We start from the raw sequence: 72,089 nt of genomic DNA, 5'->3' as shown, positions 1-72,089 counted from the left end.
GGTCGCCATGAACTTGACATTTTTTGCACTTCCTGACAAAGTAGTAGGAATCCTTTTCCATAGATGGCCAATAGTATCCAGCTCGCATGATCTTCTTGGCTAGTGATGGACCACTTGAGTGAGTCCCGCAAATTCCTTCATGTACCTCTTCCAAAGCCTTTGTTATCTCACCTTGTTCCAGACATCGAAGGAGAGTACCATCAAGACCGCGTCGGTATAGGGTTTCGGCAATAATGGTATATCGAGCAGTTTGGCGAATGAAGGTTTTACGTTGATTATTTGATTGGTTGGGAGGAAGGGTGTGATCACGGAGATAAGTGTAGAACTCACCATACCATGGGGATTCAGAACCGACAAGGCGACATATCATTTCGGATTCGGGGATATCATAAGCGGGAATCCAAAGCTGTTCTACCAAGAACTCGTAGCGTGTTGAATTCTGTGGAAGATCTAGTAAAGATGCGATGGTAGCCATGGCGTCAGCAGCTCGATTCTGCTCTCTTGGTATCTGCTCAAAAGTGATAGTAGTAAATGATGTCTTTAGATTGTCCACCATTTGCTTATATGGCATGAGTTTATCATCTTTGGTCTGATACTCATCTGTTGCTTGTCGAATGACCAGTTGTGAGTCGCCATATACTTGTAGTTCTTTTAGTTTCCATTGTATGGCTAGCCTGAGTCCTGTGATCAAAGCCTCATACTCTGCTATGTTGTTTGTGCATGGAAATGTGAGCCTGTAAGACTTCGGGATGCTATCACCTTGAGGTGTGATAAACAGAATGCCTGCCCCCGAGCCGTGCCTAGTGTATGAACCATCAAAATATAATTTCCATGGTTGTACTTCTGTGATCATGAATATCTCTTCGTCTGGAAAATTGGAAATGAGAGGATGATCACCTATGAGAGGTGCATCGGCCAACTGATCTGCAATGACCTGCCCTTTGATAGCTTTACGGTCCACATACTCAATGTCAAATTCACTTAGAATCATCACCCATTTGGCCAAGCGACCTGTCAATGCTGCTTTGCTGAGTAAATACTTGAGTGGATCAATCTTTGCAATGAGTTGTACCTTGTGTGTTAACAGATAGTGCCTCAGTTTAGTGGCTGCCAAGATTACTGCTAGGCAAGCTCGCTCAATAGGTGTGTAATTGAGTTCATAGCCCACCAGTGTGCGAGAGATGTAGTATACAACACACTCTTTACCTTCTGCATTATGTTGTGCTAGTAGTACACCCAATGCTGTACTTGTTGCTGAGATATAGAGCAATAATGGTCTACTTGGATCTGGTGGCATCAACAATGGTGGATTCATGAGATAGTCTTTGAGTGACTGAAATGCTTGCTGGCATCTGTCATCCCACTGAAAGCGGATGTTCTTGTGTAACAGGTGTGTGAATGGGTGACACTTATCGGCCAATTGTGCAATGAATCTGCGGATAGATTGAAGCCGTCCTTGTAGTGTTCTTAGCTGACTGATATTCTTTGGAGGTGGCATGTCCATGATTGCTTTAACCTTTGTTGGATCGACCTCAATGCCTTTGCTTGAGACAATGTATCCTAGAAGCTTCCCGGAGGTCACTCCGAAGACACATTTCTTTGGGTTGAGTCGAACATGGTATTGTTCCAGTCTATCAAAGATTTTATCTAAGATGTGAAGATGTCCTTCTCTAGTAAGTGATTTTGCTAGTAAATCATCCACATAATCTTCCATCATAGTATGCATCATGTCATGGAAGATGGTGGTCATTGCTCTTTGATAGGTCGCTCCTGCATTCTTTAGACCAAAAGGCATTACATTCCAGCAGTATGTGCCCCATGGACATGTGAAGGCTGTCTTATGTTGGTCCTCTGGTGCGATCTTTATTTGATTGTATCCTGAAAAGCCATCCATGAGTGAAAGCATGGCATGTCCTGCTGTCAAATCCACTATGATGTCGATATTTGGTAGAGGGAAATCATCCTTAGGACATGCCTTATTTAGATCTCTGAAGTCAGTACAAATGTGGATGCCCCCTTTTGGTTTGCCAACTGGTACAATGTTGGAGATCCATTCTGCATAATCAATTGGTCTAATGAAACCAACATCCAGGAGTTTCTTGAGTTCTGTTTTGACTAGCACGGCAATCTGAGGATGCATCTTACGAAGCTTCTGCTTGACAGGTTTGGCTCCTTTTGCTACTGTGAGATGATGCATGACTAAATCAGGATCAAGCCCAGGCATGTCTGCATATGACCATGCAAAGTTGATCTGACGCTGTTGGAAGAACTCTATAAATTGAGGTTGTTCCTCTGGAGTGAGAAGAGATGCCAGATGTATGATATGAGGGTTTTCAGGAGTCCCCACATTGTATTCTTTAGTCTCCTCAATGAGAATCATCGATCGTTCCTGTTGTGTACTAGCAGGGAGAATGTCAAACCCTTCATCCTCCGGCGCCTCAGAGAGGTTTTCACCGTTGGATACGCTCTTTCTTTTTACTTTTGTTGGATCAAACAGTGCCACAGTGTGGTTTTCACTGGAAGATCCATGTTTTAATGTTATATTTTTGCAGCTGAAGGGTTTGGCATCCGCTCCGAAGTATGCTGTGCTATTAAGTTCAATGGCGAATCCAGCTTTGTGATCCCCGCTTAGTAGATTATCCCTTAATTCCAAAAAGTCAATGATAGCCTCATCGTTTGGAAGAGGTCAAGACATGGGGGATTTGGTTGGTTCCATTCAATGAGTTCAGGGTGGACAATGGGCATTACGTCATCGATTAGGTTAAGTGCGGGAGATGTATCAGTGAGGGTTAAGACAGTGTGGTGAAGGTAGTTGATGGTACTTTCCCTGTCAGAATCAGGCGTAGGATGAGACGTAGGGTCTGTGGAAGATGTTTCCAGCTCAGGTACCCAAGTGGTCTTTATCTGTGCTTCTCCGTAAACAGGAATGTCTTTGCGTGGCGGAGGTGGTGATGTGTCTTCCTCATCTGAAGTGTTAAGTTGCACTGAATCGAATTCCCACTCATGTGAGTCGGTCTCTGAATCACTTTCCAGCATCCGATTGCTATACCATACTGGGATGTCTTTGGAGTTAAATACTGCAGGCGTGATTGGTTTATGTACTTTTGTGGTGATCAATGCTGCAGGAACCATGATGGGGTTTAAAGGATTTGTTACTGGAAGTATTGGTAATGGTGACTCAGTGGCTTCTGCTAGAACTACTGGCGCCATAGATGTTGCTGCGGGTTCTGATACAGTTGCTGCTGCTATTGGTGTTATTGACGGGATTACTGGTTCGATTGGTGGTATGTTTGGCACTGGTGATGGTTGCGGTGGGGTTGTGAGCCTCGATGGGGCAATGGCAATATTGCTTGATGGTGCTTTGATTATGAAAGGTGTCCTCTTTACAGTAGGTGGGCAAAATGGTTTGCTAGGTTTTCCTTTAAATCTGAGTTTAGGAAGGATCTCTTTTTCAAAGCCTAGGCCTGTATTACCTTTGGGCTTGAACTCTGGCAGCAGTGGTTCATGTCGTCCTTGTTTGCAGTATCCCAAAGCACTCTGACCATCATACCCCATTCTTTGCATAATGAGGAGGCCTTTACCATACTGTTCCGTAGGAAGTGTAACTTGCGGTTTATCAGTGGTGATGGGATCCTTATAGATCCAGTCCGCTAGGTCCTCATCTTGTGTTTCTTCCTCTTGACTCTTTCCAAGGATGAAAGGCGTTAAGGCACATGCTGGCGTGATTAGTGGTTGCTGGAGCAACTGCTGTGGTTTACCATGTGTTCTAGGAGAAGTGGGCATTTGTCCCACACAAAAGAGCTGACTCAAGTTGTATTCTCCAGGACCTTCCTCTGCGACTTTCATTTTAAGCTTTTCTTGCTTGGGCATAGGGGTGTTCGAACTGGCAAGAGAGGCAGGATTTACATATGATGTGGAGGAAATGGCTTCCCTATTATTAGGAACAGTAATCTCTGGTTGATGGCTGATATTATGGCAAAATGCAAAGGGATTTGCATCGCCCAGGATTGTGATCTCTACACCGTTATGTGGGAACTTGATACATTGATGGTAGGTAGATGGAACGGCTTGCATGGCATGTATCCAAGGTCTCCCTAATAATAGATTATATGGCAGAGGAAGGTCCAGAACCTGACAGATGATGTGCTTTACCACAGGGCCTACTCGGATTGGTAGTACCACAGCTCCTTTGGATGAACGCTCTGCATCATCATAGGCCTTGATGGTGATCTTCTTGCGAGGATCCATTGATTCTACTGCATAGCCCAATGCTGTGACCAACTGTAGTGTGCAAATGTTTAGGCCTGCTCCATTATCAATCAAGACTCGCTTGATCCTGTGTTGGTTGACAAAGCCTTCAATGTGGAGTGAGGCGTTATGAGGTTGCTGGAAGGAAGAGTTATCACTTTCGGAAAAAGTGAGACAAGGTGATGACTTTAGACTTCCAACCATGGCTTGAAATTGGTCCGTGTTCAGGTTTGCAGGGACTGACGCCTCTTGGAGTGCTTGATCCAAGATTGTTTTATGAGAGGGTGACAGACGCAAAAGCTCCAAGATGGATATAAGCGCAGGGGTTTTGTCTAATTGTTCCACAAGATTGTACTGCTTTGGGATGGAGGTGGTGCCTTGTGGAGCTGCCTTGATGGTAACTTTGCCACGACGCGTAACAACATTGCAATTTGAGGTGGGATTTTTGAAGGTGATAGTTGCAATTTGTTCACTGGCATCATACAGGTGATTGACAGTGTAGTTATACGCAGCTTGCGTATAATCAGTGGTATCAGGACCTCGTCTGGAAGTGGAAGGACCCCTTTGATCTTGTGATGGAAGTGGATTCTTGAACATCTGATGATCATTATTGGTTGTTTTTGGGTCATGCCCTTCAATTTCAATTTCTCCTCGGTCAATAAGATCCTGAATGAGATCTTTCAATCGGTGACAATTACTTGTTTTGTGTCCTCTTCCTTGATGGAATTCACAATGTTCAGTATCTCTCCACCATGCCGGTTTGACCTGAGGCTCATAATTTGATAACTTAGGTAGAGTGATCAAATTCTGAGAAATGAGTTGTCGCATCACTGTTTCAATGGGTTCCCCTAAGGGAGTGTATGTGCGTTTTTGTTTTTGTGGACGAGGTCTTGGTTCATCCTGAGATGTGATGCGACCTTGATTAGGAAGAACATTTGTGTTATTTTGAGGTGGAGGATTTTGTCCTGCAAACCGAACCACAGGTTGTGCATTTTGGACAGTCCGAGCATCCACAACTCCATCGTTAACGATATTCTTATTCTTGTTCCAGAAGTTCGGTTTATCGCTATTGAAGCGCGGGCGAGGACCATCTTTGGGTTCATTAAAGATTTTGATGAGTCCTTTTTTGATGAGTGCCCTTTCACATTTTATACCTTTGGTGATCATATCGTTAAAAGAATCTGTGTCTTTGACATCCAGGTGAAATTCCATTTCTTCGTTTAAGTTGGAAATGAAAATTTCCACTAGTTCTCGTTCAGGTAACTGAAGAGAACGTCTGCTAGACATTTGGCGCCATCGTTGCAGGAATACTGAGAATAATTCACCTGGTTTTTGTTTGGTGTTACATAGATCAGCCATGGTGATGTCGCATTCAATATTATAAGAGTAATGAGATAGGAACTTCTGGATGAGTTCCTCAAATGTTCTTATGCCACCTGGTAGTCGGGAAAACCATGATGTGGTTGTTCCTCCCAAGCTTTGGGGAAAAAGGCGCATTAGGTATGTGTCCTCATAAGCGAATTCGAGACAAGCGGAATGAAATTCTCGGACATGATCACGGGGATCTCCCTTTCCTCTATATTTTTCGAATTTTGGTGTTTCGAACCCGCGTGGAAAGGGTGGCATATAAAGATTCCTATCAAACGGATAGGGACAGATGTCGTTAAGTGAGAATTGATTGGTCCTAACACCACTATGAAGTTGTTGGGCGAGATTCTCGACTTGTTGCCGCAACATCTCCATTTCATTTGGAGGAGGAGGTGGTGGGTTACCTCGAGGGATGTTATATCTGATGTGATTTCTACCTCTTTCCTCCTCATGGCGACTTTGTCTTTCTGATGCTTGTCTTAATTGGGCAAGATCAAAGTCTGAGGGGAGTTTGGCTCCTTCTTGAGCAAGTCTTAAGAAGTGAGCATCTGCGTTGCTCCTTAGTATTTCATCAAATAATCTGTTAAAATGAGGGTTATGCTGAACCCTTTCGATTGTTGAAGGAGTGGGTGTACCTGGGTTTTCATCATTCCCAGTTCCTCCAAGTGCTTCTTGAAATTCATTGAGGTTGTCCTCTTCTTCCTCAATTTCTATTTCTCGCTGCCTTGATCGTGATCGGGTTTGAGCCATTTTGTTTGCAAGTTTGTTTTGAAGTTGATTGAAGATGATGATGAGTTGGTGATGAAAGATTGATGATTGGTGATTTGTGTTGTATGGGGATCTCTAGCACTTTTAAGGTAGATGTAACCGAAATTCCTTTCTTTGAATTGCTTGTTTGTTTGATAAGTTTGGATGTGATAAGGTGTAGAGAAATCTGAGACGTGTTACAGATTTTGACTACCTAGCAATGAGAGGATTCACTCATGAACTAGTTTTAACCTGCGTAGATGTGTCTCTTAGGATGAGCTTATCCTAGATGTAGAAACAATCTAAAAGTGATGTGATGTGTTTGATTTCAAGCAATATCTAAAAAGGAATCTTGGGACAAGAACCTCTTAATGTTTTGAGAGTTGGGATGGATTGATGATGAAGTGATGATGTATGAGTGGGATGATGGATGAAAATGTTTTCAACTTTCAATAAAAACTTTGTGTCACAAATGGGACAAACTCTTCTTCTTCCCTTTCAGACGTTGGTGGCACTTCTCGAGCTGTGTTGTAGGTGATACAGATGTTTGGGAAGAAATTGGGATTAATCTTTCCTCCTTGATTTTTGTGATAACTCAGAGCTCTATATTGCATAAAAGCTCTGTGGTTCAATGATTCTGAATCAAACTCGTTTGTTTTACCTTGAAGGTATAGACGCATGCGATGTAGAAAGACTCTATGGGAGACAAAGATTTGTCGATTGATATAGAAGAATTTCCTCCTTTTGATTAAAGCCTTTGAGCTTAGTGGTCTCCTTTTCAAGGTGATACTCTGATGACACTTCTTCTTTCGCAAGATGTGAAGAATGGTCATAAATTTTTGACTCTTTGTTTGTTTGCACTTTGTTTTTGGTATTTTTGGTTGTGTTGACAGATGTTGGATGAATACTTTGTTTTTGGGATTGATTTTTTGATTTTTCTTTGACAAGAAAACAAAGCAAGCACACAAACACAAGATTGTAGCCTCAAAGGCACAAATGAGTATGGGTCTAGATCAACCCAATTCTTGGACTTGTTTTTGACCCTTCCTTTAGATTTATTTTAAGGTGTATTTCCAAAGCCTGAAGTCGGCTCAATTTGCTCTAGGTCTGTAAAACGAACACACTTCAAACACTCTTTATCCCTATGGTCAAATGGCCAGTTGTGATAAATTTAGCCCACATCTTGATATTTCTTCGACTTTGGTACTACATACCTTATGAATCCCGCCGTGGCAGGTAAGGATGTGATATACTAAGTCTTGCACGAGCATAACAAATAGATGATCCCTATGATGGGGGAGTCACCACTTTTATCAAGCCACAAGTGACTTTTCAAAAAGCTATGTTTCTACTCAAGGAAATATGTATGGTGAGTATCTTGGGAGCAAAACCATCTATGCTCTTGCACTAAATTATATCTCAAATATCCTCAATCAATAGAACAGGTGGGCTACTACTTAAAGGTGTTTAGTCATGTTCGATGTTTTTGGACATAAGTTCATTCTGCAGTGACTCACTTAAGAGCCTTGTAACTGGTGGTGGGGCCCATTTGTCCTTTCGGCCAGTTACACTGTAGGAACAGCTATACCCAAGGCTACAGCTTTCGCTCTCACCTGATTTCTATAGCGGCTCGAAGGATTTACCGCTCGAGGTCGTTCCCAAGAGTATCGATCCCTTGGCAGGCCTCTCTTAAAAAGATAAAATTTGAGCGTTACTAACACTTTTCTCTTGCACCTAGGACCACGAGAGCCAAGGGAGAGGATAGTGTGTGTTAGAGGTAGGACCACTCGACCAACTCTTTTGCACAAGTGTGCCAAACACAAAATTCACTTGTTCTTTTTAATCTGTCATTGCAATGTGATCTAACTATTTGGAGATGTTGCTCCAACAATCATGGTGTTCTTTTTAATTTTCAAAGGCAATTGTTGGAGTAAACTAGAATTTGAAAATCCTGGTCAACTTAATGAAAAACACGTTTGCATGAAGTAAAATTGCTTTGAAAATGAGACAAGTTGATTGTGAATTTTATTTGCACCAAAAATGGAAGTGTGGATTGTGAGTTTTATCTTGATGCAAGAAATAAAATTTGCCTTGTTGATTTTAAGCACCAAAACGAAGTTTGTTTCCTAACTTGCAAAAAAAAATAAAGTTGTTTTTGTATAAGTTTGTGGTTCTTTTTACCTTTGAACAATGAAATTCTTTTTAAGAGCCCCAAACAAATGTGTGATTCTTTTTTTAAAAGCCCAAATTTGAAATGTGAAGTTAATTTTAAACCAAAATAAAAAGTGAATTCATTTTTAAAACCAACTTCAAAAACAAGTTAGTAAAAAATATAAATCTACTTTTTAATCTAATTTAAATCTGCACAAAAGAGAAAAATAGTTAGTAAAATCTGCCTATTTGGTGGGCTTCTACAAGCCTAATTTTTTTTTTTTTTTGGTTACAAGGTGATTTGTACAACGTTTTGTTACAATAGCGCTAGTCTGCGTTTGAACAGAGGCACTATTTAACACAAACGCACTAAAAGAAAGGGAAAGACAGAGAAGGAAAAAGCACTGAAACAGGGTGAATAGCGCCAAAATAATGTCAAATGCACCAAAACAGTGTCAAAAGCGCAACCTGTGTGACATTTTCAACATTCAAACATGTTATTGGTTAAAAAAAAAAAAGTTGAACTTTTTGGTGTTTGGATTCACGTCGGGTTCACCAAATGATGCTCTGTACAAAGGATTAGAAAATCTGTTTGATGGAAACACACACAAGAGCACAAGAAACAAACGTTAGTGTTAGCAACAAAAGATTATCCTAAACAGGCATATCAAGAGAGATATTAAGCATGAAATAGAAAGCATATAAACATAGAATGAAATAGCTAATCAAGATGCTCATAGTTGCTCCTCCCTTGTTCCTCTCCTCTCCAAGTCCCAAATGAGTGTAGCTCTCAGCTTTTAGCACTAGCCATGGATGCCATATGGAGATTCAAGATGGTTGAATATGATAAGCAAATACTATGCAAGAGTAGATAGTGATGCTATGAAAAAGCTCTATGCTAATGCCAGTATAACAACAATACTCTAAAATGCTTCTTTTTTTTGCTTGAGGAGAAGGGTTCTATTTATAGAAGAAATAGGGAAATGAAGGGTTAAGATTGAGCAATCTTAACAAGGGTTAGGATTGAAAGTTGGGGATCCATGTGCACAATTGGCACCAATAAAATGGTGACAAGTTTCAACATAGGATTGGGTTGAGAGAAGAGGTTGGAGGCATTAAAGGCCTGAGAAGACCTCATGGTTATCTAGAAGGTAAGGGTCAAGTCTAAATTAAGATTACCCACTGGATTAAGAGTTAATCCAAGGATAAACCTTTGTGCAAATGTTTAAGAGCTAATCATGGTCAAAGCATTAAAGGCTTGATGAGACCTTTGGGTTGGGTAGAGGTTGAGTCAAAACAAATGTTTTAACCATGTGGGAGGGTTTGAGGTAACCATTAATGGTTATTGGAGACTTTGGGGATTAAGTGGTTGAAGGTTGAAAGCCTTCAATGGTTATCAAAGACTTTGAGCCATTTAGTGGTTGAAGGTTGAAAGCCTTTAATGGTTATCAAAGACTTTGAGCCATTTAGTGGTTGAAGGTTGAAAGCCTTCAATGGTTATCAAAGACTTTGAGGGTTAATTTGTTGAACACACAAAGCATTAATTGCTTTTCAAAGACTTTGGAGTCTTTGAGAAGTGACTCCAATTTGCTTAGGAATGTGACAATATTTAGGGGATGGATTAGACTAATTAGGAAGGGTTTAGAAGAATCTAGAAGGGGTTTAGGCATACAAGTGGATTTTGTAGGAAAATGCAAGTGGGAGAAATTTTGGTATTTTCAATTAAAATAAAATCATTTATTTCAATTAAATGGTGTAATTTGCATTTGGATAAATATTCAAATAAATATTAATTTATTTAAATGAGAAAAAGAAGATAAAGCATTTAAAATGCTTGAAGACTTTGAGGGAAACCATTAAAGGCTTGAAGACTTTATGGAAAACCATTAAAGTCTTAAGAAGACTATAGAAGGAAGCCATCAAGTTTGAAGACTTTAAAGCCATCAAGTTTGACTACTTTAAGGGAAACCATTAAAGGTTTCAAGTGGGTGAGGATAAATGGGATTTTAAATAAATAATTTATTTAAAATAGTTGTGCAACTTGCTTTTGTAGGAAAATACAAGTGGGTGGAGGATAAAGGTGATTTAAATAAATGATTTATTTAAAATAATTGTGCAACTTGCTTTTGTAGGAAAATACAAGTGGGTGGAGGATAAAGGTGATTTAAATAAATGATTTATTTATTTAAATGTGAGAGGTGGGATTTTGGGGGATTTAAATAAATATTAATTTATTTAAATGTGAGAGAATATTTAATTAAATAAATATGATTTATTTATTTAATTAATGGTCTGAATTTGGTTAAGTGAATTAAATCAAATAAATTGAATAATTTATTTAATTAATAGGAGAAGAGGGTTAAGATGAATTAATTAAATATATTAATTTAATTAATTATTAATTGATGGTTAAATAATCAAATAAATACTAAGTATTCATTTAATTAAGTGGACAGATTTATGTGACTACAGATATATATTCCACATAAAGAAAAGAAATGATGAAAATCATTTGTGTCTTAAATAATGAGATCAACAACTAAAAATGGGAAAATAATATCCTAATTACGACTCCCTAATTAGTATAAGGTACTATTTCCAACATATACTAAGGATAAATATTCAAAAAGTATAATAATTACACTAATAGATATATCACTCTCATATAATATTTTTGATAGGAAATTTAAATCAAATCATGCAATCATATTTTAAAGGATACCTAGTAGAGTATGAACCAATAGTAGAACTGGTAGGGTAAGTAGTATTATCTGAATTATCATTCATCTTGATTGTGAATCAATCTACATGAAATAATAGCCAAGAATAAGTTAATGTATTATTCAAATTTATAATTTAAACCTCATTTATCAAAGATTCAAAAAATATCAAAAGAAGATTGTAATACCCTTTCTCAAAAGAATAGTTTAATGAAATATTTCGGTCGTCAACTACCTATCCTCTTGTCTCCATGGTTTTCCTCAAATCCTTCTTGTGAATCAGTACCCATGTCCATTACTAAAATCAAAGAAAAATTAAAAAATCATATAATTGTAGAAGAACTATGTTTCCTAGTAATGTGGAATTTTTAATATTATTTTTAACATGTTTGTAATAAGGAATTCCAAAAGTTGCATCAATAAACATTTCCATTTAGTGACTATGAGGCATGAAGGATGAAATAAATTGAATAACTTGCCATCGTATACAACCAATAATAGAGGAGATAGTAGCTATCATGTACATTGAAGAAAATAATTAACACAAGTACACATAAGGAAAGAAGCTGCAATATTCTAGGAAAGATATTACATGTTCCAAGAAAAAAATTGTTGCAAGAAATAGCAGAGGTGTTAAAAGGAAAACCCAAACTAGTGAAATTGGTATGTAGGAGATATTTTCCACAACTCAAATTGTGTAGTTTTTGAGTCAAACACATTGAACCATGATTCCTGAGTAGTGGTTCACAAGAGCCCATCTCTCTTGAGAATGAAGAGAACACTTAGCACTCATTGCATCTAGGTGATGCTCATAGTGGTGAAGCATTGGGACTTCCGAGGAGGTCACCCATCCTGGGAGGTTAAGAGCGCTTGAGTTGGAGTAGTACTGGGATGGGTGACCTCCCAAGAAGTCCTAATGTATCAACTTTGTGAGAATCACGTAGATGCAACAAGTGCTAAGTGTTCCATTCATTCTCATGAGAGAGGGGTTCTTGTGAACCACTACTCATGATTCATGGTTTAATGAGTTTGACAAAAAAACTATACAGTTGAATCCTGATAGCAATATCACAATTTGAATTGCTATGGAAAATATGTCCTAATTATCAATTGATGAGCTTAAGAGGCTCTATAATGAAGTAGTTTGATCAGCTTAAGAAAATAATGGATACTATGCTTGTAGCTCTAATTCTATTATATTAAATATGTGTTTCTTATGGACATAAAGTTTGAATTTAATAATATGGCAAAGAACCAATAAAAAATTAATAAACAAATAAAATAAGGAGAAAATGAAACCCTCTTCATTTCCTCTTGATGCTCTTAAGCACAAAAATGCAACTTCTAACTCTTGTTATCTACCAATAATGTAAGAGAAATAGGATTTTCCCTCCATATATATTAAATCAAGGAAAATTTCATCTTTATAGTCCAAAAATGAATAAGAGAGAAACTTTCAAGAATCCTAATGCCTTCATATTTGAAGATGGTACTTTCACATGGGTTGCAAAGAAAACTCAAAATATTTTTTAGTTGAGGTATTAGAAATAGTTAATTAATCTTGGTCTAGTAAAATAGTATTGTAATAATTATTACATATTAAAGCATCTTTCTACATTTATGTAGTATGCATGGAACATTGTTGAATTCACATTATGTGATGGTTTTTAACTATCATATCTTATTATTGGTAATAATCAGTGATGTGGTATTTTGGTGCAATTTATATTTTCATTCTTTGAGTGGTATATAGTGTAATAATCATGATGAAAATAAAGCATCATTATTAGAATGCATCTCTTAAGAACAAATCAACTCACAGATACAAGATTGATTTAAACCTTCACTTCTAATGAAATAGTTGCGTCAAGGTTCCTTAAGTTAGTTTTGGGTAATAGTAATTTTGTTAATCATGTTCCCTACATTAGAAGGCTTGCATATGGGAGGCTTTCATATTGATTGGCAGTATTTATCCCCATTGTAGCTTAGAGTTTAGAGATTATATGTTTTCTATATCCTACACATTTAAAGATATGAATATATTGAAGTTTAAGGAAGAAGTGGTGATAAATATGGAAGAAAATTATTAGTGACATCTGATGTTAAGAGCCATTCAAATCCTTTAGGATTTTAAACTATAAAAAATGAATAATTGAAACTAGTGCATTGTTAGTTGCTAATTTTTCATAATTTTAATGTAATTGTATGGTAGGTGTTGACTATTTTCATGGTGATTCATAATAAGTGGTAAGTAGATGTCTCTAGCATCTCCATAATTCTATTAATTTTTAGATATAAGATCCATATAGTTTGGCATAGTAAAAATTTATTTCATGAAATAGGTTCTATTACTTGATCCCATAGTTGGTAGTGTCTTCACAAATGTAATGTAGAACCCCAATGCAGTAGAGGTTGAATACTTAGTGGATTGTAATGTGGTATAGTGAATTCAAGATTTTGGAATTATTGAGTTTTTATTTATCTCTTGCTATTTATGAATTTTTTGGTTATGGTTGTGGTGTTTGTAGGGATACATTTACAAATTTATATCTATTTTCACTATTTTATGGTTTATGGGTTTGTAATGGTAATTTAATGTTCTTTCATATTTTTGTATAGATACTTTATAATAGCCTATTATAGTGATTTGTTCTATTATGGATGTAATATTTATATTACATTCATTTCATGGGAAATGTTCCTAATATAATATGTAATTAATTAATCTAGAGAAAGATAACACTAAAGAAAGAAATCTAATCATCACCTTTCATTTCAATTAAAAAAATTAAGATAAAAGACCAATTAGGGAGAATTAAGACATAATATTCTATCATGCAATGTAGGATACATTAGTGATAGAAAATAAAAACTAAATTAGTTAGAGATCTTGAATAAGTGTTCTAATTAGAAGGCCCTTATCTTCAAACCCATCACTATATGAAGAAACTAATAAAGGATTTATGATCAAGTAAAATTCTATTTTCTATCACACTTTATGATAGTTTTTGAAAAAAAAATAAAAAAATTCATCATTGTAACATATTGATTATTAGACTTAACTAATTCCAATTCAAAAAGGTCATACTAGAATGTTTTGAATTAGTGTAAAGACTAGGTAATTGGGACAAGGTCCAAACCCTTATATAACAACCAAGTAAAAACAGGGTCTCACAAGTAGTGAGTAAACCAAAACTAAAAAAAAGAAAGCCCTTTTTTGAAAGAGATGCTTTTGATTGGAGCATCAAACTGGCAGGAAAAAGGGTCCTAACCATACATTAAATTAAAAAAATTCAAATCAAAGGCATTTAGGTAAGAACCCCAAACCAGATTCCAAAAAAAAAACTTAAGCCAAGACAAAATTAGCTAAGGGAATAGACAACAAGCATCTGAACCTTTCCATTAAAATTGTTTTGTGCATACTGTACAATCATATGATTCCATAAACTAGCATTTCTTGGAGGCATTCAGTCAAAAAATTCATGTACCTCGTTGATGCTTCCACATTTTGCATAAATGTCTATCAGAGCATTTTTGACTGATAAAAACTCCCAGAGCATTTGCGATTCTAACATTACACTCAATAATAACCCTCCCTTTACCTTGGAACACATTCTCATTCCTTCTCTTTCGAAGAAACCAAAGAATTTCAGTGGATAATAAAATCCAAAAATAGTTAGACTTTTTACTCAGATTGCAGACATACCTAACAATAATTTCAAACCATGAGAATTTATCAACAATATTCCTACCTAAAATGTTATAACGATTGACAATCATGAATTTTCTCCTGATTAATATCTTCCATGGTTCATTCCCTTCTAAAGTCTTGACAATCCATTTGATTTATAAGGCACTACCTTGTTGCCTGAGGTCTTTGATCCCCAATCCACCTAAGTCCTTAATCAAGTAGCACCATTTCCATTTAACAACATGCATCCTTTTCTTACCTCTTCCATCTAACCACAAAATTGCACTGACGATAATGATGTGGGTCTAACAGCTTGGCCGTTAGTGCATGAAAGCGTTGAACAAGTTCTACTCTTAAAAATTACATTAAACATTTTTAATTTATTTGATTGGGTCTTATTTGAAAAAAAGATTATCAATGATGTTTCCTTTCTCCAAGAATTGGATCTAGGATCTTTTAGTTAGATAATATGTAACATCCAATGACTAAATATTTTCTTTATAGATGCTTATTTTATTTAATCATCTGAGCTTGAATTATAATTTATATCTATGTGAAAGAAGAAAATACAAGCTGAAGAATCATGTGCAAGTAAATTTTGTAAAAGAAAGCAAGCAGACATTATCTTGAATGACATGGAAACAAGCTCATCAGCTACCCAAAAGAGAACAATTGGAGAAAAGAAGATGAAAGTGTTGAAGGGTTATAAATACATAGAGAGTATGCAATACAAACAAACAATGTCTAGAGTGTGTGATGTGAGGTCTCTAATTTATGTCCAGAGGGACTAACTGGTTTTGGAGTTCCTAGGAAACCTATTGGGCCATGCTTGGAGGAAATCAATGTGTTCATGTAAGGGCCACCTTTTTTCTATTATGAGAATGATGCTTTTGCACCGAAGGATATTTGGAAGACAATATCCAAAAATTTCTATAGTGATGGAACCAGAGTTGGTGGACTTGAAGTACTTTTCAGCTTCTAGAAGGCCAAGAGGTTATGTAGACAATATCCAAATAGAAGGATGATTTCAAGCATTACCTCTCCCCCCCATGACTATTGAGGAAGAACTTCCTCAAATAAAGGACTATTGGGCTTCATGGGATCAAAGAAAAGAATTGAATTGCATAGAATCTAGATGATGTGGTGGTGTTCTTCGTGAAGAACTCTGTACTACAATTGAAAATTCATGAGGGAAACTACAAGATAGTGAACATAAATACATTCTTGAAAATTGCAAAGAATAGAACTCACTTCGGGTGGGGCCAGGTCAGGTGGCTCCTCTAGAGGTTGCCGAGATATAAATTATATTAGGATTTGAAAAAGATCACACTCGTGGAGCTTCTTGTGCGATTCATCGATTGCACTGTTTGGGTAATGCATTCCAAGTAGATACAGTTGCATACCATTTATCTATCTTGAAAGCATTTTATCTTGATGGCATTAAAGTTATTTCTCTATTTTCTGGTATTTGTGGAGTAGAGGTTGCTTTGCATCGACCTGGGATACATTTAAGTTGTGTTGTATCTACAAAAAGATGTGAAAATAATAGGATTGTCCTTAATAGTTGGTGGACAAAAACCCAATAGATGGGTAGGTTTATTCAGAGGGAAGATGTCCAAGATTTCAATATAGAAGTATTGGAGTTTTTTATTAGAGTTTTTGAAGCCGTCTTGAACTAGAGTTTCCATTGCTGCACTTGAACTCTTTTAATACTTCAAACTTTGCCTTGTGTGATTTAGTTGCTTACTCTGCTATAGAGGATGCCAATCTCAATCCCTTAATGCCATTATCTTTTCTTCAATGTTGCTGACTGGAAGACTACCATAGATTGAATGAGAGGAGGACAATTTTTCTTTACTAGATTTTTAATGCATGTCAAATTCCTTCATTCCTAAGGAAAATGGTTTACCAAAGCTCAGGGTGCCAGCAACTCTCCACATTTTCTGTAACTTGCTATTGTTTCTTCTGAAGGAGAGGCAAATGATCTAGAAGGATCTAACACTTTGATGGATTTGAATGAAATGGTAGTACTTAATTATATATATTTCTTCACCACTACCTATAGCACATTGCCTTCGACAATGACAATATTGCAATGTGAACACGTGTTTTAGGCAATGTGCTAAAGGAAGTAGTGAAGAAATATATGTAATGAAGTACTAACATTTCATTTAAATCCATCAAAGTGTCAGATCCTCCTAGGTCATTTGCCTCTCCTTGAGAAGAAATAATGGCAAGTTGCAAAAAATGTGGAGAGTTGCTGGCAACCTGAGCTTTGGTAAACCATGATCCTTAGGAAGGAATTTGACATGCATTAAAAATCTAGTAAAGACAAATTGTCCTCCTCTCATTCAGTCTATGGAAGTCTTCTAGACAACAACACTAAAGAGATGACAATGGCATTAAGGGATTGAGATTGGCATCCTCTACAATAGAGTAAGTAGGTAAATCATGTAAGGCAAATTTTGAAGTGTTAAAAGAGTTCAAATGCAACAATGGAAACTCTAGTTCAAGATGACTTAAAAAAATCTAATAAAAAACTCCAATACTTTTGTATTCAAATCTTGGAAATCTTCCCTCTGAATCAACCTACCCATCTATTGGGTTTTTGTCCACCAACTATTAAGGACAAGTGTGTTCTTTTCACATATTTCTGTAGATGTAACACGACTTAAATTTATCCCAGGTCGATGTTGTTATCACTATTTTAAATTAGATGTTCTTGTTCCATAGCTAGCTAGAAGTCTACAAAAAATGTGTTTAATATGGCCTTGTCACCTCTGATTTTTCTTGGGTCAGAAAAGGGTTTAAGCTTTTTGAGTTTTAACCCTTATGATTTTTGCAAAAAACCCTTATGTTCTATTTTTGAGTTACTTTTACAACTTAAAGAAGACTTAGTCTATCATGAAAAGTGTCCCCCCTTTAGTTCTTTCCCTAGGCGGTCCCTTTATATTTTCAAAATTTACGCCTTCGCCTATGTTTTGTTCTAATATTTTTGAGGGCTCCTTAATTAGTATGCAACTCATTGTTAATCTTGCGGCTTGCGTTGATTTGTTAGCCCAAGATGCACGTGATATAAGTTTTGCGAAATAGTGAAAGACTTGGCGGGTCTCAGAGGTGAGCGACTTCTTTGGTTAAAGGATGATCGGTTTAGAAAAGATCAACGACTCGCATTGATTCACGGCCAAAGGATGCATGTGTTCTACCTTTTGCAAAGTAGCGAAAAGGGTGGTGGGCCTGGGCTGAGGTGGTCATGGCAAGGGTAACCGATGAGCAAGTTCCCGTGATCCAGTGGTTGTTGTTGTTTCATGAAGATAAGTAACCTGAGTTTTAAGCTTTGCAAAATGGTGAAAGGGGTTGGTGGGCCCAAAGGATAGGCAGGTCATAAAGTTAAAGGCCGATTAAGTATGATTTGATCAGATGGTTGTCATGGTTTCACAACCGTTAGTTAAACAGAGAGTAGTGATCGCAAAATGGCAAAAGACAGGTGGCAGGTCTGATGGTGCTAAGGTGGCAGTTTGTGGTGGGCCCAATGATTTTGATGAAAGTGCTTGTTCGATGAGACCTATAGACCACTCACCGAAGAAGAAATTTCACCAAAAGATTGAGACCAGACTGTTGAGGTGGCAAACACAAAGGCATGACATGACATGATAGATGGTATTATTCTATGGAATGTAATGGTGACCTATCAAGTGTGCATGGCTCTGAAGGGTAGTTGAGGGCCCACCTTGTTTCAACTGGCAGTTATATGGAGAATAGTGAAGTAAAGCACATGGCAGTTTCTGAATGGAACCCGATGGAACTTCCTAAGCAAATGGCCAACTGCCACGTGGCATTTGTTAACTGGTGATGAGATAAAGCAAGTGATCTTTGAGATAAAGGGCCCACTTGAAAGGTCTAAAGCATGTTAAAAGGTGTTCATCTCATGGTTGATCCAATTATTGTCATTGTTTCATAGCCCGGAGATGCTTGCAGCTTAGTCTCTACGAAATGGCAAAAACCATTAGCCATCAAGGTGATGTGCTGTTAGTTAATAAGACTGATGGTCATTGCTGGAGATAAAGACCAGATAGGTAGATCATGATCTAATGGCCGATGTTGCTTAGCAAAACAAAATTGCACAAGGTTTAAGGCCCATGAAGTAGCGAAAAGTAGGTGGGGCTCATCACTAACATAGAAAGACCAGACGGAATTAAAGTAGCACAAGTTCCCGTGATCCAATGATTGTCATTGTTTAGTGAAAGAAAGGTGTAGAGGTTTTAAGCTTTGTGAAATAGAGAAACAATGAAATAGAGGAAATACTCAAAGAATTTATGAAACATTGGAGCCCATTTTTGAATTCTATTTGTGAATTCAATTCTGAGGTGATGGCCGAAGCATGCAGTATTAATTTCTAAAAAATTAATGCCAACTTGCCATATTAGAGTCCGCATCATTTTAAGTCTATGATTGTTGTGTGAATTATTTCATTAGAGGTCTATGCAAGTCTCAATTGATATAGTTGCATCATCAAGATGGCACCAAGAAGGGAGCTGACAAGAAAAGTGAATTACCAGGATACGAACATTTGTGATCATTTTTTGGAACAATTAACCATGTCTACCAACATCGGGGCCAAGGCCAAAGAATTGGTACCAAAGAACCCTCATCTGAGAATTGGGGATGGCCTATATAATAAAGGTAATTGGCTAAGGGATCCATAAATAGGGATGTTAGGTGTAGGACTGTTCAAAGTAGGTTTTGGTCAAAGACATTCCCTAGCCTCTTTAAATAGCATATGGGAATTGGATATGGGGAAGCTTGTGGTCCCTAGTGTATTCATGGATGTAGATTTGTTGACTCTGATTGTGCAAAATTATGACCCTACAGCTAGATGTATCAGAAATGTGAAGGGATCAGCCCTTGTTGAAATAAATGATGATGAATTCAGAAAAGTTTTTAACCTCAATGAAGCTTTAAATCTATTAGAACCTATTGATTTTGAGTCATTAGCCCAGGTCTACAATGCACAAAGGGATCATCTTAGGGGTGGCCCATTGAAAGAGTTCTTTGTTAAGATAGGAGGGTTAAAAGTTGTAGGCCCCAATACAATGGAACCCTTCTCGCTGAATCTGTTTACTCTAAGAGAAAAGGGTATGTATTGGGCATTGTGTTAGATTTTTGGAGAAGATACTAAGAAAAGAATGCCAACCCATTACATGATGATTGCACAAATTCTAAGCCCCTCTCTGGCAATAACATTTGATTATGTTCCATACCTTACTAATGCAACTCATGCAAGGATAGTATTGATAAAAAATGGTAAGATGGACAAACCGTTTGGATGGTATTCCCTTCTGACACACATGTTTTTGTTCAAGAGTGCTAATTATTTTGCAAAGCAAATGGATTTGGTTAAGGTGAAAGATAGGGAAGAGATGTTTGTTCAACTTTGGAGCATTGTTTTATCTTGGGATAGAGAGGATGGTAGCTATTTAAAGTTTAATAGATGCTTTTCATCTAAAATTAGAATTCTTTTATGCATAGAAAACCCTAGGATTCCTAAGGCTCTCTTGGAATTCCTCAAGTCTGAAGAGTTTGCTAAGGTTATTAAGATTGTTCACAATTGGGGATATATGTATTTATACCATGTTTCTACCATTTTCAAAGTGTATGGTTTCAGAGGTACCCCCTATCTATTACCCTATCAAGTCCCATTGAAGATAGGGATTGTAGAGGTCTTGAGGCAAATTGGAGGTGTACAAGAGGAAGAGCTGACAAATAGGGGTAAAGGGACCATTTTACCAACCATTACTCTTGCCCATCATTTTATAATCACTAAAGGTGGCTAGAAATATTTTGAGGAATTCTTTAAGCCATATAGGTTGTCAACTGCAGCTTCAAGATGTGTAGACCCTGAGGACTTTTTCAATGGCATGTTTAGAAAGAGGCCAGTGTGTAAAGGTAGGCCTCACTAATTTCAATTCCTTGAAGATTTAATTAGAAATGAATTTAGTTTGGATGAGCAAGAACTGAGGAAAGAGAAGTGGGTTGCATATAAAAGAGCTCTTGACTTTATTCATCATTTTGATAGTAGTTATGACCCTCTTTCTAGGTTTAACCCTTTTGAGGAGAAAATCAAATTCTTGGTTCTTTATTTTGAAGACCTCATGAAAACCTTGAAAGAAAATAGGGAGGATATAATGCAAAATGATCCTGACATGGTTAAACTGGTCCTAGCTAAGCCTGCTTTTGCTAAGGCTATCCCACCTAGTGATTATGTGATGCATAGGAAATCAAAGTACAGTGTGATGATGCCAGTGACAGGTGACCCTTTCACTTCAAGATGGAAAAGTGCAACTGAAGATGTCATTGACATCCAAGACTCCCCTAAAAGGCAAAGGATAGGAAAGGAAGTGCAAACCAATGAGCCTTTGTATTCTCCATCTCAATCCCCTATCCACATAGGAGATGAGCAAGTAGTGGCTAAATAGTTGTTATTGTTAGGGAGTCTTGGAGAAATTTTGTACACCTATGAGGAGACCCAAGAGGGGATGCCAGAAGAGCCACCTAATACTGAAATGAAATTGACTGATGGTGAGCTAAAGGGCCAAGAGTTAGACCTTACTGTTAAGCAAGCTAGTGAGGAATTCCTGGCTAATAGTAATTTTGTTACAACAGGGACTTTCATGCAATTTGTGTGGAAACAAAATATAGAACAATTCAAAGCCAGATGTGAGAAAAGGAAGAGTGAACAAACTCATAGGGAGGTAGCTTAGGTGGAAGAAGAGGTGAAGCTAGAAATGATTGAAGAGTTTAAAAAATTACTACTGAGAAGGGAAGAGGGATGGTGTCTAAGGCTAGTGTTTTAATCCTCCCTGAATGGGATATAGCTGATGCTCTGGTCTTGAAGTTGTGAGAAAGGAAACCAAACCCTCAGCAAAGATAATGTTGCTCTAGTCATGTGGTCACTGAAGAAGGATGAGAATAAAAGGAGGAAAGGTGTATTAGATTCTAGTCTCCTAGGAGGCATGATTGTAAGAAGAGTACAAGATACAGGGGTGGTGGAAGTTGCAAGAATAGTCTTGGAAACTACAAACTTCAATGTAGTAGTAGCAGAAAAAGAGGCAAAAGAAAATGCCAATCTCCAATTAAAATTGGAAATAGTCTTAAAGGCTTACAATGAGGCCAAAGAAGGAGTAGCCAACAGAGACAATATTATTGCTATACTTTAGAGTCGGTTGACAGGTCAACACCATCCAGGTGAATCCTCTACTCTCATGATAGCCTCCTCTCTAGAAAGACCTCCACCTACCAGTCGCCTTATAGAATATCCCCCTTCTCCTATACTTTATGGTTTCCAGTTTGCTGAAACTATCCAACATGAGTTGGAAAAGTTGAAACAAGCTCAAACCTTGTTTGCAAGCAAGTATGAAGAAAAGGTAAAAGCTACAATTTTGAAGTTTGCTGATTCAGTCAAGGCCTCTGTTGTACACACTTCTATGAAAAGGATCCTAAATATTTTGATTGAATTAAGAAAGGATGAAAATACCTTGGAGCCGATTCTTAATAAGGGGATGCCTAGAAGTAAGGAGTTAGAGCTCATGTGTTCATCCCATGAAAATGCAGAGGCAAATGACAATCTTAGGTCCACTAGTGAGTTTATAAAAGAAATGAATATATTCTCATAGGAAAGGGTAGGTGTAAAGAGAAAAGCCCAACTATATAGAAAAGAATATTCAGATCACAAATATGAATTGTTTCCAAGTGGTTTTGTTGGTCGCATTCAGTTGAAAGAGGAGAAAGCATGGCTAGAAGAGCTGGACCACAAATTTTCCAAAAGGGTTAATGGAATTATTAACACTGATGACACATCCTTATTTGTCTAGACAATTGAAGAAATATAAATTGTGCAGTTAAGGGTCACTTGGAAAAGGGTAGAAGGGATGAAATAGAAGATTGTTAGCTTTGCTTGGCCAAGTGACGATGTGTTATAGGAGTGGAAGGAAAAATATATCAGACAAGAAGAAGATACTCCAGAGTAGATAGAAAAGGTTGCAATAGAACAACAAATGGAAGAGGCCGTTGATATTGAAAAAGACTTGTAACTGTTTCTTGGAGAGTATCACGATTTGTAACAAACTTTTTTAGGAATGTCCAAAGCTTGTACGCATCCATAATGTTATAAATGTATATTAGGACTAGTAAAAGAGGGATCACAAGAATTTTGTAAAGAAACTCTGGCAAAATATACTTAGGTTTTTTTGGTTTCAAAGAGATGACCCTAGATGATGTAATATTTTCAAGAATGACTATGATTATATAAATCAAAGTTTCAGGCCTAAAATTTCTATCTTCTAGTGTGCATTCTGTAATTTGTTGGTTTCATTTGAATAATCTAGGGTTGTTTGAATGAGCATGGATTGTAAGGTGATCTAATAGATATTATTTCTAGCTTTCCTCTTTAGGAGAGGGATTAAATGTGCAAGGAATATTTCTATCAACAAATCTATTGTCTATTGCCATGAATCTGATGATTTATTTTAGTTAAATGGGAAAGGATCTATGTATACATTAGGCATGTATGAGGTTCATAAAATATGAGATGATGAGGCATATTTAGAATGTTCAGTTGTTGAAAATTATTGCTTAATTTGGATGACTCTATGGCCTAGATAAGGCACGAGTACTTGTTGTGGGATTCTTTCTAATTTTCTTGAAGATCAATATTGAAGAAGTATATAAGTTTTTATTCAAATATTTTAGTTTATGTTGAGGTGATGAAATCCACTAGTTTTTGACACAGGTTTACTATGGATCTCATTTAAAAGTGTGAAAGTATTCACAGAAGGTATACCCACCTAAACTTTGGATAAGTTCAAAGTGTAGAAGGTTCTCAAAACCTTGTTATGTGTTACTCTAAGGTTCTTTTTTCCTCGATCTCTTCATTTGCAAATAGAGTTATTCATTTTCTTATAGGAGATAAGAGGGAAATCAAAATTTGAGACTAACATATGCAAAGCAACCTCTGCTCCACCAATACCAGAAAATAGAGAAAGAATTTTAATGACATCAAGATAAAATTTGTAATGCCCATACCCTAGTCGGACTTTTAAAACCCGTTTAACCTTGATTGACTTCCTATGTGGCATTCTTGAATGGTAGATTAACCGATATGCAATGTGTAGTTTAGATAATATAAATAAATTGTGCATACTTATTATTGTGCTTTTGCATCTATTTTCGTGTAAATGTAATTGTTTCCTAACCCTTGAGATAAATCTTGAGCTAACACCTTCATTGAATATGTATATGTATATGCATGCTTGTATGAATTCATGGGTGCAGGAGATTGTAGGTACAACACCGCTTAGGGCAAGGTTTATCTCCTTTGGAATTTGCAAGGTTGAGTATGCTCCTTCATCTTTTGAATTCGGATTTAGTGGTCATATAACTCTCATCTTGCCTTAGCCATGGTTAGGTGAGCATCGTGTGTGGATTCGTGGGGCTTGCCTTTCATTGGGATGCGTGTCGAGAGATTTGGAGGACTTCCTCGATTTGCATGCCTTGCACGAGGTAAGTGAGGTTTGTTATCCTAAGTATTAAATTCAAAATTATGATTAAACATACACATTAGAGATATAAAAATTTAAATAGGTAGTTTCTTTTATACGATTAATCAGTAATTTAAGAGATTTGCTTTAAATTATTATTGTAGCAAGCTTAAGGTATTTAACTGGGGTTAGTGTGCTCATTTACGCATTTGTAACTTTTATGCATTTGTAGTTGAGAAATTTGAATAAACAAGACTCTTGCATTAGATTAGTCATTTATTTAAAAATGTCACTTTATTATGTTATAGCGAGTTAATTTAATAGTTAATTTTAAAATAACGAATTTATTGAGTTATGCGTGTTAGAAAGGAAAAATTTTAAAGTCATTTGAGAGATAGAATTAAATTACTCATTTTCGCATTTTGGAAGAAAAAGGTGTAAATTATTATTATTTAAATGAAATTATTTTCTTTTTACTTGTATAGTTGATATAGAATAAAAAGATTAGAAAATTAAAATTTAATCAAAACGCCTTACCCGGTAACTAGTTCCAAAATATAAAGGTAGGCCTAAATCGATATTGAGAAATCAAAATTTAAAACTCCATAAGAAAAAGAAGCGTTTTAATTTTAATAAGGGAAAACAAATAAGATTAATAAATAATGGAAAGGAATGACTTCCATTTGGGATTTTCATTCATTTTATTTTAAAAATAAATGCCTAATTTCGAAATTGAAAATTAGGGCAAAATTAGGGCTTTTTCTTTTTAACCTAGTTTTGTAAGCATTTTTGGGGGTTCTTTTGCTTGGGAGCTTTTGTTTGGGAAAAAAATGGGGGATTTGCATGGGAGTTGCAGGTGGAGCTCTTTGTCAAAGAAATCTCTTCCCGGAATGCATTTGGAGGTAGGATTCTATCTGCCCATTTGCTTATTGTTTTGATCTCCATAAAATGTTGAGAAAAGAAAAGAAAGAAATGTTTTTTTTAAAACCATGAAGGTTCTTGAAGATTAGTTTTAGATTCAGTTTTGGAAGCTTGTTGTTCTTGGATTCAAGTTTTGACATGGCTACTTGGACATTTAGAAGGGAGAAAATCTTCCCCAATCCTTGCTTTTACATTCTGGAAATATATAAAAAAAAATAGAAAAACAAGAAATGGCTGTGACTGTGTGTATTGTCTTCAGTATTCATTCAAAAAAAAAACGTTTTGGTTTCCAGTTGTGATTTTTTTTCAAAAAAAAACCTATTAAAAAGAAAACACAAAAAAAAGAATATTAAAAAAAGGGAAACAAAAAAAAAAGAGAGAGAATTTTTTTTATTTATTTTCGGGCTAGGGTTTTGGCGCGCGGGAGGAGCCGAAGCTCGGCTCCCGCCGCCGCCGCCCCCTTCCCCGTTTCCCTTCCCCTTCCCCCGCGCTACGTGACTCGCAGGGTTTCCCCTATGACCACGGTGGGCCGCAAGGAATCCCTTCGTCCACCGTGGGCCGTAGGGTAAAACCTGCATCCCCACGGTGTCTGTAGGGAACCCTGCGACCACCGTGGGCTCGCAGGAAACCCTGCACCTACGGAAGGCAGCGCTAATATGTTATTTTTCATTTTTTTTAAAAAAAGGGAGATGCTTCTTTTAAATCGATTTTATTATTATGGTTAAAACTCGGCTCTAGGGTTTTCATGGTATTTATAAAAAAAAGAGATACTTATTGAAATTGTTTTATTTCAAGTAATATTTGTGATGTAAAAAAAAAAGAGAGTTGGGAATTATATTTTTAGTGAATAATGTTTTTATATATATATATATATGTGTGTGTGTGTGTGTGTATGTGTGTGTGTTAAACACGAGGCTTGCGTATAATATGCAAAAATAAAGAAAAAAAAAGAAATCAGGTTGATAAGTGAACTTAAGATTAATATTAGGAAATTAAACTTAGTCCTTTTATATTATTTATATCTAAATTCCATCTCTTTTATGTTATTTAATCTCTGATTTGCTAAATAACATAGTTGGGTTTTAGGGATGCAACATTTAGTAGATCCATGCTATAATACGAGTTATTAAATTCATGTTGTTATATCTTACTCGGGTTAATACTTACTATTGACATGGAACAAATAGTGAAGGTGGTTTAATACAAGTTTTAAAGAAAAGTTAATTTTGTTAGTATACCGAAGTATCGACATTATTAGTCAGAGCAAAATGACAAAACGAATACCTCCACCTGATAATGCCTATGCTGAATTAAACTTCTATTATTGAATTTGGTTATGTAATGGTAAGACTTGGCATGACAGTGTTTGGTTGAAAGTAGGTCAAGCCCTAGTTAGGATATCGTCAAACAAGAGAATCTAGGTTTGTTTGTTTTTCTTTTGTCATGATTCAAATGACCCGCTTTTAAAAGGGATCACTATGTAATATTCTAACGAGGTAGATGTTGAATAGTGTATGTGTTCACCTAAAAAGGCAGAGTTGTAAAGACATGTAAATATGTAACCTTAACTATATATAATACCAAAAGGGTCTTGCAATTGAGCAGACCCGGAGATGTAGCCCATCCGGGGTGAACTCCGAGATCATATCTGTGTTATGCGATGTTTATAGCGTGCATTGTTTTATGTTTTAAATTATCATGAATGGTTATATTCTTGCATAAGTGTATGGTGGAAATTTAATGAATTCAAATTTAAGTGCATAACATTATTCATATGGATAAATGTAGTTATTTAAGTTCATAAAACATTGTGAACTACGATTATGGCAAAGTATTTAAAATATTGTAATTAAAGTTGTAAAAAAAAATAAAAAAGTAATTTGATAATGTTAATTTAAATTGTAATAGCGGAAGAAATCTAGTTAGAATTACTTCATTGGATTAATTTGTTAATAAGTATGTTAATGGATTGAATGTAAAAGGGAAAACAAAGTTAAAACTTATGTCACAATTCCTAGATTGAAATCTAAAGGATGCACATCATATAAATACCTACTTTATTCACCTTAGTAAATAAATCACGCCATGTTAATTATGTTTCATTACATTGGACGAATTGGTTAAGTTATTTCACGCTTTAATCATAATCAATAATCCTCACCAGAGTAATTTGGTAATCATGTGGACTCAAATTAGGTAATTCATGTTGTATATTGGATGAATATACTTAGTAATTTATGCTGTAATTATAGTCAATAATCCTCACCAGATTTATTTTATAATTGGGTGAACTCAATTAGATATCCATATTTTTAATCCCTTATAAAAGGAATCCCTCATGATTGCTAAAATGGGACTAGAATGGGAAATAATTGATTTGTCGTTTAAACATTAAAACTTAGTAAAAGTATCTCTCTCATTTTAAGTTCATTTAACAAAAAAGGAAAAAAAAGAGATATGCAAAAAGATAATTGTATTTTAATCCTAATAGAAGAACGTCATTATGATCTTATTACTCTAGAACTTGAAATGATGAATGTCATCTAGTTAACGATACTTTAAAAATTGAAGGATGCTCTCGTGTGTTCTAATGCATATCCATCTTAATGAAATTAGTCCATTTATTTGCATTATTAAAACTTCAAAAGAATTCTATGGCTACTCACATTATACCTTTCATAAAAGAACTTCAACTCATCAGTTGGCTATGCATGAAATCAAATGAAGAGACCTCACTCTACTAATGGAAGTTTAATCCTTAAGAAACGGATTTTTCTTATTAACCATACAGTTTGATAATTTAAAAGAGATATCAAAGGTGGGTGAATATTTTAAAATCTAATGAAGGAATCCTCGTTTTATTAATCGTAGTTTAACCTTAAATGAATGAATCTCATTAGGCATATTTTTAAACATTAAAGGATGAAATCAATTGTGAATGGATACCACAAACCCAAGGAATGAACCTCATTATATTAAACGCTTGGAACCTATTTGGAGGCCTCTAAATGAAAATTATGAATTTAAGTGTATTGAACAAATAACCTGTCAAAGGCCTCCAATCCACCCAAAGTAAATGAACACTTCCTAAAGATATAAGGTGTTAAACCATTGAACACATATGTAATCATGACCTATGCAATATCTCGTAAATAAGGTATCCAGTATAATGAATCTAATGACGCAAGTTGAGTTAGGTGTGAGGTTATGTAATCGCATTGGGAAACTCCTTAGGATCGTTTTAGCCTTCCGCTGTGTTATCTAGTTAGAGATAACTTTGAGATAACTTCAATCTATATTAATATTGTATCTTTTCATTAACGCTCTTAAATATTATTTAAAAAAAAAAATTTTACACTCTAATTGAGTGTTTCTAACTTAAACCCTTAGGGGTTTCCTGGCGGGGCATTACAAAATTATTTCAAGATAGATAAATGGTATGCAACTATATCTATTTGTAATGCATTACCCAAATAGTGCAATTGATCAGTCACACAAGAAGTTCCATGAGTGTGATCTTTTTCAAATCCTAATATAATTTCTATGTCATCAACCTATGGAGGAGCCACCTGACTTGACCCCACCCAAACCAAGTTCCATTATTTGCACTTTCCAAGAATCTATTTCTGTTCACTATCTTGCAGTTTCCCTCATGAATTTTCAATTATAGTAGATAGTTCTTCATGAAGGACACCACCACATTGTCTAGAGTCTATGCAATTCAATTTTTTTCTTTGATCCCATGGAGGCCAATAGTCCTTTGTTTGAGGAAGTATTTTCTGAATAGTCATGGGGTGGAGAGGTAATGCTTGAAATCACCCTTCTATTGGGAGATTGTGGATATAACCTCTTAGTCTTCTCGAAGCTGAAAAGTACTTCGAGTCCACCAACTCTGGTTCCACATTATAAAATTTTTTGGATATTGTCCTTCAAATATCCTTTGGTGCAAAAGCATTATTCTCATAATAGAAAAAAGGTGGCCCTTTCATGAACACATTGATTTCCTCCAAGCATGGCCCTATAGGTATCCCAAGAACTCCAAAATCAGTTAGTCCCTCTAGACATAAATTAGAGACATCACACCACACACTCCAAACATTTTTTGTTTGTATTGCATACTCTTTATGTATTTATCACCCTTAAAAACTTTCCTCTGCTTTTCTCCAATTTCTCTCTTCTGGGAAACTGATGAGCTTGTTTGCATGTCATTCAAGATAATGCTTACTTATTTTATTTTATGAAATTTACTTGCACGCGACTCTTCATCTTGCATCTTTTTCTTCTGTATAGATATAAATTATAATTCAAGCTTAGATGATTAAATACAATAATCATCTATAAAGAAAATATTTAGTCATTGGATGTTACATATTATCTGATAGAAATATCCTAGATCCAATTCTTGGAGAAAGGAAACATCATTGATAATATTTTTTTCAAATAAGACTAAATCAAATAAATTAAACATGTTTTATGTAATTTTTAAAAGTAGGACTCATTCAATGCTTTCATGCACCGACGACCAAGCCGTCAGACCCACATCCCATCAGAATTCTAATGACAACCAAAGAAACATCTGGCAAGGATGATGTATGTTTGACGTTACTTCCTTGTCAGATGGTCATCGATGCATGGTAGTGGGGGAGCATCAAAATTCTAACCGTAATCTGATGACTTTTTTGGTCAGAAGAGAAAACATAGCATCCGTCAGAAGAGTTCATAGTGTGATCAAAATTTTGATGCTTAATGGCATCATCAAGAACCTCGACAATGAGTTTTTGATGCTTACATTTGTCGATAATCTGAGGTTCTATAGTTGGACTTCCAATGAAGGGTCATCAAAATTTATCCCCGAATGTACTAGTGTCTAAGATACTCAAAAGTAGCCTTAGGCATGGGTTTGGTAAAGACATCTGCTAGTTATTCCTTAGTAGATACATGCTCCAGGGACACATCTTTACTCTGCACTTTCTCTCTCAAAAAATGATACTTCAGCTCAATATGCTTGGTTCTTGCATTCAACACCAGGTTCTTTGAAATGTTTATTGCACTGGTGTTATCAAAGAAAATCCTTACGGGTTCTGAAATCTTTAACTTGAAACTTGCCAAAATGTTTTTCATCCATAATGCCTGGGTACAATTCATATATGCTACAACATATTCAACTTCTGCAATTGACTGTGACATACTACTTTGTTTCATTCTACTCCAAGATACTAGCCTTCCTCTAAGAAAGAAAGCTCCTTCGTTTGTACTCTTCCTTACATCAACATTTCCTGCCTAGTTTGCATCTGTATAGAATTTCAAATCAAAGTTACCTACATATGGATACCATAATCCATAATCAATTGTGCCTTTTACATATCTAAAAATGGTTGCTACCATGTGTATCTCCTTAGGAATTTTCTAAAATTTGGTAACTAATCCAACTACATGAGCAATATCCAATCTGATGTGGACAACATAATTTAGTTTACCTATCATTGACCTATAGTCCTTTTCATCCACTAATGTAGAATCTAATGGTATGATGAAATAATAAGTATCTGGTCAACTACTAAGAGGGGGGGGGTGTTAATCACTAGATAGAAAAACTGATACAAACTTCACCAATCAATCTCTCAAAGTAAACTTAGAACTAAAAATGAAATAATCTCTATCAAGATAAAAAATCATAACATAAATCGGTTGTCTATTACAACAATTTAATAGTAAATAACTTCTTCATTTACCAATGCTTTTGGTTATCATGACTTATCAAAAATAGTTAAGTAGTTAAGTAAATCAATCATGAAAACATAACCACAAATATATTCACCATTCGACATAAATTTTTTTGACATGGAAACCTAGATAGGTAAAAACCATGGTGAGATGAGACTCACAAGATCTGAACTCTTATGAAGTTTACCCTGTTAGGATCATGCCTATTAAAGCTTTACAAAAAGTCCTGTTAAGAACTAATCCTATTAGGAATCACCCGATTAAGTGATTGACTACAAATGCCTTGTTAGAAGCAATACCATGTAAGGACTAACCTCAATAGAGGATTTGAAAATCTAAACTAATGGAACAACTTTTTAGAGGATTTGAATAGCACCAAGCTTGTTAGAGCTTACCCAATTAGGGGATTTCTATTCTAATATATTTGTTAGAAAACAACAAGATTTTATTGATCTATCTGAATAGAACTACACTTGCTTTATCAGATCTATTTTATGCTCCTATCTACCTTTACTTAAATTGTAGATACATCATCCTGTTAGGAAACCACACACTCAACTAAACTATTTCTATCTCTTTGTCAACTCTATAAAACTAAACAACTTCATCGACCTTAAATACAAATCAATCAGGTCGGTAACACAACAAAAACCTAATTCTCATCAAGATTACAAACAAATTTGGTTCAAGTATGACCATTGGATTACATAGAAATCTCTACACATCAATCAAGAAAACCTTGATCGCTCCTTGATCACAACTTCATCAAACTTTGAAACTCATCACTCACTTTGTATTAGATGCAATACATTTTCTCATTCTCTAGACAAAAATTGTTACAATAATTTGCCAAAATCTCTTGGAATTATCTTCATACAATAATCATACATGTCATCATCATTATCGCTCATCATCAGATCATAAACCAATATATAACCAATAAACATGATCGGTTCGGGTTTATCAAAAATAATAGGTGGTATTTACCGGTTACATCAATAGATAAGGTTTATACTATTACACTGCTTACTAGTTCTCCTCATAAATTCTTCCTACTGATTATAGTAACAATATAACAATAATATCATTATTGATTCAATTTATATCAATGACAACATAACATATTGTTAATTCAATATTTATGCAAATACCAGCAATCTCCCCCTTTGGCATTGATGGTAATACAAATATCAATACCATTGATTGCTATGTGATTGTGAATAGGAATCTTGGTTTACATTACCAAGTATTCACATGCTTTCTCTATATTCAGCTTGACATTGCTTTTCCTTCCATAATCACATAATTCTTCTCCCCCTTTGACGATAATTCCAAATGGAAAGTAAAACATGTAAGGTCAAATTTCACTGTGCATCATCAACAATCTACAACTTGATGCTCCCCCTATGGAATAAATCCACTTCTACACCAATCCTTGAAATATTCTGCAAGTAGCTCTAGGATTGATGTAATCTACATCATACTTAACTAGCTTCATGAAGAGGGACAACCCCTAATTGACTTCTAAGATACTCAAAAGTAGTCTTAGGTAGAGGTTTAGTAAAAATATCTACAAGCTTCTCCTTGGTAGAAACATGCTCTAAGATCACATCTTTACTCTAAAATTTTCCCTCAAGAAATGATACTTCAATTCAATATGATTGGTTCGTGTGTACAAAACATGGTTCTTGGAAATATTTATGGCACTTGTATTATCATATAAAATCTTTATAGGTTCTTAAATCTTAATCTTAAAACCTTCCAAAATGTGCCTCATCCAAATAGCCTATGTGCAATTCAAGTAAGCCACAACATACTTAGCTTCAGTAATAGATTGTGAAGTACAATTATGCTTCTTACTAGTCCATGAAACAAGCCTTCATCCAAGAAAAAATTCTCCACCAATTGTACTTTTCCGGTCATCAACATTTCCTACCCAATCTGCATCTGTGTACACCTTCAAGTAAAAATTTCCTCCATATGGATACTGTAGACACTCAAAATTGTCATGTCTAATTAAATAAATATTTTATTTATTTAATTATCTAAGCCTAATTCTTCTATTAATTAAATAAATTTTTATTTATTTAATTAATTCATTTATCCTCTTCTAGCCTTATTTCTCATTTAAATAAATACATTTATTTATTTAAATTATCCCTTTCCTAAATTAAATAAATATTTTATTTATTTAATTGTCCTACTTCTTCTATTAATTAAATAAATCTTTATTTATTTAATTAATTCATTATCTTTTTCTACACATGACACATGTCATTCATCTCTTAATTCATACACTACCTACCTCTTTCATTATTTTGGTATTTCTTTTACCTACCCTCTAATCCTAGCCGACCTCTCTTTTTACACCTCTCAATCTTATCCCTCCATTTCTTATTGTGTCTTCTATTTAAGGAGATGTTCCCTTCATTATCAAACCCTAATGATCTTTCATGCAACTTGGCTACACTACGATCCTACTTGCAACCACATTCCGTTCTTTGTTGAGCTCTTGTGCATATAAAAATCTGAGAGCAAATATATCAAGCAAGATCAATGGAGATAGGAAGAATGGAGATCAAAACCCTATTGGACATGTGATGGTATAATCTTTATGATTTTGAGTTATTTGCATTGTCTTAGGTAATCTTCATATGTTATGGTGGATCTTTGTTCATTGTTAGGCTAGGGTTTGGTGGTTGAATTCATTTAGCCTTTCAATTTTGTTATTATTGTTATCCATTTTCACCATATACATTTTGGCACACCCGGTGGGACTTTTGTCCCTTTGCATTTAACATTTTTGTTGTAGATTTTGCATTTTTGAAGTTGCAGATCGGACAATTTTCGATGACATTTTAGGTTTTTCCACGTCTGCGAGTGTTCGGATCGCGTTTTTGTGTTTCAGAAGCGTCTGCAATATCATGAATCGCGCCTGTGTTTTTGCCAGATTTTATTTTTGCAGGTTTCTGGAAGAGCGTCTATGTTATCTGAGCGCATCTGTGCATCACAGAACCGCGTCTGTGTCATACAGACGCGTCTGTGTCTGGTATAGCTGCGTCTGTGCTTTCTATTTTGCAAATTTTTCAATTTTCTTTGATTCGGGTTTTCGGATTTCGTACTTAGGGTTTCAGATCTGGTTTATTTTTGGCTAACCCTTGCAGATCTAGCTAACCAAGTTTGTACAGCTTGCTTTGGAGGCAAAAAAAATGTTTTTGTTGAAGGCCCCTTTTTCACAAAGTCTTTTTGGGTTTTCTAAAATTTACCTAACTTGTGTGCTTGCAGGAAGGAGTTATCATTTGAAACAACCCAAACTACTAACAATTTTGTTGCAGGGCCTTAGCTAGAGTTTTGTAATTTTGTTGTGTGCCTTGTTTTCATAGATTAGCAAACACTTCCATTGGTGCACTAAAATTGAATCATTATCTTTTGTGTCTTGAGCAATAGGCTCTTTTTGTTTAATCTTTAGAGGGCCTGTCTTCCCGTGTGGTCATTAGGACTACTAGTGAGAAGAGAACGACCCAAGTGGTAGCGAGGAAAACCCACCTCTTCCGAACCACTATAATCAAATGTATTCATGGTGAAAACTATGAATAACGTGTGCTGATTAGTTCATACCGACACTATATCTCCCCATAAACCCGTTCGATCAAATTTATTTGATCATTTGTAGGGCATAACCCCTACTGGCTGGGAGCCTTCTGTATTTACAGAGTTGAAAGTGCCGCATGTATGGCCACATGAGCGGATGCCCTTACTAGAACCTTTTTGTTTTAGAAGCCCAAATCCTTCTAGTTGTTGAGGCAGGAGGTCGGACCTCTGGTAGCGGCCCACACACATACGGTTCTTAGTAGAGATACAAAGTTTGCCATGGGGAGTTTTCATGGGGACTGATGCTTGGCTGACCCGAGAAGTGAGTGCCGAGGGTGGAGCCAGTGAGGTCAAGCATCTAAGTATCCGCTCTGAATAGCGTAGCCTCGGGGGTAAAACCTTATGTGGGATCAACAACTATTGTCTTGGCCAGCCCTAAGATTTGTGCTTGTCTTATGCTAAACACTCAAACATTCAAGACAAAACAACAAAACATTGTGTCTTTTGTGTCTTCAAGTGTATGCAAAACTTTTTACATCAAACAACACACTTTTGGAGTCTAAACAGTTTACAAACATTGAGTCATCAACATTGTGTCCTCTTGTCACGAAAAACAGTCAAACAGTCAGATTTGGTCACAACAAAACAACTTCACATATTGGAAAAATTGCACTAAGGTTACAGAAACGCGTCTGTGTCCGTTTTAACCGCGTCTGCGTCATATAATCGCGTCTGTGAAGGGCAGAATAGCGTTTGTGTTTTTATCAGCGTCTGTGTCAAACAAAGAAGCGTTTGTGTCTGGGAATCGCGTATGTGAAGTATACAGAGGCGTCTGTGTCAGGAATTGAAAACTTTAACAGTCCAACAAATAGAGAAAATCAGTTTCGGCATACTTGAGCTTCCTAGGTTGTCTCTTCAGGTTTCATCTAGCATTCAGCCTGTTCTAAGGTTTCACACAGTCCATCATTGCTTCATACCTCATTTTACATTTATACTTGTCTAAAAACTTGAGTCAAAAAGGTCACTTGCTTGTCCTCACTATACTCTTTCAACACACTACATACTACTACACTTTGCTAAGTGGTCCCTCATCAAGGTTTCTTACCTTTGGGTCTCATTTGGTCTTACTTAGAGTCAAGGTCAGCTTACCTCATCAAGAGAAATGATCCTCTCTTTGGAAGTCACACCTACTCTACTACTTACATACTTGGTCTTACACTTTGGACATTGCAAGTACACCTCAGATTCATTTACACTCCATACAACTCTTGGTCTTCCATACTTTTTCCATTTTTCATCTAGTCTCTCACATCTTGGTCAAATACCTAGTTCATGGTTGAAACACACCTTCAAAAATCTAGGAGAATAGCTAAAGAAGCTCAAGAATCCACAAACATGAGTTCTTATGAGTATGACAATGATTTATTCTTCAATCCTGAGCACACTACATTACCAGACATGGATGTTTATAGAAACAATCCAAATGTGGAAAGCGCAAACACTATAAACAACAATACTACACACAATGACAATGTGGACAACTCTTCAATACTATCAGCAGACATAGAAGACTCCATAATGAATCCTCATTTCAATAGATTGGTTGAAGAGATAATGAGGAGAGATCGACAGTACTTTTTACACATGATGGCACAAAGTGGAGTTAAAATACCTCATGACTTTGACATGTCTCAACTTATGGAAAGTCGACCCTCACAACAAACTCAATCCAACATGGATCAAAGGAGACCAAGTAGTGGAGGAAATAGAGGACCGAATATGATGCCTGAGTCACCATCAGTTTTGCTTCAAAAACCAGAGATCCCACATACACAAGCTCAAACATATGATACTTACCTTCGAAGACCATCATGGAAGCCTTATGCAGACAGATATGCTCAATCACATGCTCAAGGTATGGATCAATCAAAACAAGTAGATACTCAAAGGCATCCTCAAAATTTTGACACAAGGAGACCTCATGTCAAAATTGGGGGCAACACAATGGAAAATGAAATGCCTATTGATTATGGTATATATGCACAAAATAGATATGGGGTCCCTCAACATGAAGTTATGCCAAGTGCTCCATATATGCCACATCAATATAGACCTCCATATGGACATGTCTACGATCAGTATCATCCATACATGCAACAAGCTCCTCCTCAAATGGGTGTTTCAAACATGGAGTATGCTACAAGAAATCAATCTCCTCCCAAAAATAATTTGGAGCAACAAATAAGAGATTTACAAAAGAAAGTGGAGGACATGAGTACATCAAAACCTACATACACTATGAGAGATATATGTCCTTATCCCTTTGATAAGAGCATTCCAATGCCTTTGTTTCCTGCACACTTTGTGACACCAAAATTTGATAAATATAGAGAGAGAGGAGACCCCAAGGCACACATAAGACAATTCTTCACAGCTTGCATTGAGGTAGTGGCAGAAGAAACATACTTGATGAGGTTGTTCCCACAGAGCTTAGGCGATCAAGCTATGGAATGGTTTTCTCAATTACCTCCTGGTATTAAGTCATGGGGTGACTTAGCAGAGGCATTCATTCAGCATTTCTCTTACAATATAGAAACAGATGTCTCAGTTACTACATTGTGCAATACGAAACAAAAGGAAGGAGAATCTTTCGCAACATTTTTACAAAGATGGAGAAATTTAGCTAGCAGATGCTCTTGCGAAATCCCGCAGAAACAGATGGTAGAGATGTTCACACAAAATGTTAACAAGGCTATTGGCTATGATCTCAGAAAAGCTTGTTTGTCTACATTCAAGGATGTTATTGAAAAGGGCCTAGCAACAGAAAAGGTCTTGATTGAACAAGGAGTTATTAAGTTGTTCAAAGAAAACAAAGAGGACTTTAAAGGAAAGGACAAACCAAAATTTTGGAACAAGAACAAGAACACAGTTAATGATGGTGTTGTTGATGCCAACACAGTGAGACCCAAGTTTGTCTTTTCTGGATCAAGTTCTACCAACAATCAGGTGAACACTCAAACAACTTCTAGACCATGAAGGAAGTACACTCCATTGGGAGAACCACTTGAATCAGTATTCAAAAAGCTTGTGGCAAACAAAGTGATCACAGTTTCAGATTTTCCTCCATATGAACCAAAGGTCAAACCAAATTGGTGGAATGATGATGAGTATTGCGAATTTCATAAGAGTAAGGGTCACAAGACAAGTAATTGCCATCGATTGAAAAACATTGTGCAAGATCTCATTGATAGAGGTGATATTGAGATTGAGGGACATTCATCTAATCAAGAACATGAGGTCTTTAAGGAACCATTCCCAAAACATGACAAAGGAAAAGGCAAAGTCACAGATGATCAAGCCAATTACACTAGAGCACCTTACAATTATGATTCTACTATCAATCACATCTCGATGGACAATCATATCTCTACTATTACTATCAAGAACAAAAATCCTGAGAATCCTTCTCAGAGACCCAAGATTGTCCTAAGGGGTGTGGGATCTTCTTCTGAGCATACCTCTGAATGTCATGTTACAACCCATCGAGGTAAGATTACATTGCCAGGTGCCTCCACTAAGAATACCAATCCTTCATCAATCAAGCCTGAGTACGACCTTGTAGAACAGTTAGGGAAGACACCCGCGCTCATCTCCATTCTTGAGCTCTTACGTATATCCCCTGCACATAAAGCCATCCTTGACAAAATCTTGAGAGACACTGCCGTCCCTATTGATCTGAACGTGGACCACTTTCAAGCCATGGTGGGATACCTATCCATTCTACATTCCCTTACCTTCACAGAAGCCGATGACGCCTCCATAAGTCAGCCTCATAATGCACCTTTACACGTTGAAGCCTTCATACATAAACATCGAATAAAGCGAGTCCTGATAGATGGAGGAGCAGGTCTAAATATTTGTACATTGAGCACCATCAAACAATTGGGATATTCTGACAAAGCTGTGAATTCTACAAACCAAATCACCATCAAGGCCTATGATGATGAAGAGCGCTCGTCCAAGGGCACAGTCACCTTACCGCTAAGAATAGGGCCAGTCACAAAGGATGTGGTTTGTCAAGTCCTAGATCTAGATCTCACATATAACATATTGCTAGGATGTCCGTGGATTCATGAAATGAGGGCAGTCCCATCAACATATAATCAATGCATTAAGTTTCCTCATAATGGAGTCGAGGTAATAGTCAATGGTGATCCAAATCCATTCATATATTGCAATAACCTGAGATCACATACTGAGACTATCATTCCCAGTAACCGTGAGGCTACTCCTTCTTCGGCATACATTGACCCTGAGTCATTAAAACCCTCGACATCCAAACAAGGTGAACTTAGAGGCAAGTTTCAAGACAAAGGCATGGGAGAATACACTTTGAATCAAACAATGTTTTTATGACAAGTCATGAGCTCTCCAAAAGAATATGGGAGGCCACATCCTAACAAGCAAATCTCCATTATGATACTCAAATGGGATCCTACTATCTTTCAAAGATGGGGCAAACTAGAAGAAGAAAATTTATATAAAATGCTCTATAAAGACATTGAAGAGGACACACATGATCAGATTATTATACCCTGTGAGAACTATGGCAAAGGCTTCAAAATTCTGCAAAGATTCGGGTATGATGGAAAAAGCCCTCTCGGTTTATGCAAAGAAGGTGTCATGGAGCCCTTAAAACCTGAGCTAACTACAAGAAGGGAACGCTCAAAGGGACTTGGTTTTCTGAATTCCAAGATTCACAATAAAAGAACAAAAAGGACCTCACAAATCAAAGTCGCTGAAGTTCAACAAGAGGATTACTATTCCACAGACTCCAACGAATGGGAATGGGGTTCAGACAAATCCTCCAGTGACTATGAACTCATCGAGACATTCAGAGAGCCAGATGAACCTACAAAGGAGGAGGAATTTTATAAAAAATTCAGAGTTGGTCAAGAACCAAACCATAAGGATCCCGCACAGTCTTCATTTCAAGGTCTTAGGTCAAAATCACATAGGATGAGGACACCTGTCCTAGAAGGCTCTACTAGTGATGACAATTTGGATTCGCTCACGATCGAAACTGATGAGGAGAGTGCCATCGATGACCTCGATGATTGCCTTGACATACCTGAATATAACCACATCTTCACTATTAGCCCTGCAAATTCCAAAAACACTAAAGAACTTCCTCTTGTTCACCCCCAACTCATTGACTAGGATCATGAAGGACCAGCACAATTTGATACATTTCAAAATGACGAAGCTATTATCGACTATCTTGGCATTCGAGATGATCTTCCCCCTGGGGACCACAAAGCAGGATACACCATAGAACTCAACAACATGGCATACTTTGGTGAGGGTGTCGGGCCTTCTAGTCGCAAAAATGTGAAAATAAAAACAAAACAAGGGTCTTATGGCGAAAACCACACTGTGGTGCTATCTGACTCCAAAAAAGTAAAAAGAAAGGACGTATCTGAGGGTGAAAACCTCTCTGAGGCACCCGAAGATGGAAGGCTCGACATTCTCCCAGCGTCATATGAGGAAAAATCATCCATGTTGGTAGAGGAGACTATAAAGACAAACATTGGTACTGCAGAGGTTCCACACAACATATTTTTGGCTCAATCATTGACAGAGTCGGAAAGGGGAAAATTCATAAGCTTCTTCAAGGAACGACAAATCAACTTTGCATGGTCATACGCTGATATGCCTGGACTAGATCTGGATCTGGTAATGCATCATTTGATAGTCAAACTGGGGGCAAAACCAGTAAAACAGAAATTGAGGAAAATGCACCCACAAGTGGCATTACTAGTCAAGTCAGAGCTGGAGAAATTATTGGATGTCGGATTCATACGCCCAATTGATTATCCCAAATGGATTTCCAATTTAGTACCTGTCAGTAAACTAGATCGCAGTATCCGAATATGTACAGACTTCAGAGATATCAACAAGGCTTGTCCAAAGGACGATTTCCCATTACCTAACATTGACTTGATCGTTGATCTCACAGCAGGTCATGAAATGTTATCTTTAATGGACAGATTTTCTGGATATAATCAAATCAGGATTGCCCCTGAAGATCAACATAAAACATCATTCACTTATCCATGGGGAACCTTCTGTTGGAACGTCATGCCCTTTGGGCTGAAAAATGCAGGCACTACGTATCAAAGAGCGATGACTACTATCTTTCATGATCTCATGCACATAACCATAGAAGATTATGTTGACGATCTTTTGGGAAAATCAATAGACAGAGATACACACTTGGACATACTTGATGTTGTCTTTGATCGACTGGAAAAATACAAGGTAAGACTAAATCCAAAGAAATGTTTCTTTGGAGTAACCTCCAGGAAACTCCTAGGATTCATTGTGTCTAAAAGAGGAATCGAAGCCGATCCAGCAAAGGTCAAGGCTATCTTGGACATGCCGCCACCCAAGAATATCAGTCAACTTCGGTCTTTACAAGGGAGACTCCAGTCCATATGAATATTCATAGCACAACTTGCAGATAAGTGTAATCCTTTCTAGCACCTGCTACACAAAAACATCAAGTTCAAATGGGATGAGAACTGTCAACAGGCTTTTCAGGTGCTCAAAAACTATCTTTTGAACCCACCAGTCTTAATGCCACCAATTCCAAATCAACCACTGCTTTACATATCAGCTACTCCAATAGCACTGGGGGCACTCCTAGCACAACAAGTTGCCGACGGCAAGGAAAAAGGCAATATACTATATTAGTCGCACATTGGTGGGATATGAGCTAAACTACACACTAATCGAACGTGCATGTCTCGCTGTGGTCTTTGCTTCACAACAATTATGACATTATATGCTCACTCACAAGACTAAGTTAATTGCCAGAATTGATCCACTAAAATATCTTCTCAACAAAGCTACACTTACTGGGCGGTTGGCCAAGTGGGTAATGATTTTGAGTGAATTTGACATCGAGTACGTGGACAGGAAAGCAATCAAAGGACAAGCCATTGCAGATCAATTAGAAAATGCTCCCATGATAGATGATGTTCCTCTACAGTCAGAATTTCCAGATGAGTCCATTCTAACAATATCACCTGCAAAGCCATGGCAATTATACTTTGACGGCTCATACACACAGCATGGGGTAGGAGCGGGTATACTCTTTATAACTCCTCAAGGTGATTCTATACCAAAGTCATACCGCTTATCATTTCCTTGCACCAACAATATAGCAGAATATGAGGCATTAACAACTGGGTTAAGAATTGCAGTTCAATGGAAGATCTAGGAACTTCGTGTTTTTGGGGATTCTCAACTTGTCATCCGTCAAGCAACTGATGATTACCAAACAAAAGATGAAAAACTAATGCCTTACAAACAACTAGTAGATGATCTGAAACAGCACTTCGCAAAGATAGAGTTTGAGCAGATACCAAGAGAATAGAATCGTGCTGCAGATGCCATGGCTACAATTGCTTCGCTCATTGATCTACCACAAAATGAGACCTGCTATGAGTTCCTGGTAGACAACCTGCTGGTTCCTTCATACGAGATCACTCCTACTGAAATGATATGTGTTGTTGGTCCTGAATCCCAGTTATATGGTTCCATATTCACATACCTTCGCGACAATATCTTACCTCCTGATCTATCGAACAATCAATGTCGCACTTTCATTCGCCAATCCTCTCGATACGTCATTTTAACTGATATCCTATACCGACGAGGTCTAGATGGCACCCTTCTTAGATGTTTAGAGAGTGACGAAGCTCAGATTGCGTTACGAGAAGTGCATGAAGGGATATGTGGTCCACATACTAGTGGTCCTACCTTGGCCAAGAAACTCATCAGGACTAGATACTACTGGCCTACTATGGAAAAAGACTCATATCAGTTTGTCAAGAAGTGTAAGCAGTGTCAAATTCATGGAGACCTCATACATGCACCAGCACAAGAACTACAACCACTTGCATCTCCTTGGCCCTTTTGTCAGTGGGGACTCGATCTCATAGGCAAGATTCACCCTCCTTCTTCCAATGGTCATAAATTCATTATCATAGCCACAGAGTATTTCACAAAGTGGATTGAAGCTGTGCCTCTCACACAAGTTACTGGGAAACAAATCGCTACCTTCATCCTGAACTACATCATTTGCCGATATGGGATTCCTACTTCCATTATTACTGATAACGGGCATCCCTTCAAAAATCAGGATGTTCGTGAACTCTGTGACCGCTTCCATATCTCTCATCGTTTCTCCACACCATATTACCCCCAAGGTAATGGCCAAGCTGAGGCGTCTAACAAAACAATTCTTAAAATCCTTAAAAAGACAGTCGACGACGCTGCCCGTAACTGGCATATCCAACTTAATCCTGCACTTTGGGCCTACCGCACAAGTGTCCGCACACATACAGGAGCTACACCCTACTCACTTGTCTATGGCGCTGAAGCTATCTTGCCTATTGAGGTCGAGTTACCTTCTTTACGGGTCTCCTTGAGAAACATAATCAACGATGAAGACTACAAGGTCTCTTGCTTACAAGAACCAGAACTGCTGGAGGAACGAAGACACACTGCTTTTAATCATCTCAAGGCTTATCAACAAAGAATGAGTCACAGCTACAATCACAAAGTCAAACCTCGCACATTTGAGTTAGGTGACTTAGTCCTCAGAGAGAACCCCAAGAATCAACAAGACAAAGATAAGAAGGGCAAGTTCGAACCAAACTGGCTTGGTCCTTACATCATCATAGCGGTATATGGATCTGGGGCATATCAGCTCTCAACTACAGAAGGTGAACCCTTGGAGGATCCTATCAACAGCATGCACCTTCGCAGGTTCTACACATAGCTTTTCAGAGTATCTTAATTCAAAAATACAAAAAAATCAAAAAAATTCAAAAATACAAAAAAAATTATAAAACAAAAAAATCGTTACTTGGTGAAAACCTGGCAAACAGGCGCCTTGTGACACGAAAAAATTGAAAAAATTGAAAAAAAAAAGTAAAGAGAAATAATTTCGTCCAATGGTGAAAACCACTCTGGTGGCGCCCTGGGCAAGTACCATGGTGAAAACTGGGTCACCAGCGCCATGCGTAGAGACTTTGCTCCTCCCTCTTTCAGGATTCTCTTTCATCTTTCACTTTGCACACACTCACAACCTATTCGTTCACAATAAACTTACCCATTCCCATCATGGCTTGTTATTGATCTACCTAAGATTGGTTAGCCATCCATAACCCTCCCTTTTCACTCCCTTTCCATCCATAATAAATTAGATCCTATCTGTGGCTAAGGCAAATCCTACGTCTAGTGATGGGTGTGGAACTAAGAACATCACATGTTTCGAGGAGTACAGTTTCTTCCAGCTTCCTTCAAGTCTATCCGCGCACAATCCGCAATAAAGCAACATTTGCATCGAAGATCCGCAATAAAGTTTCGTCTTCTCCACAATAAAGTATCAGTTTCATGGATTCAGTCAGTTTCAAATGAGACACAGCAGCAACAATGAGCTTCAACAAAATCAAATCTTTCAATAGACTCAGACAACATATGGTTCAGTGCTATCTATCCTTTTTGTGAAAGTGAACATTGTGACCACAATCGAATAAGACTTAAACAAGTGACAAGAGACACTAAACTTGAGGACTACAGTGGATGTTGGTGTCGAGTCTTGGTTTTCTTTTGATTTTATCTTTTTGGTGACATGTCTTTTAGCTTTTCCAGGATGTCTTTGACTAGAGATTCTATCTCCAGGATGTCTTTGACTAGAAAGGCGAGGATGGGTTATCGTCACCTATTTGCATTTGTTGTCTGTCGATTGTCTTTTAGTAATGCTATGACTTGTCCAAGGATATGAGGACACTATGAGTCTAGTATGAACTGGGGCATTCCTTGTTTGTGACTGTCTTATCTCCATGCAAATAGGTACAATGACTTTCTGGGCCGAACAAATGCCTCGATTGTCATAACCTATTCTGTCATAATAAAGCTCAATGATGATAACGCACAAGAAGCTCTTTCACGTTCATATCTTCTGTCTTCCATCCCCCTTTCTTGATTGACTTCCATTGTCCTTCTCAAGTCCGTGTAGCCCGCTATCACATGACTGAGTATAATGACACACCAAAAACATTTGCATTTCATATAGTTACACCTACATCACCACATATAAGCATTTCATACATACATATAGATATCACAATTGCATCACATCCTGCATACAACACATGTTAGTACATCTCACATTTTCATTATGTAAATAATCATTTGCATTATCATATTCATTTGCATTACATACATTCACATTTGCATCATGCATCACATATACAACATAAAAGAACAAAAATATATTGCATTGCATCATATAAGCATCCATATCCTAAAACATGTTTCACATAAGAACATTTCATCACATAAGGTACACATGCATATAGCTGCCGCAAAAATGGATCATCTCTCATATATAATCAAAAGTGTCATGATACAATGATGTCAAAAGAATCATATGGCTACAAAATCACCCGCAGGTGTCTACAATACAAAAATGGTACAATACTGATACATAGGGAGCCCTCTAAGGCTATGATGAACTCCCTCCCTCGGAGCCGCCTGGCCTCGACGAAGTTTGAGCCCTAGAAGGACCCACCCCAAGATCAACTCTCTTGGCCCCTGTGTCCCCTGCAGCCACCCCTCATGTCGTCCTATCCAGACAGAGGAACCCACTGATAACTCCTGTCAACACTATTGGTAGTGCTAATCCTGTCCATGTCATGGTATCCCATGCCACATGTCCCACCCTCATCCCTAGTCCTGGATCCTAGAACACTCATCTTAGTGCATCCCTATCTCCATCTTGATCATAGGGTACTAACTCCCCATCGATCGATATCCATAGAATCCTATATACATCCTCGAGCGTCACTGTCATCTCCCCCATAGGCAAGTGAAACTACAAGTCTCTGAGTGCCATCTCTCAGCCAGTGCAGTCCACAATCCCATGTTCACCCAAAACTCAGGCACATACAAAATGTATCTCAGACCCATAACCTCAATCGCAGCTCAGTCCTCGGCTGTCAACTCAGGTCGCAACCTCTGAGTCGATGGGAATCTCTCCCGTGACTCCAGCATCGGCAAGTACTCTTGCAGTCAAGCAAATCAAATCATGTCAGTCATAGTGGCATTCACTGTTTATCAAAAAATGCTACTCGCTATCTAAATGCACATAGCTATTTATCCTAGTGACACTCACTGTTCATCACAAAGTGTTGCTATCTATCCTAGTAGTACTCCCTATTCATCACAAAGTACTACATGTGTGACACTCACTGTTCATCACAAAGTGTTACTCACATTTGCACTCCCTGTTCATCACAAAGTACTCTATCTTGGTACTCACTGTTCATCACAAAGTGCCTTGATCTATCTTAGTCTTCCCTAGAGGACCTTCTTGAGTGTATCCTCTTAGCAGCTTATCCAATCGACAGCGTATGTTCATCACAGAACTGCCGATTTGACCTGGAAGACACAAATTCGCACTTTTGGACACAAACACATTTTCTTGACATAAATGCGCATTTATTACATTACCTAGTATGAATTAATGACAATAATAAATGCATCAAAGTATGAGGAGGTTTTCTGGTACTTACCGGCTCTGCTGCATCTGCTGGTCACTGAAATCAGCGAATGCGGTCGAATCTATGAACGAAGGCCATCGCTGCTGACTGCTGCTGCTCTTTTTTCACTCTGCACTGTGATCTTGTAAGGGTGTGGATGACAATGAGGATGTCTTTTTCCCGTGGTCTATCTTATAGCCTACCCTAGCCCTCGCCCTCATTTCCCGAGTCAGTATTCTTCATCCTGTGACTTTGTCACTTTATTCGGTCAACCCATTCTAGCCATTCTTTCTTATCGAGAGATTGTCTGCAATCTTTTCAGACCTTTTCATCCAATCTCTCGAGGGGGCATATAATTCCCATCTTGGGGCAACTCTGTATCAGTTCATCTTATCTTCTTTGAAACAACGCGACAAGCTGCATTGTCTCAAAGAGGGGCAAAATGTAGACACTCAAAATTGTCATGTCTAATTAAATAAATATTTTATTTATTTAATTATCTAAGCCTAATTCTTCTATTAATTAAATAAATTTTTATTTATTTAATTAATTCATTTATCCTCTTCTAGCCTTATTTCTCATTTAAATAAATACATTTATTTATTTAAATTATCCCTTTCCTATATTAAATAAATATTTTATTTATTTAATTGTCCTACTTCTTCTATTAATTAAATAAATCTTTATTTATTTAATTAATTCATTATCTTTTTCTAGACATGACACATGTCATTCATCTCTTAATTCATACACTACCTACCTCTTTCATTATTTTGGTATTTCTTTTACCGACCCTCTAATCCTAGCCGACCTCTCTTTTTACACCTCTCAATCTTATCCCTCCATTTCTTATTGTGTCTTCTATTTAAGGAGATGCTCCCTTCATTATCAAACCCTAATGATCTTTCATGCAACTTGGCTACACTACGATCCTACTTGCAACCACATTCCGTTCTTTGTTGAGCTCTTGTGCATATAAAAATCTGAGAGCAAATATATCAAGCAAGATCAATGGAGATAGGAAGAATGGAGATCAAAACCCTATTGGACATGTGATGGTATAATCTTTGTGATTTTGAGTTATTTGCATTGTCTTAGGTAATCTTCATATGTTATGGTGGATCTTTGTTCATTGTTAGGCTAGGGTTTGGTGGTTGAATTCATTTAGCCTTTCAATTTTGTTATTATTGTTATCCATTTTCACCATATACAGATACCATAACCCATAATCAACAATATCTAAAAATTCTCTTCATTGATATTAGATGTGTTTCCTTAGGATTCTTCTGGAATCTAGCAACTATGCCAGCTGCATGAGCTATGTCTGGTCTGTTGTGAACAACATAGTGCAATTTACCAATTATTGACCTGTATTCCTTATCATCAACATATTTGGACTCATCTTCCTTAGACAACTTATAAACTATAACCATAGGTGTGCCAACTATTTTATAGTAACTCATGCCAAATGTCTTCAAGAGCTCTCTCACATACTTAGACTGTGTGACGAAAATACCATTCTTCATTTGTTGTATTTGTAAGCCTATGAAATTTTTTATTTCCCCCACTAAAGACATTTCAAACTCATTTTTTATTTCATCTGCAAAACTATTGCTCATGTCATCATTACCTCCTGTAGACATATAAAAATGACCATATTCCTAAATGAATATTTTATGTTCATTTCCCTATTTGATTAAATCCAATTTAATTAAATTATCCGCATTCCTCTATTTTATTAAGTAAATTATTTAATTTATTTAAATAAAATTCACTATACCATTTAATGAATAAATCATTTTATTCAATTAAATTCCCCCTATCCACTTTTAATTAAATTCAAATTTAATTAAATAGTTATCCTAAATTAAATAAATTTAATTTATTTAATTACAACCAAATTGAATGAAAATCATTTAATTCAATTAAAATCCTATTATCCCTCCATCCACTTGCAAAATCCTAAATCCCTTTCTAATCCCTTCTAGAATCTTCTAATCACTTCTAATTAACCTAACCCCTCCTCTAAACTTTGTCACATCCCTAAGCAAAGGGAAGTCACTTCTCAAAGCCTCAAAGTCTTTGATAGCCATTAAAGGCTTTCAACCTTCAACCACTAAATGTCTCAAAGTCTTTGATAACCTTTGAAAGCTTCCAACCTTCAACCACTTAATCCACAAAGTCTCCAATAACTATTAATGCTTAACCCAAACCCTCTTACATGGTTAAAACATTTGTTTTAACTCAACCTTCACCCAACCCAAGGGTCTCATCAGGCCTTTAATGCTTTGACCATGATTATCTCTTAATCATTTGCACAAAGGTTTATCCTTGGATTAACTCCTAATCCAGTGGGTAATCCTAACTTAGACTTGACCCTTAGCCTCTAGATAACTATGAGGTCTTCTCAGGCATTCAATGTCTCCAACCCCTTCTTTCAACTCAATCTTATGTTGACATTTGTCATCATTTCATTGGTGCAAATCGTGCACATGGATCCCTAACTTTCAAACTTAGCCCTTGATTAAACCTTTCAATCCTGACCATCCATTGCCCTGTTTGTGCTATAAATAGAGCTCTCATTCCTCCATTTAAAACAACCATCCTTCAAATTTGTTTATGCTCAAATATATTCAAGCTTTCATTTCATATATGCTCATCATTTAGCCTCTTTTAGATCAGAATTAGACTAAATATGCATGTTTAGATTAATTTCTTTATCATTTTAGTTCAATCATAGACTAAATATAGTATGATAGGATAGTATTCATACTAATCTTGTCATCTTATCATTTAGTTTATTGCATTTCTAAGATCATACATAGCTTAGCATCCATTTCATACTAAAATTTATCAAAGCATCTCTCGTTCTCATATTTGCCATCCCTAAACCATTTTGCTCAGTAATCTGAGAGAAAAAACATTGGTTTGAGGGACATTGTGAGATAGAGAACCATGGGACCCTCCTTGGGAAGCTGAGTAATTTTACGTTACTCCATAACTTGCACCAAGAAGTCTTGTGTGTGTGTTTGGACTAGTAATTTAATCATATTTTCACATTTTAAGTTTTATAAGCCCACTTTTCCACCATACATTTTTGGTGCCCATCGTGGGGCCCGACCCCAAATATCATATTAGTTTTTGAAACTAACCTCTTTTGCAGGCACGCGGGAAAAATGAAGTAGCGCTTTCAACTCACTTTTTAGCGCATCAAGGAAACAGCGTCGCGCATCCCACTCACTGTTTAGCGCATGGAACTCATACTACAACGCGTAAAGCCTGTACTTTAGCGCATAACCCCACGAAACTTTTCCTGTAGGTCTAGACGTGGGTAAAACACAAAGTAGCGCGGGCAATAACCAGAATAGCGCATACAATCCATAGTTTAGCGCTTATAGTCCATCATCCAGCGTGTGCGGTTCAAACATTAGCGCATCCAATTCAAAAATTTTCTGCAAGTCTTAGCAAAACCACAGAACAATGCTTCTAACTTGCAGAATAGCGCATTCATTGAACAGTGTAGCACAGGGGAAAATAGTTGTAGCGCATCCTGTCTCTATTATAGCGCTTAAAAGCCTTTCTGTAGCGCATAACAGACAGAGGAAAATTTTAAAATTGTAACCGAAAAAGAAATTTTAGACTTGTGGAAGTCCACCAAATCAGCTAACAATTTTCTTTGGTTTGCTTGCAGGCTGCTAACCATATTTGTTGCAGAAAGGAGTGTGATTCTAGCATTTTTAGATAGTTAAAATTTTCTCTAACTTAGTTAAGTTAGTTTAAAATTTTAAAGCATCTTTTAGTCTTAAAATTGAACTCACTTGTTTCTTTTGGGCTATAAAATGAACTACTATCCAACATCTTCTGTCTTTTTTAGGAGAAAAACACTTCATTTTAGAAGCTCTAAAAGGAACCAACAAATTTTTATTTTAACAAAAGTTTTAAAAAGAACCTCACCATCCTTTGGTGCATAAAAGGATTCACTTCAAATTTCTGTCAAATAAAAGAATCACACAAGTCCAGAGTCAATTACAACTAAAGAGGGAAGATCTTCCCCTTTTAACGATTTCTTTTGTTGACCAACACATTGAAAATTTTGCTTTGTTGATGAAATTCCTTTCATAGATCAACAAATCATTGCTTTGACAGGATAAAAAATGAACACCATGTTTTTGTGGAGCAACATCTCCGCATAGATTTTAGCAAATCACTGATTTGAAAGGATAAAATAAACCCCATTGATTTCTTTGTCTCGAAAGTGGAAGGAATATGCTCTCCCCTTAACTGGGTGATCAAAAATCCAAACCACTCTTACAGCTTTCTATACTTCAAGCATTTATATCCTTTAGCAGGCCTACCTTCCCAAGGAGTTGCAATCAACTCTTAAAGCCACTTATGGCCGGTGTGAAGGGAATGACCTAAGTGGGGAATGACTTTGATGCCAAGAATTCCAACCCACTATAATCAAATGTGGAAAGTGACAAAAGTCCTTTTCAACGGTTGCGCGTAGTGATTAGCCTTCCCCCAGTATCCTTGAGATACGTAAAGCCTTTGTTCTAAAGGTTGGGAAGCCTCCTAAGGGAGTTTATCACTGACGGCCGAATAAGAAGCCTAATTAAGAACCTTAGCATTAGAAACTTTGAGCTGAGTCAGTCACCAAACATTGGCAATATCATAGTGCAAGGGTGGGGAAGAATCCGCCCCCAAGATTACTCACCATATATCTTCCAAGATAGCTACTCAATTGTGAAGCAATTCACTTTGAGTTAATTTCTAGCAAAAGGCAAAAATATGGGCACCCTCTAGGGGGTGACAAGGCTGTTTGAGCTAACAGAGTATCGAGACTAGTGGGCTATGATATTGTCAATGACCTTTGAATAAAGAGTCTATCTGATGTGTCTTCTGTTGTAAATCAAACCAGTGATAACATCGAGGATTTGAACACATCCTCAAAAGAATATGCACTCAATGTTTAGCATTAGGATGATCATTGTGTTCATGTATGCTATGTATTCTTGTCACAAATGTTAAAATATCTTGCAAAATATCGAATAATCAAACTCAAAAATCAGTTCAAACAAGGAAAAATCATAAAGTGGAGAAGATTTCCATATCCAACAAAACATCTTTTGAGATGGTTATCAACATTTCAACTATCTTTAGGAAAGACTTTCATCCAACAAGATTAGGGGAACACCAAACCAAGTAATCCTTTCTAGAAAAAGTTTTCAAACTTCTTAAGTATCCTTTCAGGTCCAATATCAAACGTGATCACAAGAAATCAAATCAAAACACCAAAGAAATCATTTCCAAATCAAACAAGTCAATCTTAGAACAAAAGTTGTCAAATCCAAAACTAGCTAAAGATAAGACTTTATCCTATCAAAATCAGGTATTATCATCACCTTGATCAAAAGGTCCATCATCTAAAGGATTCTATCAAACAACATACCAAGTTTAAACCTTAAGTTGTCAAATCAAGTTTCTATATCGGGAGACTTTATCCATATCATTTGACACACTTTGTCATGAGGGGGCATCTAAACCTTCATTTGATAAAAGTAGACTTAAGTTTTCAAACAAAGTATCTCAATCCAAACATCGAAGGAAACCATTGATCATTTGTATGACCACTCCTCATATTTTGAGATGAACAAGTCTTCATCACAAAACTAAGTTAAAGAAGAGACAACCTAGTCCTAAGACCCTTACCAAAAGGAGTAAATTTCTCTACATCAACCTATCAAAAACATCAACTTTGATCATTCATATGACCATTCATCATCAAACCGAGAAAAAGGAAACTCAGTCAAAGGAAATGTGTCCTAGTATAAATCAAGATCACGATATCATGGCTCTCCAATCTAATCCCATTTTTTATCAAGATCCCACCTATCAAGAATCTTATGATGATCCCCTAAAATTTTGGTATTCCATCCACAATGACCCCTTTTCATCTCAAGAGTAGAGTCCCATTCAACATCCATCTCTTAAGCAAAATCATGATATTCCTTCCATCTCCTCCACTCATCTAATTCAAAATCAAGAGGAAAGCATAAACCCAAATGATCCTACTCCAAGTCAAGATCAAGATCAAGGAATCTCTTCATCCTCCAAATCTATCTTAGGCCCTTTCATTCCACAATCAAACTCTTCATCCCTTTCATCCATCTTGGGTCCTTACCTCCCTCCATCCACCAATCCATCACCTCAAATGATCCACAAGAAAGATCAACGAGGAGCACATCTTTGAAATTCTTTCAACCCTCTATCTAAACATCTTTCCAAAATATTCTTCTATCATTTCCTCTATCTATTTTGGGTCCTTCTATCCCAAAATTCAATTTTCCTCCATCTCTTCATCACTTCTCAAGTACCAACACTCATCCTGAAAACATTTCCCTCTATCCTTGCACAAATCTTCAAACATTCTATCTATTATTCAACACCTCTTTTCTATCCTTCCATCCCTTTCATTCAATCCTTTACATAAAATCTTTCATTTGTGAGATAGGTGTTTGTGTCATTTTGTCACATACTTTCCCATGCTCAAATCTCATGTTCAGTCCTTTTCTTAGATATCTATTCATGAAATGCTTTAGAATCCGAGGTTGTTCCTCTTTAACATTTTCTTTTGGTCGGGATACACACTCAACCAGAAAAGAACCACTTATCATATCTTAGTACTGACATCTTTTTGATTACTATATCTCATACACTTAATTGATTGCTCTAAATCATTGTGATCTCTTAAATTGAAGACATGGCTAGTGAAAAATCTAAATTCTTGCTTCAGTGCCACTGTAATTATCAAACCCATGTAAGTTTCATCACTTACAAGCCAATGCAAGAAAAAAAAAAAAAAAAAAAAGAAATATCAAAAGTATGAGCAAGAAAATGAATATCAAGAAAAGCAAAATGCAATGAAATGCAATATCAAAATGATTGGCTATGGGAACATGCAAGTAACTCCATCAGGGCTATGGATGTTTGGCTGGCAATGGAGCAATATTTGTGAGATTATAGCGATAACCTCGTCGGGGCTATGGACGCTCACTGGCAGCGAGGCTCTATCCAGGATGCTTTTGAAGTCAAGGTAACTCATGTAGCTAGCCATGTTGGATTCTGAAGATTACAATGATCATATGAGCCAGAATGAACCCACTTGCACACACATGGGTAATCAAAGACTAAGTACCTTGATATAGTTTGGGATTCTTATTCCCTTTTGAGTTTTCTTCCTAGTTGCTAGAAATGTTCAGTTGAAATTTCCAGAGGTTCTAAGTGTGGGTTGGGTCTCTATCTTTGAAAAGTTCATAAACACTTATTCAGATGGTGCTAAATACTATGACAATCTTACATATCACCTTTTTGTAAATGGAAACCTCTATGCTTGGGGGAAAAGTTCATCTACTCTACTCTTCCTACCATATCTCCCAAATCCTCTAATCCATATCCCTTATCCTATCTATTCATTTCTTCTATCATCCAATTCTTTCTACAATCTTGCTTCACTCTAATCCATATCCCTTATCCTATCTATTCATTTATTCTATCATCCAATTCTTTCTACAATCTTGCTTCACCTCATCCATATCCTCTAATCCATATCCCTTATCCTATCAATTCATTTCTTCTATCATCCAGTGCTATCTATAATCTTGCTTCACCTTATCCATATCCTCTAGTCCATATCCCTTATCCTATCTATTCATATCTTCTATCATCCAATTCTTTCTACAATCTTGCTTCACCTCATCCATATCCTCTAATCCATATCCCTTATCCTATCTATTCATTTCTTCTATCATCCAATTCTTTCTACAATCTTGCTTCACTCTAATTCATATCTATCTATCCTATCTATTCATTGCTTCCATCATCCCGTGCTATCTATATCCTATCTCTATCCATATCCCCTTTTTCATCCTTGATCTTGATCAAAACTATGGACAACAAATCTATTTCCACCTCAATGGTTCAGTCATCCATTCATCCATTCCTTGTCTTGATATACATTGGGGCAACCAAATACATCTTTCTTCTAATCCAAAAAATCAAAAAACTCAAAATATCCAAAAAATCAAAAAAATCAAAATATCCAAAAACTCAAAAAAATCAAAATATCCAAAAACTCAAAAAAATCAAAATATCCAAAAAACTCAAAAAAATCAAAATATCCAAAAACTAAAAATCAACAAAATAAAAAATAAAAATAAAAAATCAAACCATGAACACATGGACCATCCATCAAATCAGATCAACAACAGGAAAACTCTCAAAGTCTGCAATCAAACTTATCACATGTCTTGTTAATCAATTCATTACTTGAAATCAACATCAACATCAAACATGTCTTATACAGGGATAGGTACACTCGAAACCAGACAGATCGGTCTTATACAGGGTACTCACTCTTTGAAACTAGACATTCCTATCAATCATCAAGTCTTGATAATCAATCCATCCATCAACATCATTTTTCATCAAAGCAGAGTAACAAACAAACCATTAAAACTATTTCTCGAGCTAAATTTGTGCCAAAACAAAAGTTGTCAGAATCCTAAACAAATCGCACGATAAAAGATGTCTCTCTTATCATAATCTAGAGACCTCATCATCAGTATCAATAGAATCCTTTACCATCTTACAGATTTTTATCTCAAAAACACGTATTTAGAATTTTCAAATTGTCAAATCCAGTTTCTAGATCGGGAAGCTTTTATCCATATCATTTGACACACTTTGTCGTGAAGGGGCATCTAAACCTTCACTTTGATAGAGTAAGATTTGAAATTTTCAAAAACAAGAATCAACTGAATCCAAACCAATCAAAGGAAACCATTGATCACTCATGCATGACTAATCCCCTTATTTTGAGAAGAAAGAACCTTTATCGTAACATCACGTTGAAGAAACAACAACCTAGTTTTTCCAAATTCATCAAGAGAAATAAATTTTTATACATCAATCATCAACCAAATCATAATAATGACATCAATCAGTATGACTGCTAGATTTTATTATAGTTAGCCTTATCTTTATCAATTGATGGTAGTACATGTTTCACAGATCATATTGTACATATCATATCCACCCATCTTAGACATCACCAGAAATTCACAAATGCTTATCAATCTTGGACATACTTAGTGTAGTCACTGTCCTTGGTTTATCTGAAACAATTATCCAAAAAATATCCCACCATGGCTTGGTGATCAGTGTACATATCCATATCAAAGTAGTATCAACAACAAGGGGCAAAATCCTAACCTCACTTGGGGCATTTCGCCTTCAAGATTTTCAACATCAGACCAAAAATGTAGTAAGAAAACAAGGATCAAAACAACCAACAAATGACAATCGACAATGCAAGAAGGCTAAACATCACGAACTTGAACTGATTTCAACTGAACAAAGATCTATTTTGCAAGATGTTTTAATTGACAAGAATACATTTCCAATAGCATGCATGATTACTTATGGTTGTTAATTTTTGCTTATCATATCTCCTGAGCACCTCCAGGATGTCTTACAACTAGAGAAGCAAGGAAGGAATGTGATGTTTTATTTGTCTTCTATCTGTGAGTGAAGTCTTTTACCATGCAAATTTTTCCTATGAAGAAATCAGGTGGCATATCACTGAGGACATTTCGGATTTGTATGGGACAAAGGTTAACTCTTGTATGTTTACGCAATATGCACTCAGGTCGTCCTGGTTCAATTATACCTTGACGCTTGTGCTATCTTGCAAAATCAAATATCATGTAAATTTTTCTCAGGTCATTATGGTTCAATTATACCATTATGCTTGTATAAATTTTCAACATATCCTAAACAAATCAATGCTCAATGATGATATTTACAAACAAAGCAAACAAATGGCTATATCGGATGGCAAATGCAGAATGAGGATGCTCAAAAACAATTAATTACAATTAGTTGCATATCATTTTACAATTATTTGCATATCATATCATACATCTCATTTTCAAAATATCATTCATCATTGCATCCCTCACATGCATATCTATCACATCATCATGGAATCTTTCTTCACTTTCATATCTCTATCATTCTTCCAACCTATCTTCTATCATTCTTCCAAACTATCTTCTATCATTCTTCTAAACTATCTTCATCATTCTTCAAAACTATCTTCTATCATTCTTCCAACCTATCTTCTATCATTCTTCCAGCCTATCTTCATCATTCTTCCAAACTATCTTCTATCAGCTCTTATATAGGCAATATCATTCCTAAACCCAGATGATCGATCACCCATGTCTTATATAGGAGGTGTCATACCTGAAACAAGACTTGCTCTCATTCCAATCAATCTAATCAATCTTATCAAACCCATGCATGCCATCACTATCTACTCTTCTATCTTTCAAACAACATTCTTCTTCTTTCGAGAGATCATTCATGCTTTGTGTGCACGAACGATCTCCCGAGGGGGCATTATCATATCAAATCTCAAAACAAATCCAATATTAGTTTCCACATCAAAACAAAGATATCAAAATCAAACTCACATCAACAACATGAAACAAATTTGCTCATCTACATCAAAGTTCAAAATCCTATCATTTCATATCAACTTGTAAAACAACTCAAGTTATCAAAAACCATATCAAAACTTGTAATACAACTCAAGTCTCCACAATCACATAAACTTGTAACACAACTCAAGTTTCCCACCCATATCAGCTTGTAACACAACTCAAGTTTCCAACCCATATCAGCTTGTAACACAAATCAGGCTTCACACATCGAACTTGAAATAGAACATGCAAATAAATCATATTTTGATCAAAACAACACATTGATATCTACATAACTTGAAATATCTCACATCAAAACAAGTTATACCGACACTCATATTGGACAACTACATAAAATCATGACAACACGACACAAATATCGAATCTGGGGCATCACACATCAAATATCGAATTTGGGGCATCACACATCAAATCAAATCTGGTATCACCATCAAAATATTGAATCTGGGGCATGACTTGCAAATCAAAGAGTGAAACAAAAATTGCATTTCATCATAAATCTTGATAAAGCATCATTTTCTTTGAAATAACATGTGCACACACATCACTTCAAAGAGGGGCAAAATGTAGACGTATAAAAATGACCATATTCCTAAATGAATATTTTATGTTCATTTCCCTATTTGATTAAATCCAATTTAATTAAATTATCCGCATTCCTCTATTTTATTAAGTAAATTATTTAATTTATTTAAATAAAATTCACTATACCATTTAATGAATAAATCATTTTATTCAATTAAATTCCCCCTATCCACTTTTAATTAAATTCAAATTTAATTAAATAGTTATCTTAAATTAAATAAATTTAATTTATTTAATTACAACCAAATTGAATGAAAATCATTTAATTCAATTAAAATCCTATTATCCCTCCATCCACTTGCAAAATCCTAAACCCCTTTCTAATCCCTTCTAGAATCTTCTAATCACTTCTAATTAACCTAACCCCTCCTCTAGACTTTGTCACATCCCTAAGCAAAGGGAAGTCACTTCTCAAAGCCTCAAAGTCTTTGATAACTATTAAAGGCTTTCAACCTTCAACCACTAAATGTCTCAAAGTCTTTGATAACCTTTGAAAGCTTCCAACCTTCAACCACTTAATCCACAAAGTCTCCAATAACCATTAATGGTTAACCCAAACCCTCTTACATGGTTAAAACATTTGTTTTAACTCAACCTTCACCCAACCCAAGGGTCTCATCAGGCCTTTAATGCTTTGACCATGATTATCTCTTAATCATTTGCACAAAGGTTTATCCTTGGATTAACTCCTAATCCAGTGGGTAATCCTAACTTAGACTTGACCCTTAGCCTCTAGATAACTATGAGGTCTTCTCAGGCATTCAATGTCTCCAACCCCTTCTTTCAACTCAATCTTATGTTGACATTTGTCATCATTTCATTGGTGCAAATCATGCACATGGATCCCCAACTTTCAAACTTAGCCCTTGATTAAACCTTTCAATCCTAACCATCCATTGCCCTGTTTGTGCTATAAATAGAGCTCTCATTCCTCCATTTAAAACAATCATCCTTCGAATTTGTTTATGCTCAAATATATTCAAGCTTTCATTTCATATATGCTCATCATTTAGCCTCTTTTAGATCAGAATTAGACTAAATATGCATGTTTAGATTAATTTCTTTATCATTTTAGTTCAATCATAGAGTAAATATAGTATGCTAGGATAGTATTCATACTAATCTTGTCATCTTATCATTTAGTTTATTGCATTTCTAAGATCATACATAGCTTAGCATCCATTTCATACTAAAATTTATCAAATCATCTCTCGTTCTCATATTTGCCATCCCAAACATTGGTTTGAGGGACATTGTGAGATAGAGAACCATGGGACCCTCCTTGGGAAGCTAAGTAATATTACGTTACTCCATAGATTGCACTAAGAAGTCCTATGTGTGTGTGTGGACTAGTAATTTAATCATATTTTCACATTTTAAGTTTTATAAGCCCACTTTTCCACCATACACCTCCAAATATGATATCATCAACAAATACTTCACTGACTAGTATTTGATATTCTTGAGATTTCAGATATATGTTACTATCATCACTGGTTCTCAAAAAGCCTATCTTCATCATATGTGTATGAAGCCTTTCATACCATGCTCTTGATGCATGCTTTAATCCATATAGAGCTTTATGCAATCTGCATACCATATCTTTCTTATCAGTCAGTGCATAACCATTTGGCTGCTCAATGTAGACTTCTTCTTCAAGTATCCCATTCAAAAATACTAACTTAACATCCATCTGGTATACTTTGAATTTCTTGTGTACTAGAAATGCAAGTAAAGTTCTAACACCTTCCAGTCTTGCAACTAGTGGAAAAATTTCACCATTGTCTTCTCCTTCCTCTTGTGCATAACCTTTGCATACCAACCTATCTTTGTTGTGAACCACAACACCATCTTCATTTAACTTGTAGATCAGGAAATTGAAAATCATCAAAACAATAGCAATTAGGACAACCACAAAACCTAAAGCTACTATGAAAGCAATCCTAATCCAATCAATGAAGACATAAAGACAAGATATTCAAATCAAATGAAATCGGAGCAAACCGATGCAGATATCTCCTTCATGTGGCTCCATTTTTCTTCTTTCACCTTCAAATTTGATGTGGATCTCACCTACAAGTGCAAAATGCAAGTGGAAAGCAATTTGTTGAGAGATGAAATTCACAACATAAGGTTACTCGAAAATGTGATTGATTCCCCTTTTCATTGAAGAAAATCATCTAATTTATAGTCAAATTGGAGAGAGGACAAGATTAGCATGAAGAGATTTGAAAGGAAATTCAAATCAAGAATGGCAAAATTATGACAAATGTGTGACACTTTCTATGCAAGGTGTATGACAAATTATGCACAAATTATGACAAGTTGCTATGCAAGATGTATGACAAATTATGACAAGATTGAAATGCCATTCCCATGACAAAAGGGAAGAGAGAAAATAGCCTCCATGATTGCAAAAAATGGAAGCATAAACATAGGAGAAAATGAGGGAATGAAATTAGGGGAAATATTAGAAAAATTAAAGAAAATAGGAGAAATAGAAATTAGGAATTAGGAGAAATTAGCAAATTAGAAAATTGAGGAAAAAGATGAAATAGAAATTAGGTGAATTAATTAATAGGTTTCCATCCATTAATTAATTCATGAAAGAGACCTAGGACTAAATAAATAGATTTATTTAACCCACAAAGAAGAAGAAAAGGATTAAATGAACAAATCATAAAACCCTAGAAATAAGAGGACAAGAAATTAGGTCAAGACAACAAGAAATTAATGTAGGTTTGATCATGATTCTAATTGACAAAGGACCAATGTTGATAAATGATTGAGATTGGTTGACAAAAATCAATGACAAATTGACCAAGATTGACAAGGAGATCAAATTGATAGGCACCAATTGACGAGGAACAATGACTAATCAATCCAAATTGACATGATTGAAAAGGACAAGGATCAATGATGAATTGATCACAAAATGACAAGATTGACAAGGACAAGGATCGATGATGAATCGATCGCAAATTGACAAGGCTGACAAGGACAAGGATCGATGACAAATCAATCGCAAAATGACGAGATTGACAAGTTGATAATTGCAAATGATTACTAACAAGCTAAAGATGATTGAAAGATTGAAAAGAGGACAAAATGCTAATTCTATCATTGATTAGGATTGACAATGTCCAAAATGATGATAAATGAGTACGCACCATGATGCGATAGGATAAGATCAACCAAAATAATGACTAAAGATTGCTATCGACAAGACTTAACTCAAAAGTGATAGAAATGAGGAATGCAGAAGAAGAACTCGATGCTCACAAATGATAAAGACCAATTACGCAACATAGAAGAAATGTTAATGTGACGCAAGAACCCTAAAATAAGGCAATGCGTAAATGTTAAAGTATGACTCCACAAGCGTTGACCATTTTTAGATGTCTACATTTTGCCCCTCTTTGAGACAATGTGATCCTAAGCATTGTTTCAAAGAACAATAATGAAAATGACCCAAACAATAACAATGACATATGCATGCCCCCTCAAGGAATTGGCTAGAAAAACCCAAAAAAGAGGGCAAGTGATTGATAAGAATGATAGAAGATGATAGGTTCGAACAGATCAAAAATCGAAGGTTGGATGCACAAAGGACAAGCAGTGGAAGGCACAAAAGACCACGACCATCATAAGATGGAGAGCATGCATGTCCATCTAGGTACTGACAAAGATCTATATAGGAGACAAGGAGACGGAAAAGAGTTCATTTGCACTGGCCAAAGTGGAGGAGTTGTTGCTCGAGAAAAAGGACCCTTGCAGAGAGATGGTGAGCATTCTAATGGAAGATCACCTTAGGGAATGTGTACGCATCTACAGATGATCGGATGATGCAGGAGCAGCGATATGTAGCTCAAAAACCCATATGTTCAATTTCATGAATTTTGCTTGATTGCAAGACATTGCAGGGTCCACAGGGGAGGGAAAAATATAGATCTATGCCTATGTGGGTGCATTCTGCACCGGTGTAGGGATGTTCTATGCCTGTGTAAGGTACACAGGTGCAGCTTGATGTTGCACAAGTGCAAGATAGTGTGCACAAGCACAATTATGCACTTATGACTCTAGTTTGACTGAAAGCAGCGCGCAGATGATCCTGAAAAGAGGGATAAGTGTAGGATAGGTCAAAAATAGATAAGAAAACCCTGATTGGTGTATGAAACAAGGAAATGCAACCCTTAGGAAAAAAAAACCTAAAACTAACAAATTGTGCCCCAATTGTGATGCAGAGTCAATAGTATCCATTGATCACGCAGGAGAACAAACCTGACTGCTTCATGTTGCGATACAGACTTAGGAGTACTGACAAAGACACATTAGTAGGACTTGGATTATACTACATTATGTACATGCCTGAGATTAGGGCAAACATAGGACTTCTCACCACATTGGCAGAGTGATTGCATTCAGAGACTTCCTCTTTCCATCTTCCGACTAGAGAGGTGACAGTGACACTAGAGGATGTGTGGCATATCCTCTACATTTCGATTCATGAGGAGTTGGTGGTGTATGACCTAGTGACAAGGAGAGACTCTTTGTGCAGATTATTCAAGTGCGACATACATGACCTTGATATTAGAGAGAGGGAGATCCGCTGGGAGACCATGGCAATAGAGTATGATCAGTGATATGTGGTGATAACAGTGGTTATGGTATGCCTATTAGCAGGTGACAGATGAGGACATGGATTCCCTATTGGATGGGGAAGAGTGCTAGAGCAGATGGTGACAGAGGGGACTATATATGCATGGGGACCATGTGTGCTTGCCATGCTATATTTTCAGTTGCATCAAATAGCATATCAGAGGGTATAGACTTTGAGCTGTGGGGTCACACTTTTATAGGTATGGGCATTTGAGCACATAGCCATATGTCAGTCGATTGTAGAGGGACAGGTAGTACCACATCAACCATATGTGTACTACTATGGGGGAGCGTTGAGATAGGGTCCATTCGGATACATATTGTATTGGTGACATGAACTAGACAGGTTGCAAGATTTCACATGGAGGCCATATCATGATTGCCCTGGATGGTCAGATGATGGCAATGAGCTATCGTATTGCAGATAAGAGAGATACCTGATTGGGTGACCAGTGAATTGCTAGAGAGTTATTTAGATGTATCTACCAAAGAGATTTAGACAATAGTTTGGAGAGAGGCAGGATGTACCGATAGGGACTGCACACTTTGCCTAATCCCATAGAGAGACGAGTCAGTGGGGGAGGATGATTCAACCACACATAGCATATGCTAACTTCATATAGCTCTAGTGGAGACAGTGGGATTAGAGATCAGATGTTGTAGATGTCAGGACAACAAAGGAGTAGAGCAATGGTTTGCATGATAGCGGCCAGTGCCATTAACGGATCCTGATATTCTAGTACCTAGGAGACAAGAGGACTTCCCACTCACTGGAGAGGAGGAGGATGGCGACAAGGGAGAGGAGGAGGGAGATGATGAGGAGGGAGATGATGAGGATGAGGGGGATGAGGATGAGGGGGGTGAGGAGGCTGAGGAGGACGATGAGGGAGAGGAGAGTCTTAGGTGCATGCAGAGAGATGAGCCAAATCCAACAGATCATGAGTCATTGCAGGATATACCTATAGGGTAGGAGACAACTAGCATAGAGGAGATGCATATATGTAGGGCTGCCATAGCGAGTCAACATGATTATATTGCTACATTAGAGAGATAGAATGCTATCTTGAGGACAGAGCAGGATCGGTGGAGAGTAGAGAAGAAGCAGTGGTCAACTAAGAGGGATAGGTATAGAGAAGAGATAGCTAGGCTAACAGTGGCTTGAGATACAATGATAGCCCAGGCATAGCAAGTAGAGTAGAGAGTGACCAAGTATGTCGGGTCGATTAGAGATGCTAGTGCGTGTGAGATGGCACAGATGTTATTAGAGGTAGGAGATGAGATGTGCCATTTGAGGACTTTATATGAGAGTGTAGTTCCACCAGAGCAGAGAGTAGTGTCATATCGATCATGATCAAGGATAGAGAGTAGGCCACTCTCTCGGAGGTCACTGAGTAGCATGGGGGTGAGTGGACCTATGAGACCACCACAGCCAAGACCAGGGATAGGAGGGGCTTCATCCTTGAGACATGGCAGGGATGAGGAGGATAGAGGGAGCACCCAGTGATAGAGGCATGTGCTCCTTATGACAAAGACATATATAGTTTGACATTATGTACTCAGCTTGCGGGCCATACATAGGACAGAGAGTCCAATTTTGTACTCCGATATTTTTTTTTTTTGATATATGATATGATATGCAGCTATATGATGGGATGCAATGTGTTATGGCTTATGTTTACTTTGCATGTATGGATGTCTTCTGCATTGTCTATGTACTATCTTTGGAACATGTATGAATGTTGTTTATGTTTTTGATGCATTTATAAGATGAAATGGATAAAATGCTTTGTATGGGCTTGATATAATGCAAATGTACTAACCAATGAATGCAGGATGTAACTTATTTTTGATATTTTTATTTTTTTGGAGATCGGAGAACTAGACCGAATGGACTGCCAAGACTAATGGAAGAAATGTTAGTAAGAAGAAATGAGACAGAGGACAGTTAGAGATGAAGGAAAACTTGCTTTCACAAATGCACACAAGTAGGTGAGAACCTTTATTTATTGTAGCAAAGTGGATGTAGAGCATCATGGCATTGAAGGCTAGAGATGGAATGCAACCCCTTTTGCAAAAGATAAACACATCACACACAAGGAATGAGTGAAGCATCCTAGGGTGCATACATCAAGGGTCGAGGTATGTGCGGCATTCACAAAGCGAACGTACTTATCATAGACACCCAATAATATAGTTGCCCCAGTTTGTGACAAACATTCCACAAACAAAAAACACAACAAAAAAAAGGAAAGGGACCATGAACCATCCTGATCACTCTAAATCACTCTGTGACATCATCGAGCAACATAGGAACATGATCAAAGCCAAAGATAAATTAGTAAAAAGATAAGATGCACAAATTCAACCAAGTCAAACAAATAGTGTAATCATCATTGTCAAAAGTGGAAAACAAGAATGATCATGCTGTCTAGTTTTAGGAAATGCGGTACCCCATCGAAGACAGGACACAATCTAATTTCGAGTATACCACACCCTGTATAAGACCCATGATAATGTTGACAAGGACCAATGGTAATGTTGATGCTATTTTGGTTGATGTGACAACTGTGATCATGTTGAATGCTTGCTTGGTCAAATAGTTTATTTGTTAATGCATAATTTCATTAAAGCACAATGTTTGATTGATTGTCGTTGGATGTATGCTCAGTGATCTGTCCATGCATAAAAGGGACCATTTATTGACAAAATTCAAAATGCCAAAGAAATTATTTTTGGATTTTGATGTTTTTCACTTTGTAGGAATTTTGAGTTTTTTACAATTTTTTTGTTCGTTTTTCATGATTTTATTTGACTTTTTAGGGATTTTTTTAGAACATTATTTGATTTTTAGGGATTTTTTTAGGACATTATATGATAAGAAAGCTCCAGTCTGCATGTAGCAATAACTCGAGTAATTGATCATGACAAGGGGCGCACACCCAATGAAAATTTGATTGACATATACAGCGACTAGGACCAAAACATATGCACAAGGACTAGAAACTTGAGTATGCAAGACAATGATGTTGACCAATCACAGGCCTGGAATAGAACATTGGGTCATGGCAAGGATAATCGTGATAAACCTGCGAGGGGCAAAGTATAGCTAGGAGTCATGATAGATAACGGAGCAATAGTTTTTTACACATGGCACGTGTTTGTTAGGTTTTCACCATGGTACTTGCCCAAAGCACCTGTTTGCTAGGTTTTCACTAGAGGGCGAATTATTTTTCTTTACTTACTTTTTTTTTTGTTTTCAATTTTTCACTTTTTTTTTTTTTTGTATTTTTGAGCTTTTGATTTTTTTTTTAATTTTTTTTGACTTTTTGATTTTTTTTTGTTTTTGAGCTTTTGATTTTTTTTTTGTTTTTGAGCTTTTGATTTTTTTATTTTTTTATTTTTTTCAGGATCATATTAAAGAATTGCTGACAGAAAAACTATGCCTAGTACTTTCGAAGGTGCATGTTATTTATAGGATCTGATAGAGGTTCACCATCTGGGGTTGCAAGCTGATATGCCCCTGAACCATAGGCTGTAGTAACTATGAAAGGCCCAACCCAATTAGGCTCAAATTTTTCTTTGATGATGTCAGTAGATTGTGTATTCTTTGGGTTCGCCTTTAGGACCAAATCTCCCACTTCGAAGTGTCGCCCATTAACCTTCTTATTATAAGAGCGACGAAGACAGTTTTGATATGCTTGCAAATGTGTTAGGGCTGTCTGACATTTCTCATCTAACATCTCAAGCTGATGCAGCCTAGAGACTCTATGCATCTCATCATCAATCAAATGTTGTAGGGAAACATACAAAGAGGGAATTTCCACTTCTAAGGGTAAAATGGCTTCCACACCATACACCAAGGAATAAGGTGTTGCGCCAGTAGGTGTGCAGATGGAAGTGCGATAAGCCCATAGTGCTGGATTCAACTGTACATGCCAATCTCGACCAGTGTCATTGACAACCTTTTTCAAGATCTGAATGATGGTTTTATTTGATGCTTCGGCTTGACCATTACTTTATGGATAGTAAGGACTGGAGAAACGGTGTTAGATGCAAAAAAATTTACAAAGTTCCTTGACATCTTTATTTTTGAATGGATGACCATTATTTGTGACTATTGCAAGGGGAAACCCATATCTGCATATGATATAATTCAGTAGAAACTTTGAAATTTGAACACTAGTGATATAGGTCATAGGGATAGCCTTGATCCATTTTGTAAAGTATTATGTGGCTGTGATGATGAATTTGTGCCCATTTGCAGATGTTGGGTGAATCTTGCCAATAAGATCCAATCCCCATTGAGAAAAGGGCCACAGAGATATGATAGAGTGAAGTTCTTGAGCTAGTGCATGAATGTAATTTCTATTTATTTGACATTTGTAGCATTTCTTGACAAAATCATGAGCATCATTTTCCATGGTGGGCCAATAATATCCAGCATGAACCAACTTTTTAGGAAGACTCAGACCATTGAAATGGCCCCCACATATACCATCATGAACCTCACGTAAAGTCATTTGTGCCTCATCAGAATCCAAACACTTGAGGAGGGTGTGGTCAAAGGAATGACAATAAAGGGTGTCTACGATGATGACATATTTGGCAGTTTGGCATATGAAGGCTTGGCATTGGTTAGAGGAAAGGTTAGGTGGTAAGGTTTGGGATTTCAAATACTGATAGATGTCATTATACCACAGGGAATTAGGACCAACAAGAACACACAACACATCTACTGTCAAAATTTCAAAAGAAGGCACCAGCAACCGTTCGACCAAAAATTCACATCTGTCCATATTGTGGGGCATATTTAACATGGAAGCAATAGTTGCCATAGCATCTGCTAACTTGTTTTGAATTCTTGGAACTTGACTGAAATGGATATCAATAAATTTTGTCTTGAAGAAATCCACCATATGCTTGTAGGGAAGAAGCTTTTCATCTTTTATTTCATAGTCATCATTCACTTGACGGATGACTAACTGAGAATCTCCATAGACTTGCAAATGTGTAATGTTCCATTGGATTGCTATTTTGAGTCCTGTGAGCAAAGCTTCGTATTCTGCAATATTATTGGTGCAATGGAAAGTGATCCTATATGACTTTGGGATAGCATCTCCTTGAGGGGTGACAAACAATATACCTACTCCTGAGTCATACTTTGTGTGAGATCCATCAAAGTATAATTGCCATTCCTTAGAAGAAGTAAGAGCAAATATTGATTCATCAGGGAAATCTATCAACATTAGATGATCATCATGAATAGGTGCCTCTGCAAGTTGATCTGCTATGATTTGTCCTTTTATTGCCTTTCTCTCAATGTACTAAATATCAAACTCACTTAGGATCATAACCCACTTTGCCAGGCAACTTGTCAAAGCTGCACTGCTAAGAAAGTATTTTAAGGGATCAATTTTTGCAACTAGCAATGTCTGATGATTTAACATATAGTGTCGAAGCTTTTGTGTTGCAAATACCACTGCTAAACATGCCCAATCAATAGTTGAATAATTCAGTTCATAGCCCACTAGTGTTCGACTGATATAATAAATAGCCTATTCTTTGCCTTTCTCATCTTGTTGGGCTAAGAGAGCTCCTAGTGTAGTTTTAGTTGTAGAGATATATAATATGAATGGCTTCCCTGCTATAGGAGGTATTAGAATAGGTGGCGACATCAGATAATCCTTGAGAGTTTGAAATATTGATTGACATTGCTCAGTCCATTTAAAAGTGACACCTTTATGCAATAAAAGTTGGAAGGGATGATATTTGTCTGCCAAGTGAGCTATAAACTGATGGATTGACTATAATTTCCCTTGCAGACTTCTTAGTTGACGGAGAATGGAAGGAGGAGGCATATCCATTATTGCTTTAACTTTTTTTGGGCCTACTTCTATGCCTTTGTGAGAAACAATGTACCCTAATAATTTGTTGGTTGTGACACCAAAGACACATTTCTTTGGGTTGAGTCTGAGCTTGTAGGTTTCCATTTGATCAAAGATTGGGCCAAGGATGGCTAGAGGACTATCTCTTGTGACGGATTTGCATAATAGGTCATCAACATAGTCTTCCATCAAAGTATGCATAAAATCATGGAAAATAATTGTCATAGCTCTTTGATATGTTGCTCCAGCATTTTTAAGGCCAAAGGGCATCACATTCTAGCAGTAGGTACCCTAAGCACATGTGAATGCAGTCTTATGTTGATCTTCAGGAGCAATGCGAATTTGATTATATGCAGAAAAGCCATCCATCAATGATAGCATCTCATATCCAATAGTCATGTCAACTATGAAGTCTATATTCGGTAGTGGAAAGTCATCTTTAGGGCATGCTTTATTGAGATCCCTAAAATCTGTACAGATTCTGATGCCCCTAGTTACTTTGCTAACTGATACCAAATTTGAAATCCAATCTGCATAATCAATTAGTCTGATAAAGCCCACATCTAATAATTTTTTGAGTTCTACTTTGACTAAGAGAGCCACCTAGGGATGCATCTTTCTGAGTTTTTGTTTGATGGGCTTGGTATCTAGTTTTAATGGCAAGTGATGAAGGACTAATTCTAGATCAAGGCCTAGCATATCTGCATAAGACCATGCAAAACTGATCTTCTTCTTGAGAAAGAAATTGACAAAATCTAGCTTTTCTTGTTTTGATAGAGAAGCAGTGAAATGAATGACCTTAGGGTTGTCAGGTGTACCCAAATTTATCTCTTCAGTCATTTCCACAAGCAATGTTGATTTATCCTGACTTGATGAGGGTATGTCCAATATTCCACCTTTGGGCACCTCAGAGAGGTTTTCACCCATAGGTACATCTTTTATTTTTACTTTTCCATGATCAGAGAGTGCCTTATGGTTTTCACTCAAAGACCCATTCTTTTGATTTTTTACTTTTTCTTTTTCTTTTTCATTTTTATGACTAGAAGATGGAGTTGACTCTCCAAAATATGCTATGGAATCTAAATCAATAGCAAACCCTTCCTTATGATCACCTTGTGGTATGCCTTCCCGTAGTAAAAGGAATTCTACAATTGCTTCATCATTTTGAAAACAATCCAATTTGAGTGGTTCTTGTTGGTCATGTTGGATAAGCTATGGATAGACAAGGGGCATGTCATCATCAGTTTCAAGGAGATTTAGGGCCAAGATGGTAAGGATAAAAATGTCCATGGTATCACTATCTAAACTACTCATATCTGATTCGGAGCTTGGGTCCCAGAATGACTCTATCCAAGCATTAGGACACGTTTTGGGAGGGGGAGTTATTTCATGTTTGTCTTCCATGGGCAAATCATCAGGGTCAATGAAAACATTTTCAAGGGCATAGGAGCTAGAAGAAAAGGAAATCCACTCCCATTCATTGGAGTCAATTTCAGGTTGGATATCCTTAGGTGTTGTTTCATCATCAGAGTCACGCCTCTTTCCACATGTGGTCACTTTGGTAGATGAGGTTCCAATTCGCAATGGTACAAAACCTAACCCTAAAGTTGGATGTCGCATCTTAGGTATAATAGGTTCTAGTCTTCCTTTCTTGTCAGGGCCTAAACCACTATAGCCATCATATCCCTTTTTCTGCATTATAGTAAACCCTTTTCCATACTGCTCCACTAGCAATTTGACAGGTGGTGTATCAGTTTGATCCTTATAAAGCCAATCTATTACATCATCATCTAAAGTTTCCTTGTTAAGTTCACCCCATTTTGTAAATGTAGTGGGGGGCTGATATTGAATGACTGTCTTAGGTTCCTTTTGCAACAAATGTGGTTTGTCATGTGATTTTAGAGATATTGGTAAATTCCCAATGAGGAATGTTTGAGCCATTGAATACTCTCCACATCCTTGGTCCTATATCTTCAATTTTCCTTTGATTACATCTAACAACTTATTAGGATCCACATAATTATGTGAGTGGGCCTCTCTATTGACTAGGACTTGTTGCTGTAGGGAATCCTTTAGATTAGCACAAAATTGAAATGGATTACGATCTCTTGGAATTGTTATCTCAATCCCATTGTAAGGATATTTTAAACACTGATGATAAGTAGATGGAACTGCTTTCATTGCATGGATCCACGAATGGCCAAGAATCATATTGTATGGGAGATCGAGGTCTAGGACCTATAGGAAAGTGTTTTCTATCACTGGACTTACTTTGATAGGAAATGAAATTACCCCTTTAGATGGGCGCTCAGCATCATCATATGCTTTTATTGTTATTCTTCTGGAAGAATCAATTTCATTTTCTGTATAACCAAGACCAATGACTACTCTCAAGGTATAGATGTTAAGACCTGCTCCGCCATCTATCAAGACTCGTCAGATCTTGTAGTTATGGACAAAGACTTCAAGATGTAAAGGATCATTATGAGGGAGCTTATAAGGGGAAATATTGTTATTAGAAAAGGCAACATGTTGGGAAATAGAAAGATGTCCAATTCAAGCTTGAAACTAGTCAACATCAATGTCTGTCGGGATAGTGGACTTAGTTAAAGCTTTATCTAGGATTGCGCGATGCATAGGGGACATTTTCAACAACTCAAGAATTGATATTTGTGCAGGTGTCTTTCCCAAATGATCTAGGAGATTATACTGACTCATAGGAGTTGATTTGGGAGGAATTGCAGGAGCTCCTTTCAGGACTATTTTGGATCGACGAGTGGTGACTACAAAAGAAGGACCTTATCCCTTTATTCTTATGGTAGAAACATACTCATTTGATGCTCGAAAACAATTGATGACATTGTTATAACCAGTATTTGCATAATTAAGATTCGTTGTTTGGGTAGAGTTTGAAGAAGATGCTTTGCCCTTGTCATGATCAAGCAAAGGAGTTTTGAAAATTGTATGATCAGTGTTAGAGGTTGCATTGGGTGGGTCTACCTCAATTACTCCTTGATCTAACAAGTCTTGAATCATATGTTTCAATTGAAAACACGATGCAGTTTTATGTCCTTTTGACCGATGGAATTCACAATATGCATTATCATTCCACCAATGCAGCTTTACCAATGGTTCATCCTTGATATTTGGTAACTTGATAAAATTTGCTTGTATCAATTGTTTCATTACTGATTCAATAGGCTCTCCCAATGGTGTAAACTATCAAGGAGGCCCATCCCTTGATCTAAAAGGTTTTCATTGTTGGTTTTGTTGTTGACCTTGTTGTTGATTATACTATTGGTATTGCAGCTATTGAATAACATTGCTTGCTTGTGTCTAATTTTGTTTCATAGCCAACATATTAGGAGCACTCAATTTCTTTATCATGAACTTGGGTTGATTTGCGTTCACTACTCTTGCATCGACAACTCCATCATTAGTGACATTCTTGTTTTTGTACCAAAATCTATTTTTATCTCCTGAATTGTTTATGTTGTCACTATCTTTGTTGAGGTTAATGAGTCCCTTAGCTACAAGAGCATTTTCAATGTTCATCCCTTTCTTAAAGAGCTTCTCAATGGCACTAGGACTTTTCAGTTTGAGCTCATACATCATTTCTGGGACCAAATTTTGAATAAATAAGTTGACTTGTTGTTCTTCAGGTATATCTAGGGAAGAATGACTGTACAAGCTTCACCATCTTTGTAAGAAAGTCACTAATGGTTCAGCTTGCTTTTGCTTTGTGTTGCATAAATCTGACATGGTCACTTCATTGTCAATATAAACTTTTGAGCCAATTTCGGCCATGTCTTTATGTTCCTTGGCAAATGCGAATACCAATCCATGGCTTGTCTTGTGAGACTTCATGTGAATAAGCACATCAAATATGTTTCCTCATAGCTCACTTCAGTACATGCTACAAAAAATGCTCAAATATGGTCTTTTGGATTGCCTTTCCCTTTATATTTCTCAAAATTAGGTGCCTCAAAATGCTTAGGAAAGGGAGGCATATACAAGCTCTTGTCAAATGGATTAGGACATAAATCTTGATCTATGTATAATTTCTTTGTCCCTTTGGTT

This window comes from Cryptomeria japonica, chromosome 3 (genome assembly GCF_030272615.1).
Source record: "Cryptomeria japonica chromosome 3, Sugi_1.0, whole genome shotgun sequence".
Classification (NCBI taxonomy): Eukaryota; Viridiplantae; Streptophyta; class Pinopsida; order Cupressales; family Cupressaceae; genus Cryptomeria; species Cryptomeria japonica.
The sequence above is the reverse complement of the archived record's forward strand: the minus strand, read 5'-3'. Positions refer to the sequence as shown.